Raw genomic sequence first — 72,089 nt, 5'->3', positions numbered from 1 at the left:
CTTTTCTTTCATTTTCTATCTCTTCATTCCTCTTCTCTCTTTCTCCTTTTCAACTTCCTCTATTACTCTCTGTCCGTCTCTTCTCTTTCTCTCTCTGTCCTCTCAATCTCTACAGCTGTCTATCTCCTTCGGACACCTCTCTCTCTTCTCACTCCTTTCTTTCTCTTCCCATCTCCTCTTGTCTCTTCACTCTCTGTCCTCTTCATCTATCTCTATTATTCTCTGTCTATCTCTACTGTCTATCTTTTGCCTCCTTCTCTCTTTTTCTCTCTCTCCCACCTCACTCTCTCTTTCCTTCAGACATCTCTCTATCTCCTCTCTCCTTTTCATCTTTCTCTATTACTCTTTGTCCATCTCTTCTCTTTATATCTCTCTCCTCCCCTCTCCCTCTCTATCTATCTCTCCTTCCGACATCTCTCTCCTCTCACTCCTTTCTTTTTTCTCTTTCCATCTCCTCTTGTCTCTTCACTCTCTCTCCTCTTCATCTATCTCTATTATTCTCTGTCTATCTCTACTGTCTATCTTTCTGCCTTCTTCTCTCTCCTCTCTCTCTATCTCCCTCCCTCCTTCAGACATCTCTCTCTCCTCTCTCCTTTTTTCTTTTTCTATCTCCTCTTTCCTCTTCTCTCTCTCTCCATTTCAACTTTCTCTGTTACTCTCTGTCCATCTCTTCTCTTTATTTATCTCTCTCCCTCTCTCTCTCTCCTCTCAGTCTCTCTAGCTCTCTCTCTCCTTCAGACATCTATCTCCTCTTGTCTTTTCACCCTTTCCTCTTCATCTCTCTCTATTACTCTGTGTCTATCTCTACTCTCTATCTTTCCACCCCTCTCCCTCTCTTCTCTCTCTTTCTCTCTGTCCTCTTCTGTGGCCTTATCTCATCAGGCTGTCTGAACTAAATGATATCAGAGCCCAGACAGAGAGCCCACGGGTGGCGTCCTCTGTGACATACGTGACTTTGGTGCCGATCGTGTTTGTCATCGATGCATCTCATTTCATGCACGTCCATCGGTAAAGTGATTACAGTCAGATGCACACTGCCACCGTCTGATTAATAAAACGCCAACTGGAAATGACTTAAGAAAATCATCAATACAGACACAATCACACTATGGAATGACAATGTTAAGAATAGTGGTGTTTTTAGACCAACATAGGCATATTGATATTGCACATTTTCACTATTTTACCAATGGTAAGTATTGCCATTGTACCCTTGGGCAAGACTTATTTGTACTTATGCATCTGCCATTAATTTCATAACATGTTTACGCAGTGTATTGCTCAAAAATGAAAGTGAGAGATACAGGACTGCATTCATACCATACTCCCTACAACTGTACAACTCACGCTTATCTAACAGATAATACTCCCTACAACTGTACAACTCACGCTTATCTAACAGATAATACTCCCTACAACTGTACAACTCACGCTTATCTAACAGATAATACTCCCTACAACTGTACAACAACCCACCCTTATAATACTCCCTACAAATGTACCACAACTCACCTTTATGTAACAGATAATACTCCCTACAACTGTACAACTCACCCTTATGTAACAGATAATACTCCCTACAACTGTACAACTCACCCTTATGTAACAGATAATACTCCCTACAACTGTACAACTCACTCTTATGTAACAGCTAATACTCTCTACAATTGTATGACAACTTGCCCTTATGTAACAGATAATACTCCCTACAATTGTACAACTCACCCTTATGTAACAGATAATACTCCCTACAACTGTACAACAACTCACCCTTATGTAACAGCTAATACTCCCTACAACTGTACCACAACTCACCCTTATGTAACAGATAATACTCCCTACAACTGTATTACAACTCACCCTTATGTAACAGATAATACTCCCTACAACTGTACAACAACTCACCCTTATGTAACAGATAATACTCCCTACAACTGTACAACAACTCACCCTTATGTAACAGCTAATACTCCCTACAACTGTACCACAACTCACCCTTATGTAACAGATAATACTCCCTACAACTGTACAACAACTCACCCTTATGTAACAGATAATACTCCCTACAACTGTACAACAACTCACCCTTATGTAACAGATAATACTCCCTACAACTGTACACAACTCACCCTTATGTAACAGATAATACTCCTACAACTGTAACAACTCACCCTTATGTAACAGATAATACTCCCTACAACTGTACAACAACTCACCCTTATGTAACAGATAATACTCCCTACAACTGTACACAACTCACCTTATGTAACAGATAATACTCCCTACAACTGTACAACTCACCCTTATGTAACAGATAATACTCCTACAACTGTACAACAACTCACCCTTATGTAACAGATAATACTCCCTACAACTGTACAAACTCACCCTTATGTAACAGATAATACTCTCTAACAACTGTACAACAACTCACCCTTATGTAACAGATAATACTCCCTACAACTGTATTACAACTCACCCTTATGTAACAGATAATACTCCCTACAACTGTATAACAACTCACCCTTATGTAACAGATAATACTCTCTACAACTGTACAACAACTCACCCTTATGTAACAGATAATACTCCTACAACTGTACAACTCACCCTTATGTAACAGATAATACTCCCTACAACTGTACAACAACTCACCCTTATGTAACAGATAATACTCCCTACAACTGTATACAACTCACCCTTATGTAACAGATAATACTCCTACAACTGTACAACAACTCACCCTTATGTAACAGATAATACTCCCTACAACTGTATTAACAACTCACCCTTATGTAACAGATAATACTCCCTACAACTGTATACAACTCACCCTTATGTAACAGATAATACTCCCTACAACTGTACAACAACTCACCCTTATGTAACAGATAATACTCCCTACAACTATATAACAACTCACCCTTATGTAACAGATAATACTCTCTACAACTGTACAACAACTCACCCTTATGTAACAGATAATACTCCCTACAACTATATAACAACTCACACTTATGTAACGGATAATACTCCCTACAACTGTACAACAACTCACCCTTATGTAACAGATAATACTCCCTACAACTATATAACAACTCACCCTTATGTAATGGATAATACTCCATACAAGTGTACAAAAACACACCCTTATGTAACGGATAATCCTATGTCCTGTCTTCCTATGATCTTTTGTATAAAGCTGTGATTTGTATATTTTATGACTAATCTTTATATTTTAATTTTAGATTTTTATATTTTATTACTTATCTTTATATTTTATTTTAATTTTATTTGTACATTTACATTTATATTATTGTGTCTTATTTGACACCTGTCTCTTGCTATTTTTTTTGCTACTTATTTAGAATTTCTTTTACCATTTATAATTTTGCTCTTTGTTATTATATTATTGTGATGTGTGAGCTACTGTGTCCAAATAATTTCTCTTGTGGATCAATAAATTCTAAGTCTAAAAATACCGTCAAAACCATATGGTATTAATGGGCTCACCTCTCCACAGATCTAATTTGTAACTTTGCCTGGTGCAGTCACATGCTTACATCCATGAAGATAGACAGATAAATTTAATGCCATTTTGTGGAATATTCCAGGCAATAATAACATCTCCATGGAGACAAGCATGTGACAGACCCTCCAGAAAGTTAAGCACCATTAAAACATGCTGGATATTATTTCAATGTTACGTCTAACTAATACACCTGGCCACCGAGTTTTTGTTTTTAATCCCATTTTAACACTGCTATTCTTTATGTCCTACTGGATATAGCTGTCAAAAACTCAGCCCTTCATATAAATCATATGAGATGGAACACGAGCTGAAGTTAGTTTGTGTTTCTTGACAGTGTCCCAAAGCTGGAACAGTGGCCTCAGTTACCCCCGTTTCTCCAATGAACATGTCAGCAATAACTGTTCCTGCAAACCTCAAATGCAACCAAAAAAGTGAGCGCCTTCCAGGTCTGTCCACGGGGGGCTAACACTGCTGTGACCCCCTACAGCCGTATCCCTGATAACAAGGCCCCTTCATATTCATGTGACCTTTTCGTTTCGGCTCTTCATTCACTAGTCTTTCTTCAAGCATTAGGCCAGTTTCGCATAAGGTGTGTTTTTATTTTTTTTTATTCTCCATTATAGTTGTTTTCTATATAATGGAGTTTAAAACTGGCAATTTATGTTGAACACAAACACTATATTTATACTTTACTATGGTGGAATGGTCAGGAGTAAGGATGTAACAATAACCAAAATATTGTGATATCGTATCGTTAAAAGTCTCACAATAATATCGTAGGTTGTCACAATATATCGAATCACTAGTTCCTTTGCTTAAATGCATGTTTTTACAGAAGCAACAGCTTATAAACATAGGGAACTACATATCCCATGATTCATTTCAGTGCAGATAACATGAAGAAATATGGTGTTTACTTGAATTCTTGGGATTATGACGGTAATAATTCACACCAAAATCTTGTCATGGTATTTTAAAAGCAAAAAAGTGTCCTATCTACAATTACTGTATCTTTCGGACTATAAGTTGCACTTTTTTCATGGTTTGGGTGATCCTTCGACTTATACTCCAGTGCGACTTATATGACTTGTGAGTCAGGATCTACTACTCCTGTACCACTGTGTTACGGCCCCAGGCTTGTTGTAATATTTCTGCAGAGTTCTCTTGATTCCTGCTGTAGGAGTCCTGGTCTGTGATGTGGGGCAAGTCGACGCCCACCTCACCTGCAGCCTGTTGCCAGCACCTGTTTGGGGCTGCTGGCTGCCAATGCATTTTGGTTTTGTTTGTGTGTTAGTCTAGTTCTGTTTTGTGCCTTTTTGATTTGTCAATCGATGTTTGTGGCATGTGTTTAATTTGGGGAACTTGTGTTTTAGTTTAGTGTGTGTCCCTAAGTTTTACCACTCGTTTTTTGTAAGCCTGCGTGACCCCTTTTCTGCACAAAACTCTGTTTATTCTGTTGTTCTGTTTCTTAGTTTAGGTTGTTTTCTGTATATTTTAGTGTTTTGTTAATTTACACATTCCTGTTAATTAAACATTACTTAATTCATTCCATTTTACATCTTGGTTTTAACTTCCCTCACCCCAAACGAGCTGGGTCGTAACACACTGTCAACTGAGCATGTCTCCTGCATGTGTCCTGCTGCAAATAGTGAAATATGCAGCCAAAAACAGTAATTGAGCAGCAAAAAAGAAAGTTTGGAGTGCGTGAGAAACTTGAGGGTCTGGCTTAAAGCGGGGATGGAGAACACAGCTTCACGGTAACCGGGAGGGTGCGCCATGCATCTTTCCTGGAAGTTACTGGATGAATCAACAAAGCCTGGACTTCAGTGACAAACTAAACCATCCTGTCAGGATTCAGAAAGGCCGGAATAATTATAACTGGAATTGATGCTGAGTCTGATGACAGCTACGTAGAAGAGGAAGCGGTGCTCCATTTACCTCTGGAGGTCACAGAGTTGCTCAGAAGTGACACTGAGGATGAAGAATTCAATGGATTTAGTGATTTGGAGTGAGATTGAGAGTTTGGTAAACTTGTTCTGTTCTGCTGTTTATGCTATAGTCATCTGAAGAACTGTTCATATGTTATGTCAACAGCCACTTAACAGCAATTTATATATATGTTTTTTTTCTTCATTACACATTTTTTGGCAGGTGCGACTTATAGTCCGAAAAATATGGTAAATAAGCCTCTTCAAAATATTGCAATAAAAATCTGTGAGATGCATATCATGATAATATTGTACAGAGAGATTTGGATATTGTTACATCCCTAGTCAGGAGTTAAGATAGTGACTTTTTTCCTGTTATAGTTGCCATTTTGAGGAATTGAAGTGTTAATTTTTATGTAATGTTCCAATTTTTTTCATCTTTCAAAACATAAATGTAACAATAACACCCAAAATGCTCAAATGCAATAGCTAAAATAAAGAGCGAGACCTACATATACAACAATCTTTTGCTTTATGACTGGAATAATAGCACCGAAGGCTTGTCGAGGCACTTTAAAAGGAAAAAGTTGCCATCCACAGTCAAGAATATCACAATATATAACACAGGGTGATATGCGTATTGTGATAATATATGACAATTCAATTCAAAACCCAAGGACATAAAGTGTTCCACAGACTCACACACTCGAATCAGTGTTTTTATACAACAGCTAAATGTTTCTCACTGGGCTCTTCATTGTAAGATTTGTGTTTAGGCCTCGATATAACTTTGGCATCTAGTGAATTGAGTTCTTGCAAACCAATTTATCTGCACCTTGACGTTAGCATTGGTAGCGTCTTGCGGCCTGCATCTGTCAGCGTGAGTGAAGTGAATATAACGTGAGTGTGTGAGCGGCCGGCAGTGTCATCAATCAGAGGTAATCAGACAGGCCATGCATCATTTTGGGGGTCCCAGACAGAGGTGGAGAACTTACTTTGGGGAGTAGATTTTAAGATGCTAGTGTGAGTCAAAGCTGTCGACATCTTTTTCATATCAATAGAAAACTTCTGGCACGTAGCCGTGGGAGGAGGTAAAAAGAAGTAAATTTTGTTTGGGTGTAACTATTCTTCAAGATCTGCGGTTTATACTAAATTTAAAGGTGCACAGGGGCAACAGTAGCTCAGTTGGTAGAATTTTTGTCCACTTATCCAAAGGTTTTTGGTTTGAATCTTATTCTCGACATGAAAAACATCATTGCTTGAGCAGTCGAATCCACTGACCCACAGGTTGGCGGTGTGATTCCAGCTCCCACAGATGAATACTCTTGTTGTGCCATTGGGAAAGACACTTAACCCACTTTGTCCCCAGTGTCTGTGTTCTCTGCTGTGTGAATGGGCAAGTGGTTCCTTGATGTAGAGCTCTTTGAGTGCTTCGAAGCTGGAAAAGCGCAATAAATTGTGACCGTTTACAATTATGGCAAAGGAGAATTTCAATTTGTCCACTGGACAAAAGATTATTTGGTTGAATATGTTTCGCAGCTCATCTTCAGTTCTGGTCAGATGCTGGTGGACATCTGCCTGCAGGGAGGAGCTAACTAACTACTCTGAAACTAACACACCTACTTGTTTACAGTTTCTGTTAGTTAGCTAGGCCTATTCATCTGTATCTGAGTGTGGGGTCTTATTAGCATAACCATTCAGGGCCATAATGGAGCTTTCACATCTCTGGACATGATCTGGCTACAGCTATTGTGCTCTTGTTTGTGTTGATTTAGGTTTGAGGATGGAATGGTAAATAGGAGATAGATGGTGCCTGAGGCCTCCATTTCTCTTCAAGGAAGGATTCTCTTTCTTAACAAATATCACTTCTTTAACTCCCCTCTCAAACCAATTCTTTTTCTGGCTAAGATCTGTCCCTCACTGTCCTCCAAAGAGTGACCCGTGGCTTTTAGGTGGAGATGTACGGCAGACTGAGGTCCACTGTTGCTCTCTAGTCTATGTTGGTGCATCCTCTTGTGAAGTAGCTGTTTTGCACTTAGTGTTTTGTAGCAGTTTTGTTATTTACCATTATTTCATGTTTTTCACCCGTTTTCTCCATGAATATTCCACAATGACTTTAAACTTATTTATCTTACCTTTATTCAATATGTGTGTTTATTTCTTACTGTGTGCACCCCTCCACACATATGACCTCACCTGTAACTTAACCTTGTGAATGTTCCCTGTTTGTTTCCATGGTGTCAGATAAGTTTAATGCCATATTCTGGAACATATAACGATAACATCTCAATGAAGATGGCAAATCCTCCACCAGAAAGGTTGTACAGTGCACCTTCAACGATAAAATGTTTCCTCTGCAGTAATTGCCTAATTTGTCACTATATTGTCCTCTGTGGACTTTCCCTCGACTGGAGATAGCATTTATTGTCTCACTGTATATTTAATTTAAAGCACCATTGTGTAATCTTTAGCCAGAAAACTTACTTTTTAGGATTTATTGCACTGTAAAATGTAAAAAAAGACTTCCATGCAATAATGAAGGTGAGAATTTTCCTCAATAGTAGGGTCTATCATGCTTACAATGTAACAAATACGAAAATGGAAGTAAAATAAATACAATTTGTGTGTTAAGATGGACAAATAATCTTACATTTCGCACATAATGATGAAAATATCCAGTGTGCACATGGTCCCTCTCTTGGCAGTAACCCTACATCTCCTCTTGTGCCCTCTATCTCCTGTCCACTGCCTCGGGCCAATTATTTCTATCTAGAAGCCAGCATGGCCGACTCAATGGGCCACCACCTGCTGTGCTTCCTTTGCCCTACCTCTGAGAACTGGTCCTCTGGTGTAACTAAAATGCCACATAAAACCAACATTACATTAGCTTTTCTTCCTGCCTGCGCTGAAAAGGTGAGACACTAACATTGTGTACATTTTATCCCCCCAGGATTTAAACCATCACAGAATCGGAGCTATATATAAAATCAGGGCTTAAACTTCCAATGCTTACCTGATCCGGGGAGTTTTCTCTGAATGGTTATTTCTCACTGGGTCAGAATAGAAACCAAAGTGATCCTGCTGTCTGTCAAATAGAGCGGTACTCACTCACTTCCGTTGTTCGGCGATAGAAGCTAGTGCGGCTTTCATCTCCTTCCTCTAAGCACAAAGTCTGCGCTGTGCTGCTGCTGCTGCGCCTCGCCAGCTGAGGAAGTGCGCTGACAGTGACTGCAATATACAAAATCACCCCACAGACCCTTTTAATGGTTTCTAAATAGAATGGAGAACGGAGGTGATATAAAAAGCAGTGTACCTTGGGCAAACTGTAAATAATTTTCCATGGAGAAAGAAATAATAGCTGATCAAATACATTAACTTCCAAAGAATAAAGATGGTTTTGGTCACTGTTATCCAACTGTCTCTGACTGTAAATTAAAATGTGGTCAAAGAAGAAAAAAGAGCACATTGTCTGAAATAACATTAAGGCTATGTTTACATGATGATGGTTTGAACAGAAGACTCAATAGTGGCGTCGCGCTCTTCACTTTTTATTCCGCGTTTAGACGAGAGTTTTCGGGATGAAATCTGTGCGCATACGGTGATGCAAAAGTGTGTGGAATTTAGGGTGACCAAACGTCCATTTTTCCCCAGACATGTCCGTTTTTTGCGTCCTGTCCTGGGCGTCAATTTTTTTGTTTTGTTTTAAGTGATGGAAATGTTTGGGTTTTCATTACCTTTCATTGGGCCATTAAACTGAGCAATTCTTGTAGCTCTCCGTTTGTGTCTGCTCGCTCATTCTGAGTGCACAGTCAGTCAGCTTGTAACATGTCGAAGAGCAAATGTGCATTTAACATAACTTGTACAAGAAATTCCCCGTTTTCCATCCCGGTCGGGACAAGTGGGATGCCATGTGCACAGTTCGCGAGGTGAAAGTAGCTCAGTGTCGAGGCCTCACCCCCCACCCCCGGTAAGGTGTCTAGGTTTTCACAAGTGAAAATATGGTCAACCTAGTGGAATTCGATTGGGTATGCATGCTGTCTGGCTCACCTGTGATGAACGGGTGCATCCAGAATTTGATAGAGGTAATTGCAAATCCTTCTCTGTTCACTAATAGTATCTATGTATATTCTGTACATTTGTTGGGATGCGTCCTGCAAGTTTATTAGAGCTGGCAGAGAAGCTTGAAGGTCCACTCTGACCAAAGTTTTGCGTCTTGAGCGGTGTAGACGGAAAAGCTACGGTGGAGCGTATTCAACTTTTTCACTATAGAGAGTGGTTTCAGATTTTGGCATTTTTAAGCCCCAAAACGCCATCACCGTCTAAATGAAAGGCACTTCCGATAAAATATTTTGTCGTTTTTACCTGCAACTGTTCTCATCTAAACAGGCCCTCAAACTCAAAATCAGGAAAAAAAGTCAACAAAATTCACAAACTATAAGCTTTCTCAAAGGTGCAAAAATCTATCTTGAATAGTAGGCTAAAAATCGTGAAATATAAAAGAAGGAATGCAAAAAAGGCATCTAACCACTAAATGCGGCAGCAGTGGCTCAATTGGTAGAGTACTCCCCCACCATCTGAAAGTTAAGAATTCAATCCCAGCTGTCACCAGTGTTTACAGTTGTTGTGTCCTTGGGCAAGACCCTGCACCAGTATTTCTTAAGCTTTGTGTTATGAGTACAAATGCAAGGACAACTGATGACAATGAACTCATAGTGTGTTCACATGCATGACTCACCTAATAAATAACATTCTATTTGTATAACACGTTTTCAGTGCAGGAACTTGTTCAATAATACGCAGTAATCCAACCGAGAAGTGTGTTTTAGTTGCTTTTATGTGCAAAATAATTGAAAACCATTCTTGTCTTAAACTCGTTTACCCACTTTCCCTCTAAATATTGCTTTCGTACAAGTGGTATATAGCCTACTTCCTTGTATTTTCTGAAGTTATGTCTCATACTTGGCTAGGCTTTTTCCAAAAACACATTTCCTATAACTTGCTGCGCTGTGGGTTTTTTAGTCTGAGGGATTACAGGCTATACCCAGTCCCTCAGATTTACACCGGCAGACCAATGTCCCACTGACCCTCCCGAATCTGCAATTTAGTGGGGTTCTTTACTGCCACAGCACACCCAGCGTCTGTCTCTCTGGATGGGGCACTTTCGCTGGGCCCTCCCCTCCTCACCACCATGGTACTTGGCAATCCTATTACCCCTCAACAGCCACATGGAGGGCCGATAAGAGCAGACAGAGGGGCAGAGCTCAGGCTCCTTTAGCTGCGCTGGGTGGCTTAACCATGGGAACAATGGTCCATACGGCAGCATGCTCATCGTTTCAGCAGAAGATGTGTAGGTTTTATTAAAGATAGACTTGCCAGAATTGCAGAAAAATAGCAAAAATGCAAGTGTTAAATATGTAACAAAAGGGAATATGGAGGTAGGGGCTCAAAGAAGGCAAAGAAGCAGCACAGGAATAAAATTATTGCCATAGTGCAAACAAACAAACTGAAAAACATGGCTTACAAGAATATGAACGCACTTAGGGTGAGAAATAGAAAGTAATTTTAGAAGGTGCATTTTGGAAACACTTGGGGAATACTAACGTGCCATTAAACATTATATGAGAATTCATAAAAGCATAAATGAAAAGGAAAATGTGGCGTTCAGAAATCTGCAGTATTTTAGGGCTGAGCTAAAACTTTCTGTCCCTTCTGATTGATAATTAGGTGTATATTTCAATACAATATGATCTCCCTTTGTTCAAATTTTACATTTATTTTTCTTTTTTGTGTTCAGATTTTGACTAAAGGACCATTCTATTTTAGGGATGGGCAATATTTTTTATCTGCAAGGTTTTGTTTTTTTTATTTGTTATTCAGATTTCAATAATAGAAAACAATATAATTATCCAAAGTCTGAACTCTACGCCCAACCACACACTTTTGAATCTCAAAATTGGTCTAAATGAAAATGTCATTAATTACACAGCCCTAATTATCTCTGTCCCTTTTGTTCCTTGTGATATGAACACTGTGGATAGAGATTAAGATAAACTTGAATACACAGCTACATACAGCTTTAGTTAGATGCTTTAAATAGTATTATCCACCACACTGAGCTATTAATAGTCGTATATATCTTATTTGAACAAAGCAGAATTTGATCTCTTGAACGCATTAGAGATTAGAGTGTTCTCCCAATGTGCAGTTCTGTGCGTGAGCTGGCAGGAGTCTACTCTGTTTCCTCACTGTATTAAACTCCATCACCAGCACAAGAAAGTGAATGTGTTTCCATTATTTTCCAATGCATTAAAGTAATTATTTGTTAAATCTCTGCTTGCTATTTTGTTATTCTAAAATTGCTTTGTCACTTTTGATCATTTGTTTAGATTGTGATAAAACAAACACATAATAGACTATATACCGTATTTTTCAGACTATGAGTCGCACTTTTTTCATGATTTGGGTGGTCCTGTGATTTATACTCCAGTGCGATTTATATATTAAAATTGTGTGCTACTAATATTACTCCTGTACCACAGACTTTGCTCTACTGCGCCTGTCTCCTTCAGAAAGAGCCTCTATCCTGTCTGTATCATGTCAGTCAATCGCACCATTACTTCTGTACCACTGAAAATTTAACATCTTTGACAGTCAAAACCATCTTCCTGGGATTCAGAAAGGCCGTAATAATAATAATAAATAACTGGACCCGATGCTGAGTCTGACAACAGCTACGCAGAAGAGGAAGTGGCGGTCCGTTTACTTCCGGAGGTCGCGGAGTTGCACAGAAGTGCCACAGACGATGAAGAATTCAATGGATTTAGTGATTTGGAGTAAGATGGAGAGTTTGGTAAACTTGTTATGTTGTTTATGCTATAGTTACCTGAAGAACTGTTGTTACGTTAACAGCCTGTTGTTGTTGTTGTACTGTAACTTGCCTTTCAAAATGAAATGTCGGTTCCTGATATCTGATTTTATGAAATAAATTTCCCCAAAAAAGTGTGACTTACAGTCCGGTGCGACTTGTATATGTTTTTTTTTCTTCTTTATTACGCATTTTTTGGCTGGTGCGACTTATACTCTGGAGCAACTTATAGCCTGAAAAATACAGTATTTGATTTTGGTGGTGACGGGAAGATGAAATAACGGAAAGGCTGAGGTGGCTCTTATGATTTTGCTGCTGTGGTGAAGACAATCTTGAAAATATATATAGAGAGACTGCATTTGTAGTGGTAGACAGTATAGGAAGTAGGCACCAGGCATGATATTGTTACACTGAGTTAGTTGATTGATTGAGACAGGGACAGTGCACAATATTAACTTTAAAACTCCTGATGTAATGTACCTGGTTTGCACTCGTATCTGTGGTCCCTGGCAGGCTCATGTTTTTGATCATAGATTGATTGAAAAACAGATGTTGTGGAAAATTTACCTGACAAAGGCTATTAGCATTCAGCAATGCACAATATAAAATCATCATTCACCATCGTCTATCCAATTATTTACCCATGTCAAGATCAACCACTGTAGTTTAGACCCTGTCTCCAGAGCACCCTTAACATTTAATACAAAATTTTCTGCCAGATGCCCTTCCTGATACATAGCTCCATGTATTCAGGCCTTCTTGTGACTGAGCTTGTTTACCTGTTTAATCTTGATCCATGGTGAGCTTGGTGCTTGAAAGGTTTCTTTACTGTAACACATATAAGAGTGAGCATGCTGACAGTGCTTTGACCCTCTCATCAAAGCTCCAGCCCTCCTCTTCTCTCTTCTGTATACCTCATTATACAAGCCTATAGCATGAGACAGGATCCCTACAGTACAACTTGAACCCTGTCAGGAGAGAAAAAAGATGGAATAATGGAAGAGGAGAAAGATAATTAGGAATCTGGTCCGGTTTTCCCACTTTTTTTTCTCACTGTGCTACATCTGCATGTTTCTGAACCCATCTCCAATTACCGAGACACTACCCCCAACTGCTAGCCCGTCCGCCACCAGAGGGTTAAACATATGAAGGAGAGAGAAAGAGGCTGCTGTTAACCGCGTGAGTTTAAATTAATGATATTAACAGTTTCCGAGTCAAATTGAGGCATGCTTGTTGTCTACGCTGACGTCTCTGCTGTTTATAGTGAGCCTCTGAGGGTTTCCTATTGTGGATATGCATGTACTAAAGCATCATAAGGACTAGTTTTCCCAAAGGATGGTTCTATACTACGCACAGAGCTTCAAATGGAGGAGTGACGTCAGTAAGAAGGTCTGTGAGTCAGTGTGGCCTTTAGGGAACATGCTGTCTATGCCATAGGATTTATAATTATGAGCCATATGTTATACTGATGTTGAAGACATTGTGTATTTGGTATGGATTCAGTGATTCTGCACTGCACATAAGAACAGATGCATTACTGTATGCAACTTTTCTGATGGAGGGTCTGCCACCTGCTTATTGTTCTGCCTGCAATGTTTCACAATATGGCATCAAACTCATCTATCTCTATGGAGACAACTATGTTCTGCAACCAAGGTCCAATCTCTGGTGAGGCGGCCCCGCTCATAGTAAGAATGCATGTTTTAAGGAAGGGGTGTCAAACAAATTCACAGAGGGACAAAATTAAAAACTGGGACTAAGTTGTGGGTCAAACTAAATATGTACTGAAAAAATTGAACAACACCTTGACATGTCTGTTTTAAGGGATAAACAGGTACAAGACAGATACTTGTAAAGCCAGGAATAGCTGTTTATTATGGCTACCCTCACCAGAAAGGTTGCATAATGCACTTTACCATTCTGGCCTATTTTTCAAAAAATGTCTGACTAAAATGACTCTCATTTCAAACTGAATCTGTTTCTGCAGCACACATAAATGTCTGGACTCTTTGTAAAACTAAGACTCTGTAGTTTTGGCCTCTTCTGTCTGCTCTACTTTAATTTTAAGTGGGAAAGTCAAATTTCACATTCAGCCTGAATTATTTGGGGGTAAAAATAAGAATAGATATAGCTGGTGTCCCTGGGGATGATCTGAGAGACAGCAGATTGAGCATTTGTTGGGTCTTGATATTTCCCATGTAAAAGCTGAAGCATTTCTCTCAAAAAATGTAATTAATTATAAAGGTTATTAATATAAAAGGTCCTATTTAATTTTTGTTCAAACTGGTCCAGATTCTTCTCAGAATGACTGATGTGACTGAAAATAAGTGGGTTACAGATTTCCATGAATGTTTTACATGCCCATGAGATTGAAAGATCTCTTTTATCAAGAGGTGGCCAAACAGGAATTAATTAAGAACCATTACAAAGGCCCACGAATGGTAAGTAGTTTTAACCCTGAACTAATAGATTCAGGCCACTATGTGAATCAATAGCTTTTCATCCCAGCACAAGAAAATCTGTGTGTATTTATTCAGCTTTGGCAATGGTCAGTGAACTCCTCATGCTAAGAAAGATTTGTATTTTGCATCTTCCAAACCAGTGGTGGAATGCAACAAAATACAATTAGTAAAAAGCTGTACTTAAGTATACATTGGAGGTATCTGTACTTTACATAAGTAGATACGCTTTACTTTTACTTCACTACATTTGAGAGCAGGTATATGTACTTTCTACTCCCCTACATTTTTGAACTGGACTGAAAAGTAAAAGCAGTTTTTATTATAGTTTGAGACCTGCAGCAGAGACTCTGAGGTTTATTTTTAACACATTTATAGTATGAACAAAACATACTTCTATTTGTACTTCTGCTTCTAGTAACAAAATCAAGTACTTCTTCCATCATTAATCCAAAAATAGTCACCTAGAAACTTTCAAAATGCCCTTACATCTATTTGCTGTCTGGCCTACAAACTTTATCAACAATGAATCAACGGTATGGAAGTGACTTTACGGCTGTATTCTCCTCTTCTCTGTGCTCTGTGATATAATGTGGCCTTTAAGAAACATATACACTGTCTGTACCATTGGATTTATAGTCATCGACTGGCCTGTGCATTATCAGTCATCAGCGGTGACAGGAGCTTAAAAATGGCTCAGCTACCAGATCCATCTTATTGAAGTATTGACTGATTAGTGTCATATAAGTTTGTCACACTTCCTCTGCGACATAGAGATGTAGTAGATAGATGGACACACACGCAGCACTCTGGAACCACCTTTAGCCTGTCTCATTCCTCTATTTTGCCGCATCAGCTTTCATAGAGGTGAAAATATAATAGAAAGGAGGTGAGGACACGGGGAAGGTGAAAATGAGTGGTGCGGCAGGTGGGAGGCTCATCTGAATTTCAAGTCACCTTTGTACATGGATCTCAGTGGAGGTTAATATAGTTTGGGTGAAAAAAAAAAAACTGTTTAATCAATATTTGACTGTCACCTTTGTGGGAAGCAATTTACAAAAAGGTGACAAGGAAAGTCAACTGTAGTGGATAAGAAGGCGTGTTGTACTTGCAGTGGCATTAGGGCTGTTCAGAAACTCTTATGTACATTTTCTGCTTGTCTGCATGGTTAGCCAAGGTATAGACCTGATCTGTGGAGCGGCGACTCCACTCTCTGAATGCACATTTTTCCAAGGTATCAATACAGCACCTGTAAGTTTAATGCCATACTTTGAAACATTACTGGCATAGCAATAGTATCTCCATGGAGACAGGACCTGAGACTTTTCAAAAACTAGGCAAAGAAGTTATGGTTTGTGATTACTGTAAACTGTAAACTGTACTAGTCTCATATCCATTTGTCTTTATAGCAAGCACAAGAAATATAGACACATTAAATACAAAATATGCACCAAATACCCTTTATCTGAATTTTCTGTGATGTATAAATGAGAAAAAATGTAACCCAGAAATGTGTACTTTTTCTCAATATGATGAACTGTGAAAAACCTATTACTCTGCCCTGCTGAAAATACCAGCCTTGATGGAAATGGTTCTTTGATGAGAAAATTAGCCTTACTCTGCTTAATGGAACATTACATCCATGGAAAAAAATCACAGTTGGGACAATTTGTGGCAGCACCTACAAGCATTATCTTGCATTTTCACATGGAAAGTTAAATAAAGGAGCTTCTTTTCCCAGTTGGCACCAGCTCTCAATCTGCCGCCATTGTTTTTTCACTTCAGTTGCCATCAGTGTCGCAGGAAAAAAGCCAAGCGCAGCAAAAATGGTGTGGTTAATCTTCTACTGCCTCACTGGTCATTGCGAGTCCCCTTCTCCCTCTCTCTGCCACTCACACAGAGTTTAGTCTGATCAAGCAAAACATTATGACCACACAACTATCAAGATGAGCCAGCAATACCATTTGTTGTATTGATGAAGAGTACAGGCCAGCTTTCACTTCCCATGTGGACTCCTTCAGTCAGCTAACCATTGATCTTCTTGGACTGTTTGTGCTTGGTGCTTACTGGAATACAGCACAAGACGGACAGTTGCTTTTGGAGATGATCTGGCATCGTTAAGCCACCACAATTTAGCTGATGTAAAACTGTAAAACCCTTCTCTTACCTAGGGGTGTGCAAAAATGTCAAAAAATCAATATATCGTATCGCTTTATGTGATGATACAGTATCGATATTGTGGGCTGCTATATCGATATATCGCCAAGAGTATTTTATGGTGTATTTTACTATTTTATTTTGTTACAGTGCTACAGTTTTGTTGTTTGTTTAGAGAAAGGAAAGTTGTTTATGCGACATATTTGACCTTTTCACTGTTCTGATGATTAAAATGGGTGTGTTTTACATTAACTTTGCACAAGAAGTGGTTTAACAAAAACTTTTAGTTTGTTATTAGGTTCTTTTTTCAGACCAAGAGTTTGTTTTCATACCTGACAGTTTCGACTGGTCACTAGTGCTCTTCCTCAGAGTGGTTACATGATGTTGCAGTCGAAATTGTCGGGTATGAAAACAAAACTCTTGTGCTAAAAAAAGAACCTAATAACATAAATTACTGGAAGACCAAATGAACCAAAGACTTTTAGTGTCACAGCTTTGATTTACCCATTATTTTTTCTTGAACCGTATCAGATAGATCTGAAATATGTTGTATCAAATCGAAAGTGCACTGTATCAAGATATGTATTGTATCATGGCCTTTGTATTGTGGTATGTATCGTATTGGGAACTTCTTAATGATACCCAGCCCTACTCTTACCTTCTCAACTCATCAAAATGTGAAATATAATCAACAAAAAAGTAAAAGTAATTTCCTTTTAACACCAAAGCGCAAAATAAATAGCCATTTGTGAATAATAATAATAACAACAATGGGGCCAATTCTGTATACTGTTTATTTATATATATATTGTTATATGTAAAAGCAAGCTACCACTATAACTGTGTAACTTTTAGGTCTGCTAATAGCTTATCTTTATATTAAGTATTTCATTCATTTGCCTGAATATTTCACAGCATTCAACTTCTCTTTCTCCGTGGACCACCAGGTCAAGTGGGGCAGATCTCTGAAAAGACAAGCCTGCTCTTTTTCAATGTGTTTTTGAGCAATAAAAACACATGTAATTGAATATATTTGATGGATAAGTTTCATGCCATGACACAGGCACAGTAATAACATGCAGTAGTGTAACCTCAACCAGAAAAGTTGCTCAGTGCATTTTAAATATGGCTGATTGTTGTCAAACTTATCAAAATTCACAAAAAGCTAACACATGTAAGTCTAGTTTCAAATAGCACACCCTGTCCTCCATATTTCCGCCATATATCCATGTATTATAAGTGAAAATTGCTCCAAAATCCCTCCTCCACTCTGTATTCACACACCAAAGCCAATGAGACTCATGTCATATGGCTCCTTATGAATAGAAATGGATAACATTATGGACGGCTGCATTTCAACCATGTAATGTTGCTGTCATTGCGGGCCACTGTAGAGCCCTGCGCGCCGCACCAGAGAAATATCCCAGAATCCCACGAGACAAATTTCATTCTCACACAGCAATAAGTCCGACGGCATCCCCAGAATATCAAATCATGGCGGGGGAATGAATGGAAACAAAATTGCCACAGGGTAAAGTGGAGCGACATATTAAAAACACACAGAGGCTATAGGAGGGGCTAGTATTGTTAGCTGGGCACGGGTCAGAGGAGCATCCAAGCTAATTTAGTGGAGTAGCCCGAGTGGTTGCTCCGAAATAACACTGGACTGTATATCTCCACTGACATATTGTTATTTTAGATGTGCTCCATATGGTGACTATGATATATTATTTATCTGAGAGATCCAATACAATACTTCTTTCTTTTACTCTTCTAAATGAATACATTTTTCACCCCAAAGGTAATATTGCAAAAGGTGACACAATTAGACCACTGTGCGCCATCTTTATCTAATTATGAAGTAATTTATTGATTGCACACCGGCAAGAAAGATCTGTGTGCAATTCTAAAGCTGTGCGTGTGTCAAAAAACTCATGCATGTGAATATTACACTGTAGTTTCGTTCTGGATACACTTCCTGTTTCTGAATAACAATACATCTTAAGTTTGAAGGTCTTATATTACGCAAATTTTACTCTTGTGAACTTTAAAACATGTTAGAATGAGTTTCCTCACCAAAAACATACCTGGAGTTGTGTTTTGTTTCATTCACGTTTGAGTAATTCTTTATTTTCAGTCTGTCTACATCTCTAAAACTCGAAAAGTCACGTCATGTAGTGTAGTTTTCAAGTTAACAGTGACTTTTTAACTTTTAGTTCAGTAGAGATTAGCAATTCCCACGCTGAAATTATACAAATGATTCTAATGAAGGTGTATAGAGTTTAAAAACACAGTGGAGCACTTCCTGTATCACCACATGATGTCACAAGGTGGAACAGTGGAAGAATGTTTTGTGTTTCAGAGAAGAATTCATCCCAAATATTCAAGATTTGCTAGTTAAACATGTGAATGAAGTAGGTATGTTTTTGATGAGAAATACTCCCTACAACTGTACAAGAACTCACGCTTATGTAATCGATAATCTATATGTCCTGTCAATCATCATATCATTGTTACACTGTCTTCCTTTGACCTCTTGTATAAAGCTGTGGTTTTATATTTTATGAAGTTTTCTATTTAATTTTTTACTGTGTTTACATTTATATAATTACGTCTTATTTCACATCTCTCTTGCTGTGTGTTTTTTTTTTTTTGCTACTTATTTAGAATTTATAATCATTTATATTTTTGCTCTTTGTTATCATATTATATTGTGATGTGTGAGCTACTGTCTCCAAGTAATTTCCCTTATAACATAAACCAGCAGGTTGCATATATATATGTGGACTTTAAACATAATGACCTATGTACCGAACGGCTTTATGAGAGATACAGATAGATTTCCTGTTTCCTCCTTTCATGTTTTGAAATTGGGTGCTGCAGCTTTAATTACAAGATTTGAGACTCTTCTATTAATAATTATTCAGAGATAATGACAAATACTAATGACAATGGCATTTAATAAATACTTGTGTTGATTTGCTGGTTGGTTCGTTACTATGTTAGCGAGAGACCTGTCAAAAGGTCAAGCTAATTGGACACTGGGTACTGTAGCTTTAATTATAAGACTTGAGGCTTTTTCAACTCAGGCAATGACAGTTACTAAATACTTTACCAGTAGAGATGTAACAATAACCGAAATATCGTGATATCGTATTGTCAAAATTCTCACAGTAATGTCGTGGACCATCACAATATATGGAATTACAAGTCTCTTTGCTTAAATTAAGAGTTATGGTGCAGCAATAACCAAAAAAAGGCAGAAGGAACTACATAGACCATGATCCTTTGCTCCATTTCAGTGTAGACTACATGAAGAAATAAGCTAAGTTCTAAGCACTTTTAAGTCTTAGGCTGTGTTCAGACTGCAGCCTGAAGTGACCCAAATCCGATTTTTTGGCTTCTATGTGACCTGTATCTGATCTTTTAATGACAGTCTGAATGACACAGATCCGATTTTTTCAAATGCGACCCAGGACACTTGGATATGTGGTCCTGAAACCGATACATATCCGATCTTTTGACATGCAACTTCAGTCTGAACGGCCAAAGCGCATTCATCCAACCTACACGTTATCAACAAGCCACAAACGTCACTATTCTGCGCTGAAGTAGGCAAAAATAGTTTATGAACTCCATGTCACTGAAGCGAAGCACATCACCACTCACCACTCTTGGCTACGTCTCCGCATCCACACGTTCCTTTCAACGGACGTCGCTGCCACTGCCCCACAAAACGCCACGGCCAAAAACCCCGTTCTTCTCCTTCTCAATCTTCTCCTTAAAACAAGTAAGTTGTTCATGTTCTGGCTCCGGTACGAGAGGAACTTTAAAATCGCCAGGTGCTCAATGCTCGCGTCCATGTTTGGCCAACTTCCGTAAACACAGAGCACGCTCGCTGCGGTTGACGTCATCGTGTCCTCCATTGCGCATGCGGGACACTTTCGGGTCATTTACTGTTCACACTGGAGTTCACATACAAGTTGCATTTAATTGGAAATGTGAACGACCTCACAAAAACATCGGATTTCACAAAAAAATCTGAATTGAGCATTAAGCCCTGCAGTCTGAACGTAACCTTGGTTCTTTGGATTAAGTCTTGTCAAGGCATTTTAAGAGGAAAAACAATTAACAGTTTTGTTTTCCTCCACAAAATATCGCAATAAATATCGTACCATGAGATGTATATCGGGAAAATGCTGTACAGAGATTTGGATATTGTTACATCCCTAATCATGAGCCTCCCCACTATATCGTGAGCTTTCCCATGATATCGCAATAAATCTTGTACCGTAACGATATCGTATCATGAGACTTGGACATAGTTAAACCCCTATTTATTAGTAAGAACTTGTTGATCAGCTTGTTACTCTTTTAGCAAAATACTTACAGTAAATAATAATCAAACTGACATTTTGAGCAGATTAAAATAAAAACACTGAAGTACAGAATGATTGTTAGTTAGTTGTCTTGCAATTAGATCAGTCATTGGATAGGATAGGACTGTATGTGTTTAGCTCCATACTGCGTGGAGAAATAAGTGCAAGAGTCTTGGTGAGAATGCCACAGTAAACAGCAGATTAGCGTGGCACCACATTAACCTGCAGCTGTCTTTAATTGTTGGGAAATTGAAGGCAGCGCTCAGTGAGAAAGATCAATACACTGAGCCAGCCGGGCTTATAGTGTCTAATCCTGCAGATCTGGTGGAGGTCTCAAAATGCCGTGCTGAATATGTGAATGAGAGGGAGCGCCGCACTGTTTAAGGATCATTAATGCAATACATCTCCTTAGCTGTGTCCACTTTTACTGCTGCCTCGGCTGCTCCTGCCAAGAGAGTTTTACCTCAGCAGACCCATATTGTGCTATGATATATTTATGATCTAAACTTTGAGAGGTTGGCACATGTATTTTATAGACTATATTTATGCACCAACTCAATCGGTTTGTATTATTTATAACTTCTTATATTGTTTCTTACATAATTAAAAACAAGATATACACACACCTACAGTATGGAAGATAAATTATGAAAAATTAAATAATGAAGTAATGAAAATGAAAGTCCAGAAACACTAAACCAATGGTGGACACTTGTTCTAATTTGATCCTGGATTGATCCCTATTAGGTCCTGATATAGGCCTGATTTGGTCCAGGTCTAGTTCCAGGTTTTGTCTCAGTTTTGATGTGGTGTGTGTGTGTGCGTGTGTGTGTGTGTGCAAGGTTGAATGCACCCAAGACTAAATTAATTCTGAGAGAGCTTGGGATCAGATGTCTAAAAATGAACGTTCCTGTCAAAATCCACCATGTAGTTTCAAAACATGCAAAATGTCAAATGGATCTATTTATTTGAATCAGAACAGTGCATATTAATCAATGCATCAGCAAGGAGCTTCACTATAAATATACCAGAGTTAGCACAATAGCTTTCATCCGTTGCCCTAAGGCACGTAAAACCATTAAACATTTAACAGAGTAACTTCAAGAGGAGGAACTTCCTGATAATGTGCTGCGTCAGTCCTGGTAAATACATGCTAAGATAAATTTTAAGCATTTTTAAGTCTCCATAGATTTAATTATGGGCTAACTGAAAATTCTATAAGGTCTTCATTTCTAAAGCCTTAAAGGGCCCATATTACTCTAATTTATGATTGATTTTCTGTTATAATGTTCATCACTTACATACCTGGAGTTGTGGTTTGTTTCATTCACACATGTTTAACATAAACCCTGCACATTTAGGCTCGGGGCGAGACGCTTGTGGATAAAAAAGACAAAATATTTTATCCGAAGTGCCTTTCGTTTAGACGGTGGCGGCATTTTTGGGGCATAAAATCGCAAATATCTGAAATCACCCTCCAGAGTGGAAAAGTTGAATATGCTCCTCTGTAGAGTTTCCGTCTACACTGCCCAAGACGTAAAACTCTGATCAGATCTGCTCATGTCACGTACACGTTTACGCCACATACATCACCACCTAGCGTCACTATCTAGCCCCCTGGCATGCATGCCCAGTCGAATTCCACACACTTTTGCATCACCGTATGCAAGCAGAATAAAAAGTGAAGACGCGACGCCACTTTTGCCTCTTCTGTTCAGACCGCCTTCATATAAATATAGCCTTAGTTCTTCTCTCAAATGAAACACTCTGTTCCATCTTGTGATGCCAAGTGGTAATACAGGAAATGCTCCACTGCGTTTTTAAACTTCATACACCTTCATTAAAAGATTGATGATTGATGACCCACTTTTGATTGACGATTTCAGCCCAGGAATTTCCCGTCTCTACTGAACAAAAGGTCAAATGGAGCTGTTAACCTGAAATCTACCGCTTCATGACATCATAAGGTGGAACAGATCATTTTGAGCTGTGGAGATGTAGACTAGTAATGCAGGATTGCTCAAACGTGTGGAATGAAACAAAAGAAAACTCCAGGTATGTTTTTGATGAGGTAATAGAATTTTTTAACATAGTTTAAAGCTCACAAGAGTCAGTTTTGTGGAATATAAGAGCTTTAAGTTGTTACATTCCTTCTTGTGAGCACCCGCTTCTTCCTGTAACTCCAGATGGTATTTCTGAACAATGCACATATTCAGCTCTAGACCCTGAAGATTGTTAATACAGTATTGAGTAATTACACAATGCTCTTCATATGTATTGAGACCCTATTATCAGCTTGGAGCTTGATCTAAAAAGTAATTGTACACTACAGATAGAGGAACATGAGCTATTGATCGGAGCAGGAGTCCTTTAGCCTTGAACATTTACACTCAGGAATGTGTTAACCTCATACAACTCCATTGTTTACCAGAAAAACAAACAATTAGAAAGCGTGATTATGCGCATATATATTTTCCTAACAGCTTCATGCATGTATATTTACAGTTTTTTATGGAAGGTGAACTTACAGCTATTTAACACACATTAACACATGTCACATACCCATAGTTTGTTTTTAATGGAGAGAATAAGTGAGAAGATGTAAATGGCTACTTGCTCATTTGGAGAAAAAAAAAAAAAAAGATGTATAGCATGTTGACAACAATAATAATAAGTTTGAATTTTCAAGTGTTAATTTTTTCATATAGAAATGGAAAAAAATACTGTAATAAACCAAAGAGTAAATTGCTACATTTTCTGAACTTTCTACAAGAATGTTACTTATGAAAAACATGCCTAAAGGGGTTTTAAATGTCATTGATGAATCTTTAAGTAACCTCGTGATCTTTTAGCCAGGCTACCGCCACCTAGTGCCTCTGCTCAATTTCTTTTCTCTCCAGTGACTAGGTCAAGGATCAGAATACACTTTGCAAAAACCCCAGAAGTTGTAGACCGTGCACTAGACAATCAGCTAAGAACTGTGAAGCCGTGCCTGGGTCCCTTTTTGTGGTACAGCATAACAGTAAACAAGGTACCCACCTACAGTCGAGTGAACGAATCCTAATGCTGTGAGATCAGATGGTTTTCATGAAGTGAAACCCGCCAATGAATCAAGCTAGTGATCTCACCTGATACTTAAAGAAAATCCTACACCTCAAACCTGATGTGATGAGTAGTTTCATTAGATGAGCTCTGAACTGAAACTAATTATATGTTAATATGTTGTTTTTGGTAAATATGTAGTATTTTCTAAATATAAAAGGTCACATGGTGATCTAAATATGCGTACAATTAATTACAATTAATATCCCCTCTTTAAGATATAGTTAATCAAAATTCTCTGCATGCTCAAGCCTCAAATGCCAAACAATGCAGTACTCAAACATGGCTGAATCAATCAAATAGCCTACATATTTGAGAAGTTATGAATCATTACAGCAGTTAAAAAGTGGATTTTTAACTAACAATACATCATAACCAACAAATGCACTTTCTCCACATGACCTCACAGTGACTCTTTCTATCTGATCCTATTCTGGATAATATGAATCATAACTGGGATTACAACAATGAACTCTGGGCAAAACTTTTTCGAAGAGAATTTTAAAACACAAGTCTTTGGTGGCCTAATTTAAGAAGCGGAACTCTTCTTACTTCATTGTTGTGTACCACTTACCACAGGGCTAGTGAGCTACTGTACTGTGTGTTAACGTCATTGCAATTAGCGCCATTCAAAGGGGCTATTGCGGGGAATATTTCAGCATCATGCCAAGATGTGATGTGAAAGATTCATTTTAACTTTGAAGCCGAGTCTCTCTGTTCAATCAAAAGGGGATTGGGACTAATACAGGCAGCTCTATACAAACATGCTCAGAGCTGTATGGTTCTGGCCTAATTGTGCAGCTCTGATGATGAATTCAGTGTTGGCAAAGCGCACGATCTTTTCTCATCTTACCAATAACTCACATAATTATCCACAGCTGCCTCCTCTGTCAGCGCGAACGTTTGCTATCAAATGTCAGCCCCGCGCTCTTTATGTTGAGGCAGATTAGGGAAAATATTGAGTTTGAAAACACAGGCATCAAACACGTAATGAAAGAATTGAAAAAGTAGTAGCCTAAGCAGAACTAGCAAGATTTTTTGAGGAGCTTGTGATTACATTTAAATTGTATCAGTTCTCGTTATGGAAAATTATAGATGCACTGGCACCTGCGGTTCTGGTATACTTCGATGAGCTGTTTGTACTAAACCAAGTTAGTTTTTTCTTCTCAAATACTTGGGTGTTGAATGCTGAATGAGTACATGCAAAACAGATGTGCTAAATGCCATATTGGTGAAAGTTACAGGTAAAACAAGGTAGTCATATGGTAGCATAGTTTCCCTTTAAGTGTTTTATTTAAGTTCACTTTTAGGCAGTGTCGTAGTACTCGAGACCGGTCTTGGTCGAGACAGTTTTTTTTTTTTTTTTTTGCAGTCTTGGTCTTGTCACAGACTCAATTGCGTTTTGTCTTAAAGGTGCTCGGTCTCGATCTTGGTGCTTGGACTCGGTCTTGAAGGTGCTTGGACTCAGTCTAGTCTCAGTCTCAAGGTCTGACGCTCAACAAATGACAAAATGGAGACAGATTTATAAAAACACTGATATATATACAGTATTTGCCAAAAATGACAAAGATGGTCTGAATTTGTTAAGTTCACTTTTAGTTCACTTGGCCCGTTTTTTTTTTTTTTTTTTTCAGTCTTGGTCTTGTCTCAGATTTGACTGCGTCTGGACTCAGTCTTGTCTTGGTCTGGAAGGTGCTTGGACTTGGTCTTGTCTCAGTCTCGAGGTCTGACTCTTGACGAGTGATAAAATAGAGATAAATTTATAAAAACATTGACATATATGCCAGAATACCTGTAAAATACAAATAAATGGTAAAAAGGACTAAGCTGGTCTCAATTTGGTCTTGAAAGGCCATGGTCTCTGTCTTGTCTCGGTCTCGACCTTTAAAAGTCTTGGTCTTGTTTCAGTCTCGGCCCTGAGAGGTCTTGGTGTTGTTCTGGTCTGAGGACCCTGTGGTCTCGGACTGGTATTATGCCATGTTAAAATGTTGTTACCTCCTAAAAAACATACCAGCCGTTGCGTTTTGTTTCATTCACACACGTTTGAGTAACTCTTTATTATTAGTGTGTTTACATTTCCAAAACGTTGAAGTCAAACACATGATTAAAGATGATTATTGAAGTGAAAATGTATGGAGTTTAAAAACACATGACCACATGACATCACAAGGTGGAACAGAGTGTTTTCTGTTTGAGAGAACTCTGCAGGGTTGGTGTGTTAAAATATGTGAATGAAACAAAACACAACTCCAGGTACAGTATGTTTTTGATGAGAAAACAGCATTATAACATACAGTACATCAGTAAACAGAGTGATATAGGCCCTTTGAACATGGCGTCGGTGTGGGTATTTGTGGTCATAATGTCTTTGGTACAGATTTCCATCAGTCAGACTGGGCAGTTAAGATAAACAGCACAAACTATTGGGTCTGAAATTTACAATGCATTGTAAAGGGCTTTTGAGTAGCTTGGGAAGTGCTGTATAAATCAATAGCATTATTACTATGACAGTCAAGTTAAAGTCCTTTTAATTCTATACTTCCTGTACCCGGATTGACAAGCAAGGCGCGTCTTTCCTTGCGCAGTACCTTTTATTCTCTTTGAAATATTTATGAGCTCCATTGGCTGACCTAACTAAAACTGGTTTGCCTATGCTTTTTACTGACAGGCCTGAAACTATTCCCTCACTGCCCTCGATAATGGCCTCAATTTAAGCTGCCTTACCTTCCCTCCTATTTTTACTCCCTTTGAGGACGCCTCTCCTGCTCTGAGCTACGCTAAGCAATCAGCATGTAAGACGAATCAAAGTATTTTAACAAGTTTACTTATATATTCTCTTGTAGCTAGTCTGTAACGCTATAAAATCACTTAAATAAAATGAAATTACAAATAAATACTATAGCAAGTCCTTATTTGAAGTCAGCTCTGTGGTTGTGGCTTAGTTTGACTGTGAGTAATGCGTGTTTATATGGGAGTAATGGCATGTGCACACGCGTGGGATGAACATTATGTATTCATTCATGGAGGTGGAATATATGCTCCATGTGCTCTCACGGTTGTAAAGAATTACGATGGCATTGTCAATGTGTGGGTAGACGCCATTTCCACCATGTTACGCTCAACTTAGCATGTTTACACTGTCTGGATTAGAGCAGTGTGTCTGTATTTAAAAATCTGTATATAATCTTAATATCATTATATTTGAACTGAAAATAAAAAAAAATGTACTGATGTAATATTACTTCATTAGAATAAGACATACCATAAATTCCGGACTATAAGCCGCTACTTTTTTCTCACACTTTGAACCCTGCGGCTAATAAAACGATGCGGCTAATATATGGATGGATTCTTTGTTTGGCACATTGTCCATTCATATATACGGTCTGTGGTTTGGTAACACAGCGGAGAAAGCGTGCAGCGCAGCACAGAAAGCGCCGCTGTGTGGTTCACACATGGATCTAGGGTTAACATGAAGTTGCTACACTAGCTAGAGATATTGTCAGCCACTCAAATAGTTTATCTCTGTGTGATAAAATAAGTTATGACGGTCATCCACTCATACCTGATTGATAAAACTAGCCCCGCTCCTGAGAGAGCCTGAAATCTGCTGAAGTCCTCCAAGACAGTGACATGATACAGACAGGACAGGACTCTTTCTGCAGGCTACATGCGCCATATAGCGCAAGGAGAGATGGGGTGATGCACCAAGGAAGATGCTCATTTGATTGTGTTTTTAACAGTTATTTTGTGCTTGATACACACACCCTCCTCCATGCAGATGATGCAGCTTTTAAGTTAACAGCAATTAATGTGGCTGTGGAAGAAGAAAACAGAGCTGCTGCACGTGAGCTCGGGATCCATGAGTCGCTGGTGAGATTTTGGCGATGGCAGCGTGACGAACTGACTCAATGCAAAAAGACAACAAAAGCTTTCAGAGCTGATAAAAGCAGACGGCTCGAACTTGAAACGTTCTTGTACAATTTTAAAATGTTTTTAAAATATAGTTGATGTGGCTTATATTCAGGTGCGCTCAGTAGTCTGGATTTACGGTAATAAAACTACTTATGTAAGCACAATGATATACTACTCTACAATACCACTATGCCACTACTACTACTACTTTTACTACTTCTACTATTATTACAATTACTACTAGAACTACTCTTACTACTATTACTACTACTATCATTGCTATTACCAGTATCATCACAATCATAATCTGATAATAAACTAATAAATCTGCTTGCTACTTTTTCATCTCAACATACCCTTTAAAATACCCTCAAATGAAATACGAAGGGAGCATCCATCGCTCCTTGTCTCCATGGAGATGCCATTGCACTGTTTGAATGTTCCACAATATGGCATTAAAATTTTCTGTAACCAAAGCCTTAAGAGCAAAAACAGTGCATCCACCAGCACCCACTACACAAGCACATGCATTTGCAAATTTAGCCGAATCTGCATTTTCTGAAAAACAAAGAAACAATAGGAATATATTTATAATTCTCCATTCCCCACACAAGCCTAGTGAGGCAGCGCGCTTTGTTACTGTAAGCAAAGACCCTGAGTGAATAATGAATATGCATTATCAAAGTTGCAACAGTAGGTTCACTAAGCAATAACTGGTACAAGTGTATTCTCTGTTACTATAGATCTACAAGATAGTGTGTTTATGAGGACACTAAACACTGCTCTAATCTGCTCCCTTCATTGCGCTGCCCACTCTATATCATACTGAAGAGCCATATGAAATACCAAAAGGGCAAGAGCGTCAGAGCTGGAGTCGATTGGAGAGGAGAGGATTTTCCAGGAGTACTTTAGTGGTAGTAGTGGTGGTACTACAGTGCATCCTCAGCAGCTCTCGTGACCAGAGGCAGTGAGGATGAGGAGGAGGAGGAGCTGATCCATTCGCTGTGATGGAATTCTTTTCATCATGCCTCGTTTGCATAACAAAGGTGTACAAAATGCATTATATATGGCAAAGTTAACTATAGAGCAATGCAAGGAGCTAGGACTGAATTTGCCTGGTGCTTATATTAGAACATGGCAGTTTCTAAGATAAAAATATTACTGTACTGTGTTTTGTGGTATTGAAAAGAAAAAGAAAATATTAGCTGTCAGGATCAGCTAAACAAGAAATATTTCTGGATTTCGGATGACATAACATTCTATACCAATAATACTGGGAATAGTTCCAACATAAATATTATTTCACGTACCCCATACACCTTCATTAGAATCATCTGGACCTTAAATTTGCTAATCTCTACTGAGCTAAAGAGCAGAGCATTTTGAACTTTAGAGTATGCAGGCAGACTAATAATGCAGGGTTACTTAAACATGTTTTTGAGGGGGTGAGAGCATTTTCACAAGCTTACGAGAATCCATTTAGTTTAATACAGGACCTTTAAATATAAATTATCAGGGTCAACAATTGCAAATTCATCTTTTAGACATTTCTTACTATATGAAAAACTTGATTAATGTCTCAAAATCTATCTCTTGCCCCTGATCTAGGAGTATGCCACCATCACATACTAGAGTCTGAAAACACCAGAATGTTATGTTAATACATCATTAAGTTAAGTTATTAGTTACCAGATTATTTGTGTTTTTGCATGCTGTTCTCTGCTGTGCTAGACCTGAACTACACCAGGTCTAAACTAGGGCAAACCAACTACATAAGGACTTAACTGGCCTCAAACTATGACAAAACCAGGACAGCTATTTTTTTCTCAAGATTTTTTTCTCACAGCAAGAAAAAAACAAGAACAACAATTGGCAAATCCTTCAAGTATTCCTGATCATGGACCTATAAGTCCCCATTCCCCAGGCACTGCACTGTACACTACTACTGTGTTGGAAAGTAAGGATTTATCAAAGAAATACATATCTGATCATGTAATTTAGACTTCCAACTGCACATAATCAGTGAGAAAAATAAACAACTCTGCTCTTGTGGTGAGTGCATGTGGGATTTTTAAATTTCCAAATAGTGATTCTTTATTAGTGCATCAAAACAAATATCAATTTATTGTTAATACTATGTTGCAATATATTTTAAATGCAACTTGATGTATTAAAAATATATTATCTATGTATTCAGGATACAGTACTCTGATTGGACTAACTGTGTATCATACAAAATACAAAATACAGTCATTCATATTCTGCGACTAAAAGCATTTTCAAAGTGTTCTTCCCATCACTGCGAAGTCTACTGCTTCACAGCTGTAGTGGATTAAATGAAAAGGGCAAATTTCCCTTCAAGCATAACAGAAGTGCAAAATATTTACAAAACTCACACAATGCAGATATTGTTACAGAAAAACCCAATAAAGTGAAATCTTTGTTTTAGACTCCACCAACTATCACCTTCACCAGCCTGGAGCCACGACTCAGTAACTGTGCATTAATGTGATTGGAGCACTCAAGTCCTGTTAACAGCTACAGTATGTGCTCCATTCATGGCAACTTGAATATGTCCATTTAATTAGTGAAGTCATTAAAGTCTCATGGCCCGATGATTAGTTTCTTTTGACGCAATGAGGCACAAAGGAGCTCGTGGTGGGATGGGAATATGTCATGGTTGTATTATGCTGATAGAAAAGGATGAGATGAGAGACAGACTATTACAGCAGAGGAAGTGTGCCAGGTGTCTGTCTAATGTAATGGAGTCACTATAGACAAAGAGAGACAGACCCACGGAGGGAGGAGGGACAATATGGGGACAGACCGGACATTTTGGGATAAATTTGATTTGAAATGAAGTTGCTGCTCAGGGGACTGTGAGGTGAGAACGAGTAAATACGGTACAGAGAGGACCAACATTGCAGCAATTCAGAAAATTTACAATAATGGAAGATTCAACCTTGGTTTGCTGACTTTTAAAAATGTGTTATTGTTGATGTAAAAATTAATTATGTATGTAGGTGGTTCTGCAGGTAATAAGCAATTTTATGCACCACTCGGGATTGTGGTGAAAATATTGTAAAAATAATGCTTTGCTAAGAATATTATTTTCCAGATGCACGGTATGAAAAACTGAGAGCTAAACATTTGGTTCCCTTTTTATTAATATTGCAACTCTCTAAATTCTCTAAATATCACATGGCGTTTTGTTGTGTGGTGACGATGTACACTGATTTGCATATTAAGGTCTATGCCAGATGCTCTTCCTCACAACAGCTTAACTAACTGGATAAACAACCTTTATATGGCTATAGTCTTAATATAAATATATATTCCTCCATTCTATCTTTACGTATGCATTTTGCGGTTGCCACATTGCTGCATTTCAGTTGAAAATTTATTTGGCAAAAACATGTAACATCTGTCAATATTTTTCAAACAATAGCCGTGCTGACTGCAGATATGTCAGATTAGCTTTACAAAACCTTATTCTATTATCCTCGTGGTGGGCTGTGCTGAGATCCAAAAGTAGATAATGGATGAGATGACTAAATGGCACAGCACCCACCAAATAATTATTATTTTCTACCAAGACACACAGTTTTATAGCAGCAAGAACAGTGAATGCAATCATCAAAATCTGCAGTTTGTCCATTTCATTGTGCTCACGTGATGTAAGATCCCATTGTGTGTTGTCAGACACAAAACCAGAGTTAAACTGGTTTAATCTGTTAGCACGAAGACATAAAGGAACACGATGTCAGGACAATTCTCCCTGCCTATAAAGTTTATTACATATGTTGGAGCATTTATTTTGATGTCAGCATTAAAGGCCCATGTTATAATGTTGTTACCTCATCAAAAACATTCGTGGAGTAGTGTTTTGTTTCATTCACATGTTTGAGTAATCCTTTAAATGCTGTGTTCAATTTTGTGATGTCAGATTATGGTTAACAGCTACCATTTACCTTTAGTTCAGCAGAGATGGGCAATTCCAGGGTTGAAAAGATCCAACTGATTCCAGTGAAGGTGCATGGAGTTTCTTGTGCTTCCTGTTGTGACATCACAAGGTGGAGTGTTTTCAGTTTGAGAGAAGAACTCAATCTAAATATGCTATGTTATATGTTTGTGAATTAAACATGTGCTCCAGATGTGTTTGAGATGAGGAAACAACACTGTAACACAGATCAGAAAATAGTGTAATATTGGCCCTTTAATCATTTAGTGATCAGTCAGGTAATAATACAACTACAACTAAAAATAAATAAATAAATAAATAAATTTGAATGTAATAGGCCAAAATAATTTCAATTATGTATGGTCTATACTTTTTTCCCATCTGAATGTTTATATTACTTTATCATTCAGACTGGGGGAGAGCTTGAGGGGCTTTTGCATCCCCTAAAATGGCCAATGCACCCATAAAGTTCCCCCAAAGATTTTCCCCCCACTTTTATAACACTTCTAATTTCAGCAAAAAATGTTCAACCACTACAGGGAGCTAGCTACATTTAAACTCAAAAATGGTAGTGGGTGAGGGGTACACTAGTTAAAAGGCTCTATATTAAAATGGTAGCACCTCCCTTAGTAGCCAGGCTGGCGCCATCTAGTGAATCTGCTCAATTACATTTCTCTCCAGCGACTAGGTCAGGAATCGGAATACACTAGACGGTCTGCAAGAATGCCGGAAGTACGATTCCGGGCACCAGCCAATCAGCGAAGAGCCATATATTCTGTGTTGATAACAGTTACTGAGATCGAGGATTTAAAGCAAAAACAATGTTTGGTGAATTTTATCAAGGGGAAAGACGTTATTGCCCTTCTTCCTACGGGATTTGGGAAAAGCTTAACTATACCAGGTAGCTCCATTAGCACCGCATTACATATGCCACTACCAAATAGCAGCGACTGGTTAAATAAAAAAAGTGTCCACCTACCGTCGAGTGAACGAATCCTAATGCTGCAAGGTCAGACGGTTTCTACGAAGATAAACCGTCTGATTACTCAGGCTACCCCCTTAGCTCCTCCAAACAAAAATGTCTGGTGCTGCCCCTGATGTAAACAATATGAATGAAAGTGAATCCCTATAAAGATAACCCTTGGCATGGTCTCAATAACCATGAAAAATGTAATATCGTGAAATCCCTAGTCATATGAAAATGGAAAAGAAGAACACCCAGTACCAGATCCATAATCAAATCACTACTTGGTCTATGGCCTATGACTATTTCTAGGCAATATTCTAGTATTTTGTCTAAGTAGTGACATGTTTTAGATGCAGAGTTCCTGATAATACAAAATGATAAAACCCTATTGGACTCCTTTGCCATGGTAAGGCTTTCAAAATAAACCAGCCTATTTGCTTGCATCAGTATCTTCATATCCCACATTACCCGGCACATGGATTGAGCATATGTAGTGATGAATCAGAGCAGTTTGCTGTAGTCAGTGTTCCAAGCCCGGGCCTTTTTCGAGACGCTTATGGGAGAGCTGCTGCGTATCATGTTTAGTAAGCTCTCTCATTATATTAGACCCTGGGGAGAGGGAGAGAAGGGCCCTTTTCGCTCCATACTATCAAAGCCACCACAGCACTGCATTTAGAGGACAGAGAGGAGCGCACCCAAGGTAGCACGCGCAGCCCTCATCACCTTGTCTCTACGGGAGCCTGCCAACACTAGCCGTTTTGATCAGACTTCGTTGCTACGCCAGTACTTGACAGGTATACGAGGCTATAGTTGGGGAAATAAATAGCTTGATTTACATAATGCATTCCCAACAAATTCCAATACCTCTTGCCTGAGCCCATATCATTCTGCATAGGCCAAACAGACAATTACCTAAACACGGTATTTACCTCTATGCCGCTGGGAACCACTGCTGTTTGTATGAGGAGACTTCTTGTATTTTTAAAAGTACTGAATAGCCGGTATTGTCCACCCAAAGTGTATTTTCACTCTTTTCAGCGATCATAATTCAGCAGTGACAAACCGTGCTTACCTCCGCGAGTCAGAGGAGCCATATTGATTCATTTGGAGGCAGGCGATGTCGCTGTAAACAGGCTAGTCTTACATAAAAGCTGGCTCTTCAATGCCCCATTCGAACGATTTAGCTTTCTGCCTGGTGGCGATGAATAAGTAAATAGATAAATGGGACACAATGGCAAGAGCTGATCCACTGGAGCAAACAAATACAGTGTAGAGAAGAGAGAGAGGGAGGATCCTGGATTGGAGTCTTTGGACTGAATATTGAGACACATAATTTAAGATGAGACAACAGTGAACAGTTAATCATGGTCACATATGGATAGCCTGATTCATCAGACAGTTTCACTTTGTGGAAACCGCCTGACCTCACAATACTAGGATTCGTTTGCTCAACAATAGGTGAGTACTTTTTTATTTAACCAATTGCTACATATGTAATGTGCCGCAACACTCAGTGGTGTCCAAATAATTGCCGGCACAACAGCAAAAAAAGCAGCGATTCAACATGTCTGTCAACAATTATTGTTGTTTCCGCGAGTTGAACTTGCGAATTAAAAGTGCAATAAAAATGCAAAGTTTGTATTTGACAAAGGAAGTCCAAAGGAGGATACTGTATGCAGTCTGCTATCGCAACTTGAGTTGGTTCAGCTCTTCGCTGATTGGCCAGTGTGCAGTCTTCAACTTCCAGGGTTCTTGCAAACCGTCTAGTGTATTTGATTCCTAATTGCTGGAGAGACATTAAATTGAGTGGAGACACTAGGTGGCGCCAGCCTGACTAACGTATGGACTCATTTCAGACTCAATAAACATGTTTTAATCTACTGTTGTGAAATACTTGGAAAACTGACCAAAATGCCAGTGTTCTGCTACCAATGCCGAGTTGTGAAATCATTTGTTTTATGGTGTGACAATCTTGGATTTGATTCCCTGACCAGACACTCAAGTTGCAATAGCTTTCTAAAATTGAGTTCAAATTGATTTTTGTGATATAAAAAACCTTCATAGGCTACTCAAAGTAATTTCAATACAACATTTCAAAAAATAAAATAAAATAGAAACCACACTTTTTCATACAATAGAATGTAATCTTTACTTCAACCACGTGGTCTTTCATAGTTATGCTACAGACCCAAACTGTTGTAGAATAAAGTGAAGAAGTCCGAGAGATGAAGAGAAGTTTATTTCCCAGCACCTGGAGATATGAACTCTCAGGACACTGATAGTGTTGTCCATTCAGTCTAGTGCAGTCCAGTCTGGCTATGCTTCCGTTGTAGGGAGTATTGTACCTCTGATGACATAAACCAAGATAACAAGGCCTGAGCTGGCAGTGTGCCATTAGCACAGCACAGAAACTGAATGTCTCTAACACAAACCATTTTAAAAATTATAGTTTCTCTGTGTCTTTATAGATCTGGATGCATTAGTTTCCCTACAACATGTTGGTCCAGGCAATTGTGATCTATGCAGTTTATTGTTTGTTGTATTTATAATTAATACTCCAACCAAATGCAAGACCAATTTGGAGTAATTATGACTTATATTCAAACTATATACTGTGCCTTCCCTGTCTTTAGCATGGTGGTAGCGTGCTGACACATGAGGCTAACCTGGCCATCATCAGTCTTATCCCTGCCTTCACCTGCTCCTTCTCTCCGACCTCTGTGACCTTTTGTCATCCTTCTGGTGATTAATTGCTACTTTGACTTCCCACTTATAACCTTTGGGACAATTATCACGGGAACGACCACTTTTCCTGAATACTAGTCAGTCCCAGTTACCTCTTACCTGGTCCTTACCATCTCCTGCTCCACCCCCTGCTCGCCTCAGCCCCCCGACCAGCTCCAGTAAATGCAATAAGACCATGGGAGGGCTTGGATACCCCTACATGTGTCTGGATTACTGCAATTCACTGCAACCTTGAGCAGACCTTGCAGAATGTTTTCCCATTGCGCTGTACGGCTTATGGGGTAGTATCAATACTGCTTAGGAGCAAGATGTATGGTTCTAGGGTGGATAAGGTAAAAAACAAAATCCGCTGAGAGTTGTGGAATTAAAAAACATATTTTTAAATTATTTTCTTTGATGAATTCTTGAAAACCACAGCTGTGTTTCCGTCCCCTTGTAGGACATTATTAATTCATTGACATTTTGCAAAGATGGAAATTATCAGGATGGTGAAGAGAGGATTACTGATTGCCTGCAGTGTTCAGACTAATGGGCAACATAGTGAAATACAGTTTTTCTTGGTTATTTCAGCTTTTTCATGGTGGATTTTTGTGGGATTTTTTATCTCTCTATCTGTTTAACACCAGACCCCATAAAGTAAGCGGTCATCCCATGTGAACCATTCATAGCAAGCTGGATTTTGTCCCTTCACGACAGAAAATCTGTCCTTAAAGCTGGGGTATCTAACTTTTTTTTTTGGTAAATGGATATTTCCTTTCCTCCTGAGAGTATACTGTGAAAGACACACTTTTGACTAAATGAGTCTGCTGTGCCCTATCTGCATCTCGCCTAATAATAAACATTGTATCTATCGTAAACCCGGAAGTGAGCCATAAGCAGCGTTAGGATTTTGAGCTTTGGCAGTCTTCCCAGTTTCACTTCGCATATAATAAAAGCCGTTTTAAAGCTGTGCATGCGCCTGAAAATTAATCCAAGTGAATATTAACCATATGCCTAAGGGTTTGTGAGATCTAAAAAACCTATACTGAAGCAGGACTAAGAGATACAATTCAAGGGGGAACCCAGGTTAAGTCAGGTCTTGTTTTGAGGTCCTATTATACAAAATGGATTCTTGTGAGCTTTGAGTCATGTTAGAATGTTGTTACCTCATAAAAAAAAAAAAAAAACATTCAGGGATTTGTGTTTTGTTTAATTCATACATGTTTGAGTATTGAGTAATCCTTTTTTGTCTGTCTACATGTCAAATGCTCAAAGGTCGTAGTGGTAGTTTTAGTTAGCAGTTACCTTTTGCCTTTAGTTCAGTAGATATTGACAGCAGATTCTAGCAGAGGTGGGGACTTGCGAGTCGTGATTTGGACTCAAGTCAGGACTCGAGTCACTAATTTTAGGACTTGAGACTTGACTTGATAAAACTGACTAAGACTTGGGACTTGACTTGGACATGAAGGTCAGTGATTTGGGATTTGACTTGGACTTGTGACTTGAGAAGACTTTCGAAGCACTTTTAAATCTGAATTCTTTCTATTCTGACCATAATGATTCACTCTAAGATCTTGTCAAGACATAAAAATGACAAAATTAATTTCTACAACTCTTACAAACTCATATAAATACTCATCTATAAATACATCATGACTTTTAAGTTTGTTTAATTAAAAATCTTAGGTGCTTTGAATTGAATGAACTGAAGCTCAAAGCAGATGACTTGGACTTGACTTGGACTTCTGGGCCAGTGACTGGAGACCCGACTTGGATTTGAGGTCAAAGACTTGAGACTTACTTTAGACTTGCAAACCAATGATTTGGTCCCACCTCTGGATTCTAGTGAAGGTGTATGGAGTTTTAAAAAACACAGTGAAGCTCTCCCTGTATTACCACATCACAAGTTACGTTTTCTGTTTAAGAAAAGAACTCAGCCTAAATATGAAAGATGTGAGTGTTAAACACGTGTGAATGTTTGTGAATGAAACAAAACACTGGGAACATCAGGAAACAACATTATAACAGATCAGAAACTAGCGTAATATTGGTCCTTTCAGAAATGATGTGGCAGTTGCTCCAGAAAAGTAAAAGTGGCTTACTGATGTTGTTCCCCTGAGCAAGACACTTCATATTTGTATGTGAGTGCGTGAAAGGGAGCGGTTTGAATGGCTATAAGCACAAATTGGCACCCCAGCTTCAAGTATCCTCGGGCAGTTGTGGCAATGGTTTTAGAAATATTCACTCCACTGTGCTTAGAGAACTATAGGTCTATAGAAAGGAGTCCAACCCCCCACTGCTCCACTCACTGACAGCTCCTGGCACTATCCGAGACAGCAGTAAGAATGTTGATCAGTGTAATCCACAGTCCCCCTCCAGCCAGCCCCATCTATTCATTCTTAATTTGTATTGAAGAGTAATTAAACTCTCAATAAAGCTTTCCTCAACATTACACACCCAGGCTGCGTCACCGACCGGCTCTGCTCCTTCCTTCTGCCAAGCATTCAGTAGATTTTACAAGTTCATTTAGTTGATAAATATTGCATGCACTCCTCATCTATAGTCTGATGAGATGTGCAATTATAAACATTGTCAATTATTAATAAGTGTATGTGAATAAGTTTGTCATAAATTTTTACCATCGTCAGTGTAGAAGTCCAATACTGTTTCCCCAATGTAGAGCACACAGATTTTCTCTCTGTGTTTATTTTTGATTATAATTAGCTGCCTAACCATGCGTTTTTATTAAAGCACTGTGGAATTGCCGGGCATTGCATTCATACAGTTAAAAGCCTTTCATCAATTGTCAGGGCTTACATAATGTGAATGGATGTTTATGCCAATTATCAGCATGCCTTGAGCCTATAGTTTCTTTATTACACAGTGGCCTATATGCTTGATTGAGTCTTTTATTTTTATTTTAAATAGTGTTTGCTCAGTATCCATGGTGACAGTGGATCATGTAGCGGAGTGGTCCAGTGATAGCAAAAAGACTATAGGTTAGGTTCAATGGTAGTTACAGAAAGTGCTTCTGTGTGTCCAAATAGTGCTATATAAATAAAATACATTATGATTATGATTATTATTATTGTCATTAATAAACAAACAAGTCACTCATACATAAAATTATTGTCATAAACTAGTATTACAATAGTTTTTCAGCTAAGGCCGCCACACACTACAGGATTTTTCAGTTTTAAATGATTTTTAAACAAAAGCACACACCACAGACATGAGGAGAATCTTATGAGACTTTAAATCTCTGATCGCAAAGACTACAGCGGGATATGTCTGCAGACCACTGACTAGAAAGTTGTGAGTACACTCGCATCTGCTGTATCCTGTCTACAGTAATAACCACTCGCTTTGGAACTCTTAGATGTTCAAAAGATCAGAGCTCTGCACTTCTAGTTTAGATACAAGTCAAAACTGTTATTATTATTTGTGAAATGTGGTGCAAAACTTCAGATACATCATTTTTAATGCATAAAAGATTGGCAATAAAGTCCACAGGGAGTAGAGTCAATATCGCTAATCTGCAACTTAACCTCAATCCGTGCTCAGTGTAGATGTAAACAGACACACGTGAGGAACTACTCTCGCCTTTTTACTTTTAAAGAAGTCTTCAAACTGGATTAATAGTGTGGTTTTGTGGACTGGATGTCATTATTTGCGGAGGACAATTTCTATGGATAATGTGGATGAGATGCTGCAGTTTAAATTTACCACTTTACGAGAGGTGAGTAACAAAGTCTTCTCATTATTTTTTGTAGTTTTGTATCTTGTGCCTCTGTTTCAGTCACTCTGTCTGCCCCTGACGCTCTGTTTTATTGGCTGTTGCTGTAGCGTTCTTCATGTTTGGTGGTTCTGATCTGACAGAGCAACTCAGAGTCACACTGACACCACACACACGAGTTGCACAGCGGTTTCAAAATAGCACAAGAAGACAAAAGTCGGGTCACACCTCCCCAAACCTAGGGAGAAGAAATCGCAGCCAAAATTGGGCAAATTCTCCTGTAGTGTGTGACGGCTTTTAGTCACTCTCAACTTTTTTGTTGAAAATCAAACACTTTAACAGGACCACAAATTGTTTTGTATTGATCACAGGCTCCTGAAAATGTTATTTGAATCAATGTGAATCAATGTTTTTTTTTTTTTTTAGTTTACAGACTATTTTAAAACATTTTTGCCAGTTATTGCAAATGTGTGTGTTGTGTCACCATATTAACTGTTGAGCATTTCACCCATAGAGATACATGTAGAACACCAAACCCTCCAATGTGATGTCACTACGAAATGTCAGTACCTTGAAAAATGTGCAGAAGGCTCGCCTCTACAAAGAACTTGCAATACCACCTCCATGGTAACAAGTAAGTGGCAGACGCTGCACTAGAAAAGTTAGAAAGTGCACCTTTTTAAACTACAGGCATTTTTCACATTTTGGATTCATTAATATCCTTTTATAACCTCATCTGTGACATCTTTAATACTTCTGCACTGTATAAATTGTAGATTTCCAGCACCAGAGCAATCTCCAAATATCTGTCTGCAGAAACAGTCCTACCTCCTGGTGCATCCTGCGCTCCTGCTGCCTCGGCACAATTAATGATCTTGCTTACAACATTAGCGCCACACAATCATGAAAAATCACTGAGAAACAAGCAGTCCCCAGACATATCCAGCTCTATTCATCTTGGGCTTTTTGCTCATTGCTTGTGTCAAACTCAGTCTCTGCTTGCTCCCAAACCCGCTCTCTTTTGGGGGCCATGCAAATCGAATACCTGCGTCTGTGGAGCAGGAGCAGTCTGTTTGAAGATAAATATGTCTAAGTCTGAGGATACGGTGCATCCTGGGCTCTGTCATGCATAAACCAGGTCTAATGCCCTTAAATGTGGGTCAAGTGGAGTGTTTGTATGTTACTTCAAGATAGAGAGAATTCAAATGCACTTTTTCACATTTGCAGATGCACCAGTAGTGAGGGACTTTTTGAAAGCATTTTCTTCTTCTTATCTGATTTTACTTCCTGAGGTCATGACATTTATTGGAGGAGTACCCATTATGCTTTTGTGTTTCAATAGCTTTTCTGAACTTTTGGAAATACAGTCTCTTAAAATATGAAATAGTTTTGTTATATGTAAAACAGTTTTGAGAAACCTTGAGGCCTATTTGTTTATCATTTATGCTGAGAGAAAATAGCTGTTCCAAGTAGTTTTGTATTATTTTGTTGTTCAATAAAAATGTTTTATACATTTGTCAGATTTTAACAATTTAACAGCAGCAATTTTGTTATTTCCCCAAAAATAACAGTGTAATGTTTTATTTCTTTGAACTCACTACTATTTAATTGTTTGTCTCATACACTTTCCCGGGAGCTCAAATTCACTTTGTCAAATTTGAGGTTCATTCATTTTAGCCACAGCTGCCCAGAGATAGACCAGCAGGAGCATACATAAGCAAGGTGGATGAAGTATCTTGCCACAGAACACACTGAAAGTATATTCAGAATTTAGCAATTCTTTTTGTCAGACACAATAGTTTATTTACCTGATTTACATACCTGATTACATTGACTACTTCCTGTAGCCTTCATCAGAAGTGTCACGTGATGGTGTAGAGCAGGGGTCATCAAACTAATCCGGCTCTCCATGCCCCTTTAACAAGCCCCCGGCCCCTCTGCCCCCACCACTTGAACTGGCCCTATAATGCAATCCTCAAAAGTTGTCATGGCCTATTTAAAAAATTATTTTTTTTTTTAGCAAATAACACATCTGCATTTTGTATTTTGTTGATTTTTTATTTATATGAAGTATTCATATTTATACTCATATTTGTGATCATCAACACAACTGCAGATTACTGTAGTGCAGTTAAGGACAGCAAAATGGCAAGTGTTAAAGTACAAAAAGTTGACAGACAGTGCCGAGTTTTCAAAGAACAGTGGACGACCAATTATTTTGTTGTTCAGTGTAAGGACTGTGCAGTTTGTCTGATATGCAAAGAAAGTGTGGCGGTTTTCAAAGAATATAATCTGCGTCATCAGGGTCAAACAATTCTGTTATATGGCCGACCAGACCCCGGCCCCCATCACAGTCAGGAGTGATAAAGTGACCCCCAGAGAAAGAAAAGTTTGGTAACCCTTGGTGTAGAGACTTGTCTTGTGGCTACTTTACTGGGTTTTGACATAAGCTTACGCCCCCCAACTGTCTGACGCGTTTTCCAGGACTGCATCTCATGTGTGTGATAAGGTGTATGTTCCCTTGGCACGGTTTATGCTCAGTCCAGAGGACCATCACTACACCATCACGTGACACTACAGGAAGTAGCTCAAACATGTAAAGCAGATAAACAAACTCCTGTCTGACAAAAAGAACTGCCAAATTCTAAGTTTGTAACTGAAGACAGAATCAAGCTTTACCAAACACTGAAAGTATGTACTGGTCGGCCCTGGGATCTACGGTAACTGCCAACCTCTTTCAATCCCAACTTTTACTCTTTTGTTAAAATTTTGTCTTCCTGAGTCATGAACTAAGACTTGTGTCAAAGATGGTTCAAGTGAGAGCACTAGACTAGAGAACAGAGGAAATATAAACTCAGATACTTTGGTCAACAGTCAGAGCGATATGTTTTATGCTCACCAACTGTTAAAACCACTGCTGTTTACCATTCGGCCTGTCTTTGCCTCACCACTCGGCAGGAAAGATTGCACATCAGAAAACCATTCTTCAAAGTTGTAGCGCATAAAAATTCAAATTTCAAAATGTGAGGTATAATATTGCTGCATAGCTCAATGTGATGGGGAACTCAGTCAGAGATTATCAGCCACAAAAAGAGGGTTTTAAGTGGCATAAAAGCAAAAATCATCAATCAACAGGCTGCTCTCCTTGGCAACGTGAATTACTACATCGCTGAGGGCCATCATCTGTTCCCATCTAGAGCTTTGAGACATTTTAAAAGTGTAGTTCGAAAGAGTTGAGTTTGCAGATGGAATATAAAGGAAAAAGCATTTACAACTTGTTTTTTTATTTGCATCATTGACAATCATACACATTCGTTGGTCTCTCAGAAAATTATTAAGTAAACACAAGACTTTAATACCAGTTGTCCATCCACCATTTGCTGTGGATCAGATAAAAGACAGTGTTCATTGCAAAAACAGATAACTGCCATTTTAAAAGGTGAGAGGCTTACAATTTACTCATTTTATAGACATGTTTTCAAAATGTATGTAATCTAAATATCATCCCATCCCCCCTTGAAAAAATCCACAATACAAAACATACTTATTGCCAATCTTTCAAAATGGAGATATCCGTTTTTGCAATTGAATTCGCAAGTATGATAGTAGAAATTAAAAGATTGTTCTTAAAAAAAAGAGAAAAGAAAAGTTGTCTAAAACCCTAAATCAGTGCAATTCCCAAAGATAATTAATTAATAATTCCGATGACATTAATGCTAGTGCTCAGTGGGTAAGAGTCCCAATGTCTTATAAACAGGACACACGACCTTCAGTGTAAACAAAACCAGTGCCTGAAAAATCAATGATGCACATGAATGATGACATTGGGCAGCTCATGCTCTGAGTACAAAGCAAACTTTAAACAGACTGTACACATGGTCACTTGGAACCTTTGTAAACAATAAATGTAAGTAAGTATCTAAGGACTGGTGCAGTTCTAGCAGAGTACAGGGGGATGTGCCTCAGTATATGCAGTGCTCTTATCTAAAACCCCACTCTGTCTAAGTGCATTATCACTATTCAAGTCTAAAACAAGCTGCTGGTTTGACTTTATCTGTAACCCCTTATGTAGTGTACAGTAAATAAACCATGTGATGCTTCATGAGTTCAGTGTAAGCTGGCCTTCCTGATAATCCAAACCAAATCTAAACAAAATACCTAATAGAAGTATTGCTGCTATATGTGCATTCTATGCGAGCATAGAAATCATAAACATACTGAAGCATATTCATTATATAGAGTAGATATCTGAGTGGTCTGCTCTGACCACAACATTAGTTCATATACTGTACATTTTATATTTACACATCTATGTACATGCACATTTTGTACAATTCTTTAAGTTTTCTTTTGTCATTTGATATGTTTCAATAAAATATTCTGTTGTCCTTCAAATGGACAATTTACAAAAAGCACATCTATGAATCCCCTCTTGGGGCAGTTTTGAACTTCACTTCACAGCGGTGATACAAATCAAAGAACAAAGTGACAATATGCAGTATATCCAGTAAATCTTTTCAGAAAGCATTAACATCTGTACACTTTACAGTAGTTGTCAGGCGTAAAATATGAGTTCTGGGATCTGTCCTCCCTGCACCCCTGTCCCATTAGTGCTGTCCGAGGAGCACTGAAACTGGAACGTGACCTTCCCACACTGCACCTCTGTCATGCCCTCCTGCCCAAAGTAACTCAGCTCGTTCCCGTCCAGCACCACACTGGCTGTGTAGAAGGTGTCCGGCTCTATCTGAACAGGGTACTCAAACCAGACAGGGAATGTGTTACTGGAGCCATCCGAGAAGTATTTACTGAGGTTTTGTCCCAAAAGAACTCCCTGTCTCTTCAATTCGATCTTTGCACTGTACTCGGCTGATCCACAGCTCGAGCCGTACAGGCCAAAGCCTGCAATGAACACTCTCTTGTCCACAGCAAATTGTATACTGTCACAGCGGCCTCTGTACCTCCACTGGTTGCTCCTGTAGGCACACGACTGAAACCTGTGGCAGCGCTGAGGCGCCAGGCCTTTTCTCGGCTGACTCACAAACTGCAGCTCCGGCTTCTTGGCGGCGGTGTACCAGAGGAAGATGTCATTGGTCTCATTAAGAGTCAACACGCCTGACTGCGCTGCGCTATTGGCAAAGTCGTCCAGCGCCATGGCAGGCACTCGGATAAGGTACATGGCCTTGCCCAGTACCTTGCGCTTGTTGTCTGTAGAGGAGGTGATCTCCTGTCTCTGGCACTCGGCCTCTGCCCAGCTGAGTGCCGCTTCAAACACCACAATTTCTTTGGCGTTGAGCGTCTCTCGCTGCAGGATGCTCTCCAGAGTCTGGGAGTCTATGTCACAGAAGCCCTCTGAGCGCAGAGCCAGCTCAGCCTGAGCATCGATCACCTCCCAGCACCTCTGTGTCAGCTCAGGCTCCTCAAACAGACAGCTCTGGGACAACAGCACACATGCGTTCTTTGCACTCAGGCTGGTCTCCAGGAAGTTGACACAGGAGCGCGCCAGATGAGGCACGATGTACTTCTTAGCAGCGTACAGCGTGGCCAGCACTGTGTCTGCGCTCAGGTCGATCTCGTCACAGTAAATGTACCTGTGGAACAGGGACACTAATATGAGCACATGAACAATGAAGGAACTAAAAGAGTTTGAACAAAGGGTTCTTACTTTAGCATGGCCAGAAAAGCGGCTGGTTCCACATCTGGAATACGGATTTCATCCTCATTTTCAGCCAGCTCTCCATAAAACATGGCATGAAACACTGAGCTGCCCACAGCCAAAACATACTGTTGGGAGACAGACAAAGAGCCTGAGAAAATCCATGCTTTAAATAGGAACTGTAAAAATCACATTACTTAGTGCACATGTTCGGCTTTGTGTCTCCAACAAAAGATTAACCTTTTTTGTTTCTCTGTTCTAATCATAGAGTCAGACCTGTTGAGTTTGTTGCACAATTGGAGTCAACCCATTTTCAAAATAATTCAGCGCTGCCAGCAGAAGAAAAAGATAGCAATCACATTAATTAAAAGAGGAACTTCTAATAACAGAACAAAATAGATTACTGCACAAGTTCAATTTGCTCAAATAATGACTTATCAGATATGATGAAACCAAGTGCAAAACTGGGACTATCAGGAAGTAATACATGTATGAATAGCCACTCGAAGGCTATTCCTGTTGTAGTCTTTTCTTGAGCAGGTTGGTCTGAGCACAATGGTGTGTAGGTGGGTCTGTGGGCGGTATATATTTTCTCATGGAGATTCTGCAGATAATGAATCCTGCTGAAATGTAAAACAAATCTAAAATGCAAATCATACTTGTGATTTCCCAGTTCTATTAATCCTTTATTATTCTTCATAAAGTCTTCATCTCAGTCACAGTTGCTTATTTAAGTGTGTAGAGCGCCATATATTTACGTGTATTAGAATATGATCATTTCCACCTTCTGACCTAATCCATTTTACAGATGTCCACATAAATTACTACTATTATCCAGAGGCTGCATCCGCCATATTGAATAGGTATAACTTGGTGAATTAAATCTTAATGCAGGTCTGAACCCCAGCCAAATGGCCATAATAAAGGCGACTGCACTAAATACCATTATATGTCTAAGGAGAGATTGAAGTTTAGTGTTCTCCTTAGTGCATTCACTACAGCAATTTCAAAATTACAACCTTGAAATGACAATGAATGTGAGTGCAGTTTTTAGGGTATTTCTAGGCAACAGAACAAAAGACTCATTTGTATATGCTGAAAAAAGTGCACAACTGTAACATATTGCTGACTTTTGTAATTGGTTTACACATGTTAGCTCAGTTTGCTTATATCAGACATTTTTTCACTTTTCATTGGCCAATTGTGATAGATTTGTTCCTATTGTGTTGAAGAAAATACACGAGATAAATACCTTCCTTCTCTTTTGCAAGGAAAGTGGATGGCACTAGCTGTCCAGGTTATCTTCAAATTGCACTAAAGCCATCAATTACACACAGTACATTTGGGCTCTCATAAATAGAGATAGGAGATGACATTGGCAGGACCTCTGATAGTGGAGACCTGACAGACAAATCTATTTCCATTGCAGCTTAATGACTAAAATGTAATGTGAATGATAAAATCCCATTCAAATGCATGACAGATGATTAATGCTTTCTATAATGAACCTATTATAATGTGTATGGGGGAAATCAGCCAGGCCACATACAGGAAAGCAGTTAACCTTTAGGGCCATAAGCATATTCCTGCAATTATAATAATAACAGCAGCCATTTACACAATCCAGGCAATGTGTCATTTCCTTTCAAAAGCTAAGTATACTGCGATGTATGGCTTTTCGAGGAGGGCTGCTGGTGGTGATTTGGATTAAAAAGTTGAGTAATTGCAGAGCAGTTTTTGAAAGGCGAAAGAGACAAAAGCGGTCCATTCTGAGTGAGATATGACTGCAGAGAGGAGGATATCCCTTCCTCTGTCTCTCCTTCAGCCTCATTTACATAAATAATTGAAGACTGTCTCAAACAGAAAGACAGACACATGGTGCGGAAGTGAGTGCACAAAGCGGTCGACTCCCAATATGGCTGGCAATGGCGAGGTTTATTCTTCTGCTGATATGAGACAAACTATACAATAATTGCACTTGTGTGTTCATTTCCTCCCTGTTGTTGAAGTGTTTTTTTGGTATTGTTGGAGAGATACTTACTCTGTGCCCGGGAAGTCGCTGCGTTCTTCCAGGTTGACCCACCACAAAGTGAACATCTGCCATCAGCTCATTGTTAAACATCACCGAGTTTCTATATAAAGAGGGAGATAAGAAGGGACGTATTCAGTTATTCTAATACACCAGTAGTAGTGCAGTTAAAGAATGTAACAATGACAAAAAGTTAATTTGCGACAGTTTCATTCCTTTTCAAGTCTACACAATGAGCCTGGTATTTCAGAGATCGAAAGTGTGATGCTTTTTTACTATACTCAGTCTGATGATATAGAGAATTATTATTAACATCTACTACTGAAATATATTTGTTTCCATTATTTTATGTTTTGACAAATATGACTTCAGTAATTGATGAGTAAAGTCTGCCAATGAGCCAGCTACACACATATTATTGATTCAAACTTCAGATTATTTAAACTCGTAAATCTATATAAATACCGGCACCAGAGACAATGAACAGGATGGAAAATTCCCACTGTGAAAGACTGTGGCCAACAATAAAGCGTTGTTCATATATTATTGAGTGGTGGAACATGTCACCGCGCTGGGTAAACAGCCCATGATGTTCTGGAGGGACTACAAAGCTGCTCAGACGCACACGTTTAGCTGGACAGCTGGCCTCTTTTATTGATAAGCCAAAGTAAATATTGAGCTTTTCCACAGCGCTTTTACAGCGCGTCAGCCTGTTGTGCAGAGGAGAGGAGCCGGTGCCTGTCCTCTCTGTGCTGTCACAGTCTGCAGGAGAGAGGCTGTAAACACATAATCCTGGAGCAGAGGGAACACCCACTACACTCACAATGTACAGCATCTATACATCCCTGCACTGTAGTACACGTCACATGTATCCTTGGGTTACTTTCACTTTTAAAACAGTCTTACTAAACGGAGGGTCTGATATACTTTTATGCATGCAGACGTACCTCTCTCGTATTGTAGAGTACAGTCCCTGCCAGTTGCAGTTGTGTATGGTGTTGTTGTTGTTGAGATTCTGCTGCTGGTACTGCTGCACAGTGGTGGTGGAGGAGGACTTTTTGGTTGGAAAGATATCGGCTGCCATCTTCTTCTTCTTCTTGCTCCTCAGAGTGATGATCTCATAACAAACAGGGGGCAGCTTGGAGCTGCCACTGGAGTTCCCTTTTTTCGAGCTTTTACTGGACTTGCTCTTGACAGACTCTGGTAGCATTAAAAAGAAAGTCAGACATTTCATGTTCCTCGCCTTGGCATCCACCATGAGTGTGTTGAACTGCCGAGCAGTGGGGCATACAGAGATGGGCCGGTGAAGACAGCTCTACAAGACTTCAGCTGCACCAAAGCCTGCTCCTGTTAGAGGTGACACATTTCTGGAGTGTATCCTGTTTTCACTCCTCCTGCTCCAAAAGCACTTTTCCTCGGTCTAAACTTTGACATGTGGTCGGAGGTGCTGCTGGGGCTCCCATCTTGCTGTCCATGAGAGCTCTTCACATCACTTTACCTCCCTGCGCTCCTCTCTTCCTCTCTTTTTCTTCTCTCTCTCTCCTTCTCCCTGCGCGGAGCTCAGTGTGACAGCTGCAGATTTAGAGGCGCTGCAGTGGTCCTGAGGCAGCCTGCCCCCTCTCTCATCCCCCTCACCGTGTCAGATCTGCGCCTGTCCTCTGTCCGTGTGTCTCTGCAGCGTCTGTCCTGTCCGCTCTGGTCCATGGAGGTCCGCACAGGCTGCGCTGATGCTGCCTGTTCTGCTGACTCCAGCGGCTGAATGAGAGCGCGCAGAGAGATAGACAGACCCCCACCCTCTCACTCAGCTCAGCTCTCTCTGCTCTGGCCAATCCAAGCCTCGCGCTGCTCTGATTGGTCCAGTCCACCGGTGCAGCGCATACTTAAATATGTAATGGACAACGGCTCAATTAAAGTGACAGTCCTGCCCCATAAGGCTGATAAATCCATCATCACTCACAGTGTGCTACACCTGCAGCCACGGCAGGCAGTTTGCTCAACATTAAATCTTCATGTTATGATTCAAAAGGCCAATGCAAATGCACACAGCATGTAAGGATACGATAAGCTTAATTCTTACATTGTTTGAAAAGCTTACATTTTTCTTAATATAATTCCTTTTCTCTTTTTCACGGATTTACAGAAACACTTGAATTAGCTTGTCATTGTTCCCTTGGCTGCTCTGATTGGTCCTATTATCTTTAAGCGGAGCAAAACTGTTTCATGGCAATTTATCATCAATGCCATTCTTTAATCAACAAAATAAATAAAAAAGTTAGTTTGTGACAACATCTGCTTCTCTCTCCTCATTTCTCACCTGTGTGTCCCCAGAGTTGGCACACTGTGTACATTTGACTCACTCCGCAGAAAACATTTGGCACCCCATCATGCATAAGACATTTTAATTTCAACCAAGTCAGACAGTGCCAGTGACCCAAAAACCCACAACACAGCGCTACTTGGATCCTAAATTAACCTTAACATTTCATAATAACAGGTCCAAAATAAAGAGTCAGGACTCTAAAAGGAACTGAACCAAGATGACCCACTAGTTCATTTCAGGTTGGTTACAATGGTCCAAAATTATTCCTCACTTTCCCAACACAATCTCCCATAATTCATGTGTCACAACTTTCATAAGACATGATGGTAAAGCTAAAAACAACTATCATGCTGACAGCACACCAGCAATACTTCCTGCTTCAAGGACAATAAAAAAGAAACACTTTATAATTAGACGCAGACATCGCACAGACCCTGCCTTTACAATTTGTACTAAAATAAATATGAATTTATGGGTTACATGAAAAAATGGATACAGCCTCTTTAAGCAAAGGCCCAATCAAAAGTAACACAGGTTCACTCCAGGACAAAAACCTTTCTTTTGACAAACTAATTCATGGACTAAACTAAAACATATGCTTATCCAAACCAAGACTATTCCATGATCACAGTGGACTCCTCATACCACATGAAGAAAGGTCCTCAATCTGAGAACCACTGTCCAAACCTATTTGCCTCTTGTATGTATTTTTCCATTGCTTTTCTTGTTAAGTCATCTCTTCAGGAGCTTACACAGTGCTTTGAATGTATTACAGCCTTTGCACTATGTATAATGCATGGGCTTCTTATGCTCCTCAGCTTTGGCACTACGCTATTTTAAGTGCTGACACGATTTAGCTCTTTGCTTGAGGAAGAAATATTATGAAATGGTTCCCTTCTTAGTTATAATCTGTTTGTTCATTTTCCACTGACTGTTAATGTGTTGTTTTTTGGAATTAGACCAGTTTTATATTGCTTTGAAAAGTACTCTAATGCAGGAGACGATGGTGTGGCATTGAAAAGGCCTTGCTTGAACTGTTGTCACTCTATTGATTTGGGCATAAAGCCTAATTAACTGTCTTGGGCTGAGAAGCATTTGGCCACAAAGCCCCTTGATACAGTGCACTGTCGAACGGGGGGGATTTGCTATGGTAACATTACCACCGGGCACCATACTCTCAAATTGCAGGCCACTAGAGATGTTTCCAAGGTAACCACATCCACAAGGAGCAGGAGCATCAGAAATGGAGAACAAAAAAAAAACCAAAAAAAACAACAACAATCAGGTCTAAATCGGGTCATACGGACAATGCATTATCTAAGAAGGGAATTCAAAAATGTTGGGGCATTAATACTGAACAAATTGCAATGTTTTTTAATCACTATAAAACCTATTACATAAAACAATATTCAGTGTTACACCTGACATGTTTGATACGATTTAGTAACACATGTCTGAAAAAACTGGGACATGGATGACAAAAAAAGAAAAGCAAATGCTAAAAGGTCATGGGGTCATATGCTTGGATCAAAAAAATACTAAATACATCATTATTTAAAGAAACATAATTACTACCATCATCATCAACAACTATGTCTTCTTATTTTTTACAAACCCAGATGTTGTTTGATTCTTACATTTTGATGTTCAAGGTGGATTATGTAACTTTACTAAAGGAGAGTGGTCACCTTCAGTGCTACATGGAGGTGCTATTGCGTTGACCGGAATGTTCCACAGTATGTTATTAAACTGTCTTAAATTTATTCGATCACGTGTCATGCTCATAAATTCCTTTAAAAACATGCATTCTTACTCTGAGCATGGACACCTCTCCTCAGACCTCACCTGTAACACTGTCAAAACAATCAAAGCATGTCCATGGAAACAAACAGGTGGACCCATCACCAGAAATGTTACATAGTGCACCATTAAACAAAGAATGCGAATAATTTTTGCAGCATCATGTGCTGCACTGTGCCAAGTATACCATCGTTTATTTTTGTTTATGTACAAAAACAGTCTATAGTTTGTGTTCTTTTTAATCTGGTCCTTTGAGCTCTTGGACTCGGTTCAGACCCACAAACCCTGCATCTATTGATCTTGTGTTTTCTCTACTGTCCTTAAGCATTTTCTGTGCTAAAATTACTCTGTGAATCACTATGTTTCCAGGAGCTAGTTTTATTTACTGGGATAATGTCAAATTATTTATAACACTGTAAAAAAGACAAACAAATGCCTATAGTTTTTTTATTATTATTATTTTTTTTTATAAAGATATAGATTACTACTGTATGGTCACAGATTGTTGGAGACTCAAGCTCTTTAGAGGTCTCGGATGGACTGAGCCACTCTGTCCCCATTAATAGCTTTAACTTATCTTTTTTCTTCCAGTTTCATTCCCTAAAGTATTTTTTATTGTTTGTTTGTATTGCTTTTACTTTGAGTGCATCCTTGAGTACATCCCCATTGCATTGTGAATGAATTCGGGCTACATGGCGGCATTGTATATGGGCCAAATCCTCCATGTAATTTCTTCTTCTTTTTCCTTTGCGTAAAATGATTAACCCATTATCCAAACAATCCGATATATTGTAAAAAAAAAAAAAAAAAAAAAAGAGAGTCTTTGTTGAATAGTATTTTGCACTATGTACATATATATCTTCTTTTTACTTTAAATTCTATTATTTAAATGTTTGTATATTTGTAAACATTGTCTTGACTTTGTGAGATGTAGATATAATCCAAACCAATTTCCTATCACATCACCTAATTGACTTTTGTTTTCAGAAATCAAGAACTATTGAACCTTCTCCCAGCTCCTTGATTACCTTTAGTACTATTATCAAAGCGCACATATAAAGTCAATGGATGGTGGAGCATCAAATCATACGGCTGTGTCAAACCAGTGTCTGACCCCACAGCCGGGGCGGGACACAAGATAAATATGGTGTCTTTCCATATTAACCTGGATGTAGCTCTGCTCTGTGTAATTGCATTTCTCTCCATTCATCAGCACAAAACGTAATCTTGTTTTTCACACATCCACCGAGTGAGAGAAGGAGTACTGATGTTGTTGTCACGGCGTCATTGCACCTTTGTCTCACACTTCACCTCAGACAGGGCCCGGATTCTTATAAACAAGTTAAATTACCTCAACAGCAATTTTGCCCAATTTGCTGACGATTCAAGATTATAACGTATCCGAAATCTTGCAAAATTCTGAAAATGAACTGTGTTAAATATGTACAATTTAACTTTTATGGTCGCGGCATCTGCTTGTCTCCATGGAGATATTATTGCTTTGCCTGAAGTATGCACGGTATGACTTTAGATATATATAGCATTTATTCATCACAGGTGTTTTTAGTGCTCAAAAATAGAAAAATTCCTTCGGTGAATAGAGGCAGCTCTCCACAGATCTGAACTGTGATGATAGATTACAGATTATATAACTGATAGATGATAGATGATAGATAGGTTTAATCACCATCAATTGTAGACAAAGCAATAATATTTCAGTGGAGGCAAACAGGTGGCAAATATTACTCAGTGAGAATCCAGTTTTATTATTATTATTATTATTATTATTATTATTATTATTATTATTATTATTATTATTATTATTATTTATGCAACAAAAACATCTGTAACTGAATAAATGCAAGACAGAAATTTAACACCGCTTTTGGGGCATTCAAGGCAAAGCAATAACATCTTCCATGGTGACAAGCAGGTAGCGTACACCCCGCCAGAAAAGTTACACAGTGCACCTTTAAAGGCCCATGCAAACTGTTGTGTGTGTGTTGTGACTCAGATGACTAAACTGAGCGCTCATATTTGGTTTCAGTCCTTGGACAGACTTCAAAGCCGGCCGTAAGAGACAGAAGTCCAGCTGTGCTTTTGTGAGGGCTCCTGATGACAGCAGCACAAACACCTTTATCTTCAAAAGAGTTTTACTTCGACACACGTCCGTCCTTCTCAGAGCAAACTGCAACCGCGGAGACAGGCCAGGAAATACTCCACAAAGGACCTGCTTCTGACAACAAGATACACCTATACTGTGGTAAAGGGCACGTCTAGTAGTGGCACATACATGTCTGATACTGGCTCATGTAGTAGTACTAGTAGTATTATATACATTTCTGATACTGGTTGATGCAGTAGTAGTAGTAGTGGTAATAGTAGTAGTAGTAGTATATACATGTCTGATACTGGCTGATGCAGAAGTAGTAGTAGTAGTAGTACTATATACATTTCTGATACTGGTTGATGCAGTAGTAGTAGTAGTAATAGTAGTAGTACTATATACATTTCTGATACTGGCTGATGCAGTAGTAGTAGTAGTAGTAGTAATAGTAGTAGTAGTAAATACATATCTGATACTGGCTAATGCAATAGTAGTAGTAGTGGTAGTAGTAGTATATACATGTCTAATACTGGCTGATGCAGTAGTAGTAGTAGTATTATATACATTTCTGATACTGGTTGATGCAGTAGTAGTATATACATGCCTGATACTGGCTGATGCAGTAGTAGTAGTAGTAGTAGTAGTAGTAATAGTAGTAGTAGTAAATACATATCTGATACTGGCTAATGCAGTAGTAGTAGTAGTGGTAGTAGTAGTATATACATGTCTGATACTGGCTCATGCAGTAGCTGTAGTAATAGTAGTAGTAGTAGTAGTAGTAGTAGTAGTAGTGGTAAATACATATCTGATACTGCCTAATGCAGTAGTAGTAGTGGTAGTAGTAGTAAATACATATCTGATACTGGTTCATGCAGTAGCAGTAGTAGTAGTAGTAGTAGTAGTAGTAGTAGTAGTAGTAGTAGTAGTAGTAGTAGTAGTAGTAGTAGTAGTAGTAGTAGTAGTAGTAGTAGTAGTAGTAGTAGTAGTAGTAGTAGTAGTAGTAGTAGTAGTAGTAGTAGTAGTAGTAGTAGTAGTAGTAGTAGTAGTAGTAGTAGTAGTAGTAGTAGTAGCAGTAGTAGTAGTAGTAGTAGTAGTAGTAGTAGTAGTAGTAGTAGTAGTAGTAGCAGATACATGTCTGATATGTGTTCTTGTATTTTCTGTATTCCAGTTGAGGAAAACAACAAGTGTAAATTGTAAAACAGCTATTTGGTAAAAACAGGAGTAAATGATCGACGCTGCCGGACACATTTTAAAAGACATTTTGTTGGATGAGAACTATACGGAAACAATGGCCAGGGACAGACAATTGTTGTTGGATAAAAACCTGTAGAAATAACTGCCTGAGATAAGGGACAAGTGGGTGTTTTTGTTTGAGTCTATGAGCCCACCCAAACTTCCAATTTTATCAACCTCAGCTAACCTCCATGATGACTAATCCTCAACAACTAAGCAGCGAGCCCTCTGCATTTTCTCTCTGTTTCTCATTAAAATAAGATAAAATGTTTTCTCATTGCATCTATATTGAGGAAATATCTTCTTTCAAAAATGTACTCATGAATCACTGCATTTCTAGCGTTCTGAATACAATTATGAATAAAAGGCCCTGAACCTAATTTTCCCCATTGTATATGAGCAAAATGTGTGCTGCTGTAGTACAGTTATAGTTTAGAAGCAGCTCTTGAGGTCATAATATGTCTGCTGTGTGCTGTCTCCATCTAATTAGAAAGCATTTTGTTGTCCATTAATCATGAAGTGCACGCTAACATGCTATTTGTTGGTAGCATTAAAGTCAGTGGAAAACTCTGCTCCGGTCTCTGAGAGTCATGAAAAATGCTTATAAACTCATCGTAGTGAATAATTTTAGAATGCTCAGAATGCATAAGGTGAGGAAAGTGAGGAATAACTTTGCACCTTTTAAAATAAACTTGAGTTTTCACATTTTTTAAGGCTGTAAAAAACAAGTATAGCACCTTTAAATTATTATATTTATTGTGTGGCTGTAATGCAAAATCTATATCTGAATGTATCTGTCATACGTTGGCCTGTTTAGTTCTGCCATCACTGTGGAAACGGCCACTGCTATCCGTGGATTTCATCTTTGTGTTAGGCAACATGTTAAGGACTTGTCGCCATTGAAAAGATATGATATTTTATTTTAGATTAGTAATTTCTATAGAAAATGTTTTAAATGTCATCATTCTGAACCCCATGGAGGTCTCTGTAGCGTTTTATCAGGTGTGCCATATGGACAACATGGAAAGATATTTTATTAATGAATTGGATTGTTAGTGAAATCAGAAAAGTTTTTGGGCACCATGCACCGTAACAAAAATATCACTGTAATTAAAAGTGGAATATGCAAATTCTGGATTGTTTAACTAGAGTTTGAAAAGTGTGAGAGTTGGCAAAAGCTGCGCGTGATTAGACTAACAGAAGAACAGTTTGGAAAGATGTCAAATTTGATACTTTCTCCACACAGACACAAAATGCCCATGTTTATAACTCAAAGCTGTGTGTCTGGGAACGTGCCACCTCCTCCCTTCCTGTCAGATGCCCTCCCTCCACCTGTCAGGTGCCCCCCTGCTTTGGCAGCAGGGACACAGAGGACACAGAGAGAGCGAGCCAAGAGCCCGACCATGTGAAGATCCTGTCTATGCTTCCGTGTGCCTGGCAGAAGCATAGTGCACTGTAGTCTCTCTCCCACATCCCCTCTCTCGCTACCTCCTTACCTCTCTATCCATGACTCTTTCTCTCTCTACCTTGCCCTCTCTCTTGCTCTCCTTCTCTCTTCTTCTCCTCTCTCTTCAAATCTCTTTCTCTCTTTCTCAGCCCCCCCCTCATCTTTAATCTCTCTCTCTCTTTTTTTCTCCCCACCCCATCTGCTTCGTCCCTTATATATATATTTTTTTCTTCATATGTCTCTAATTCCCTCTCTTTCTTTCTTGTACTCTCTCTCTGTTTTTCTGTCTCTCTCCCTCTTTCTCTCTCCCCTCCCCCCATCCCTTTCTCTCCTCGTGCTGCCCAGCCAAGCCGCTCAAAAGGTGCCTCTTTGCAGAAGGAGCTGAGCCATCGCGCCTGGACACAATTCTCTGCTTCAGTGCAGAATGGAAAAGCATTTGCCTCCAAACGTCACATCTGACCTCCACGCCGACTTTGGGCTTGGAATGCAGAAATTTGTCAAATCTATAGACCTAAATATGAAGACCTTGACAGCATTTTAAATATATGGTTGCTCAAGGCATATAAATAAATTAAAACGGATGAAAAATGGACTGGAAGATGAATGGTGGAGAATTCAGCTTAAAAGTGCAAAAGAAAGTGTGGTTATTGTTTATTGCTTTAACCTTTATTGTACCTGGAAATCCCTTGAGACAGGCAGAATCACAGTTCACTTCCCACTCTCTCTCTGGCCAAGAGGCATCTTGGCAGACAGTTAATAACAGCAGTTAAACAATTATAGGGAGGGTATGTAACTCTGGTTTTAGTCTCAGAATCTGGCAACCCAAATGAGAGACTCTTGTGAGGCTCATTCTGCTTTCTACTTGGATAATCACCTTGAGCATCAAAACACTCTGACAACATGAACAACTTGACCATCATGTTCAGTGTTTTTGTAATTAAGAATACATCCTAATCAAATGTCAGTTGTTATCGCTCTCAACATCTAAAATAACACAAATCTCTAAAACACATTTCAATGAAACTCTTCCTAAATAGAGATTTAGATGAAGTCAGGGGAAGAGAGTTTTGAATATTGTGCATTCTGTCAAATAAATACAGCTATTGTATGCTTCGGTGTTACTCTAGTGTAGGGAAATTTTCTTCATTTGACCCATCTTTCAGTGCTGCTGAGGCCTGGGGCAGCCTGTCTGGAGAGGTGGGACTGGGTGACCGCAGTGCAGCACACAGGGGCACTTCTCCAAATCCTGAGTGAGGAGCTGCCAAAGAGTATGTGGAGGATTAAGCCTAGCTCAGACTGCACCCGGTCCAGCTGCGACTCCCATGTCAGAGTGGTTTAGTTGTGGTGTGACACTCACACGAGCACTGGAGCTGTGCTGTTGCAGTCACTGCCTCTGAAGACAGCACACGTGAGACCACGTGTTCACACAATAACTATCAATTTATGAAGAGAAAAGACTGTGGTGGGCTCCTGCAAAAATAGACTCCCAAAGGAATTCATCCAGGCACCTCCGCTGGTAACACCCGACTGCGCATTGAGCGGTCTGAGCGCTTCTCTTTAGTTCTAATTATACGGAAAACTCAGAGCCACCGGACCCGATCTGCACCACGTGTGGTTGCTTCAGTAATGTTGTAATTACGTGTAGCCTACTGAATAAGAGGTATGACTTACAATGATTCAGTAATCGTTAAGATATATAAAAATGATAATAATGGCCTACTTAACCTTTTTACATAATTGACAAACATAACTCTCCACCTCCACCATTTTGAGCTCCTTCCCAAACCATCCCTCTCTCTCATCTCTCCATCTCTCTATCTTTCCATGTTTGCAGCTCTAATGACAGTGCAGCTATGACCTTTGACCTCAGCCCACCGCTCTGCTCCGTGACACCCACACACTTTGTGCCAGGACTCACTTGTCTCCACCTCCACAGCAGTGCACTGCACAGAACAGTCATCATTCAACATGTGATTAAATGCTTTGTTTGTGCTATGGCCTGGCCTCTACCCTGACATTGTATACACTGAGCCTCATTGTTGATTTAATTTGGCCAAATGGTGCTTCCTCTTCTGGTTAGGTTGTGCTTCATGACTTACTGTGAATTGTTTCCTGGTCTGGTCAATTCATGTGTATCCATACATCCATTACACACATTAAACCAGCAAATAATTGAATACACAGAGCTAATTATAGTCAAAGCACATGTACATTAGGCGAGCATTATAAATAATGTATAAACTCAAGTAGGAGGAGTGTTTTGCAAGGGAGGATTTTGATCTATTCCCGGTAGAGTGATTTCAGTGAAGTTGCTTCCAGTTCCAGGAGGAGGTTAAATGTTCAAATGAAATAGCGTCTAATATATCCGACTCAATGGTTGTCAGCTCTGTATGATTGACTGGAAATTGTCCAGGAAGTCCCCCACTAAGCCCAATACCAAATGAAAAAGTGAATGAAAAGAAAATCTAAATTATTTCTATTTTTATTTATTTTTGTGCAGCCCAAAATTATAAGTGAAGTTGCCTCACAGAGTTTCACAAAAATGGTTGATTTGACCACCAGGAACAATTCCTTGAAACTAACAATGAAACAGTCAGGGGTATATAAAAGACAAGCAGATTGAGCAACTTTTATGAGACACAAGCAAGTGGATAACTGCAAAGAGAAAAAAAAATTGGATGAAGGAACAGCCTGTAGATGTGTGGTTGTTCCTTTTAGAACAACCACACATCTACAGGCTTTTCCTTCCTTCCTTCCTTTTTAGATTTTTGTTTACTTTAATACTGCACTATGTAACTTTTCTGGTGCAAGGCCTTCCATCTGCTTGCCTCCATGGAGATTGTATTGCTTTGTTTGAAAGGTTACACAGAATGGCTTTAAATTTATTTATCTCCATGGTGACCACCAGGGCATGTTTCAGATCTGAGAGGTGACCTTGCTTAGCCAGGCTGGCACCACCTAGTGCCTCTGCTCAATTTCATTTCTCTCCAGTGACTAGGTCAGGAATCAGAATACACTGGACGGTTTGCAAGAACCCCAGAAGTGTGAGTCAGCGAAGAGCCATACATTCTGTGTTGGCAACAATTCCCAAGATCGTGTATTAAAAGAATGTTTGGTGAATTTTATCATTGGAAAAGACGTTATTGCTCTTCTTCCTACGGGATTTGGGAAAAGCTTAATATACCAGTTAGCCCCATAAGCGACGCATTACATACGTCACGATCAAATAGCAATGACTGGTTAAATTTTAAAAAAAGTACTCGTCTACCGTTGAGTGAACACCTCCTAATGCTGTAAGGTCAGATGGTTTCCATGAAATGAAACAGGCTGATGAATGAGGCTAGACTCTGCTCACAGTGAGCATCTTTTCCAAGGTATCTGAGCAATACAATCATCTGTAACAGAATAAATGCATATTAAATTAATATTGTGGAACATTACAGGAAAAGCAATAACATCTACTAGTAAATGGTGGCAGTTACATAGTGTACATTTAACAGCCCAAATTTTCCAATCTCTATAATTCCATCTTTTCTTTCCCTTCTTCATTTGTAGTCATTATGTAGTCCATTTTGAGGCATCCATACTTATCTATTTAATTCAACACAAAATTACACAGCAGTCAGTGTAAAGTTATCTGTTATTGTTTATTTTAGTTGCTTGAAGTTTTCAGACTCACAGTCTTTAAAATGTGTTACTGGGAACAACTACTGTGCTCTGATGTTTTTGTAAATTATTGTTGTCGTATTGTGAGCTAATGCATTCTGAGAGAAAGAACATTTTATTTCCTCCAACAAGAGCAAATTGCCATGTTGTTTTGTATATATCATTGTTTACGGTCTAGATGGGGGTATAAGCTTTTGAAATGATTTTGTAATGGCAAAAGCAGCGGAACAATCAAAGGCGAAAATCAAAAGTGGAGCCGGAGATGGAGGTTTGAGTGGAGCACAGGTCCAGACTCAAAGCAGCCAAAAATACTGAAGCACCTGCTGCTCCTGAAGTGACAGCGCAACAGCGCAGAGGTGACAGGAGGTATGACTTTGTCCTTAAGTATAGCCTATAGAATGTATTTTGGTGAATAAGCAAATGAATGTGAAATGTGCAAAAACGTTGTCAAAGAAAATTAACTTTTTAAAGGTCTTATATTCAAAACAGACCTGGAGTTGTGTTTTGTTTCCTTCACACGTTTGAGTAATTGTTTATTATTAGTCTGTCTTTATCTCAAAAGCTCAAAATGCTCTGTTCCACCTTGTGATGTCAAGAAGGGGCAGTTTTCCAGTTAACAACTCCTTTTACATTTTGTTTATTAGAGACTGACAATTTTAGATCTGAAATCATCCAAATGATTGTTGTAAAATTGCATGGATGTGCAAGATGGCATTGATGATCAACTATCAAACATCTATGTAATGTGAAGGGAGGTATAGTGGTTAGCACTCTGACCCACACTTCAGGAGAAGGTCCCGGGTTCAATTTCCGGGTTCAGTTTTCTGTGTGGAGTTAGCATGTTCATTCATGATTCCTCAGGGTCATCTGGTTGACCACTAAAACCATGTGGTTGAGGCTGATCAATGTGTTCAGTGGCACTGGATTTTACACATTGTGGAACAAAAATGGACAGTCATGGTTTATGGTTTACATTGTTTGTATACGGTTCTTCTACTACTACGTGTAAATCTAATTAAACGTTGAGATTGCACTTGACTATAGTAAATGTATTGATCCTTTTATACATCACACACCAGGAGCTGTCCTAGAAATCCACAGTCTTGGTCCAATTATCTGTTAATTGTAGTGACACCTTGCTTTCTCGCCTTTCAGATCCGTAATGCAGTCGGTGTGATTTCCTTTGTGTGTGGGTAGCCTTGCATAATTTACCAATTAGCAGCGTGTTTCACAGGCGTCTGGCACGTACATCCAGGACAAGCCACTGACAGGCAAGAAATGAGTTTGTAAAGTTTTCATTCACACCACATCAGTGCTCGCACTGATAGTGTCACTCACACGGGACATCCCAGACACGCGCACAATTTGCTGAAATGGAGAAAACTACTGAGGGTTCACTCAAGGTCAGCTACCTAGTGTTCAAAGACATGGGCCCAAGGCGATGACTGCCATATGAAGGTTTATGGTGATCTCTGGTGCACTGTGTAACCTAGTGCAGGGCCTGCTACTTGCTTGCTTTCATCAAGATGTTGCTTTGTCAAGAATGTTCCATAGTACGGCATTAAAACAGTCATGGATATGTCACCAGGTGGTACTGCCAGTTCCACCTGACTGTAGTACTAGTCAGAATGGTGAGGAGGTGACCCTGCTCAAGAATGCATAATGTTTAAGGTGTTTCGTAGGAATTAAAATATTTGTTATTGATAAGATTAATGCCATACTGTGGAACATTCAAGGCAGAGCATTAACATCTCAAAATTCAAACGAGCAGGTGGTGAACTAATCTGGAGTTGCACAGTGCAGTGGACACAAACCATCCACAACATAATGACCATGTAGAGACCACATTAATGTGAAGAATTCAAATACCTATGCATAGCATGTCAGTTGTTGATGCATAAAATAAGGCTTCAAATTGTCATTGCACTTTCAATGTAGCTCTTGTGTTCCAGGTCAGTAGGGGTCTAATAAAAACACACACACACACCAGGTGATGTGGAGAATGAAGGATGGCCCTTGAAATCAGGACAGACAAGTTAATGCAGCTAAAATCACATTATTGTTGGTTCACTAGATAGGAACACAAATTCAGATAATAGAGAAATGTTTATGTATTTATTGTATGAAGTAACAAAGGACTCGATGGTGGAAGGCCATTTTGGGGTTTCTGAGGATGAGACTGGTGAGGTATGGTCATGCTCCTCATGTTAGGGACACTAATGTATCTTCAGTTTTGAGATCTAGTCATAGAGAGTCCATGTTATAATGGTAATGGTATTTAATGAACCCTAACCCTTAAGCAGTTATACGCCAGAATCATTCTTAATAAACTATGAATTTAGTTTTATTCACGTTTTTCTGTTGGTAAACTGTAGTTATTATAAAGTTGTGCCGTTAAATGGTTCAGTCTCCAGGCACTCTCATATCCAAGTGACCACAAATGACCACAAAAACATAAGCAGAGAGTATGGAGAAATGCCTGAATTTTGAGCACACAAACTGCTTGCTTGCTCTGTCCCGTGGCCTGTCTCTCGCTGTGGCCACTCTAAAATATGGAAAGCGAGTTGTTGATGCAGCTCTTTTGGTGTTGGCTGGGCTCCCGGTGGGGCTGGGCAGGCTGACCATATGTCCGCTGGTGTGATGTGATTTAACATGTCTGTATCCTGCGCAGATGCTATTGCTGCTGTGTTCATCGGAGGAGCCAAGACAAAATGCCTGACATATCCTTGTGGTTTAAAGACTTTTAACTCCATTTCAGACTTTTAGATTGCGATAAATATGTATATGAGCATTTAGAGGCTGCTTATGTGTCCAAGCTGTGCCAGAGAGGTCCCAGAAGACATAATGCTGACCATGCGCATATGTGCAACAAAACAAAGAGGAAAAAAGAAGTGAGGGCGGACAGAGTGGGCAGATGGAGAGGAGATATACAAAATGCTCTTAATAGAGGTCCTATAGCCATGAGACACAGAGACGTCTCCTTACTGTATAATAAATGTTATAGCAATAACACCGGGTAATTATAATGATGGCACAGCTGTTGGGATTGTACTCTAGACAATGTGTAAATTGTGCTTTAGTGAATAATAAACATTCAATAAAAGTATGATTCACTTTTAATTGTTCCGTTGGGTTATGTCACTTAATGTTCCTTTAATCTCTGCACAAACTTGTCTTCTTTCATATCTTATATTTTGTAGGTCTCCTGTCTGGCAGCCCTAACCTCATCCTTCTTTCTATTTGTCCAGACTTGGAGACATGCTGTTCTTGAAACGTATGTGTAAAGGTGTAATATCCATTCTTGTCACTTGGAAAAAGAATCTGAACATTTTTAGCTTTGCTTTCTCTAACTCTGCTCATGTCTCTCTCCCAGCATTACTGTCCCCAAAATCAATATAGTTTCCTACTTAAAGGTCGTGGATTGTGCAAAATTGATTCTCACAATGTTACCTCATCAAGAACATACCTGGAGTTGTGTTTTGTTTCATTCACAAATGTTTGATTAATCCTGCGTTATTAGTCTGTCTACATCTCCAGTGCACAAAATGCTCTGTTTCACCTTGTGATGTCATGAAGCGGTATTTTGCATGTTAACAGCTAACTTTGATCTTTTCTTTAGTAGAGCTGGGCAATTCCAGAGCTGAAATTATCCAAGTGATTCTAGTGCAGAGGTTGGACCAAGTTGTTGTTTTGCAAATCACGTAGGCCCACCACCCACGGGAGGAGCCATATGGGGCCGGTGCAAAGAGATCTGGGCGGCAGTCGAAGGCGGGGGCCTCGACGACCGGATCTCCGGACATGGAGACTAGCTCTGGGGACATGGAATGTCACCTCACTGGGGAGGAAGGAGCCTGAGCTTGTGCGGGAGGTTGAGCGTTACCGACTAGATATAGTCAGCCTCACCGCCATGCACAGTTTGGGCTCTGGAACCCAACTCCTTGAAAGGGGCTGGACTCTCCATTTCTCTGGCGTTGGCCGCGGGGAGCGGCGGCGGGCTGGTGTGGGCCTGCTCATTGCCCCACAGCTCAGCTGCTGTGTGTTGGAGTTCACCCTGGTGAACGAGAGGGTTGCGTCCCTGCGCCTTCGGGTCGGTGACAGGTCTCTCACTGTGGTGTCGGCCTACGGGCTGAACAGCAGTGCTGAGTACCCGGCCTTCTTGGAGTCCTTGGAGGGGTACTAGACAGTGCACCGACCTGGGACTCCGTTGTTCTCCTGGGGGACTTCAACGCCCACGTGGGCAACGACTGTGACACTTGGAGAGGGGTGATTGGGAGGAACGGCCTCCCTGATCTGAACCCAAGCAGTGTTTTGTTATTGGACTTCTATGCTAGTCACGGTTTGTCCATAACGAACACCATGTTTGAGCACAAGGGTGTCCATAAGTGCACGTGGCACCAGGACACCCTAGGTCAGAGGTCGATGATCGACTTTGTAGTCATGTCATCTGACCTCCGGCCGCGTGTCTTGGACACTTGGGTGAAGAGAGGGGCTGAGCTGTCAACTGATCACCACCTGGTTGTGAGTTGGGTTGTGAGTTAGGAGGAAGCCAGAAAGACCTGGCAGGCCCAAGCGTGTAGTGAGGGTCTGTTGGGAACGTCTGGCGGAGCCCTCTGTCAGAGGGACCTTCAACTCGCACCTCCGGGAGGACTTCTCCCGGATTCCGGGGAAGGCTGGAGATATGGAGTCCGAGTGGGCTTCATTCTCGGCCTCTATTGTCAATGCGGCTGCTCGGAGCTGTGGGCGTAAGGTCTGTGGTGCCTGTCGCGGCGGCAATCCCCAAACCCGGTGGTGGACACCGGAAGTAAGGGATGCTGTCAAGCTGAAGAAGGAGTCCTATTGGGCCTTGCTGGCTCGGGGGACTCCTGAAGCAGCTGACTGGTACCGGCGGGCCAAGTGTGCTGCAGCCCGTGTGGTTGCGGAGGCAAAAACTCTGAGCTGGGAGGAGTTCGGGGAGGCCATGGAGAAGGACTATCGGACGGCCTCAAAGAGATTCTGGGAAACCGTCCGGAGCCTCAGGAGGGGGAAGCAGTTCTTTGCCAACAGTGTTTACAGTGCGGGGGGAGAGCTGCTGACCTCGACTGGGGACGTTGTCCGGCAGTGGAAGGAATACTTTGAGGATCTCCTCAATCCCACCGTCACGTCCAGGCCGAGGCTGGGGACTCGGAGGCGGACTCATCCATCACCCTGGCTGAAGTCACTGAGATGGTTGGAAAGCTCCTTGGTGGCAAGGCTCCGGGGTTGGATGAGATCCGTCCTGAGTACCGTAAGTCTCTGGATGTTGCAGGGCTGTCTTGGCTGACACGCCTCTTCAACATCGCGTGGCGGTCGGGGACAGTACCCTTGGACTGGCAAACCGGGGTGGTGGTCCCTCTGTATAAGAAGGGGGACCAGACGGTGTATTCCAACTATAGGGGGATCACACTCCTCAGCCTTCCCGGTAAGGTCTATGCCAGGGTACTGGAGAGGAGAATCCGGCCGATAGTCGAACCTTGGATCCAGGAAGAGCAGTGTGGTTTTCATCCTGGCCGTGGAACACTGGACCAGCTCTACACTCTCCATAGGGTGCTCGAGGGTTCATGGAAGTTTGCCCAACCAGTCCACATGTGCTTTGTGGACTTGGAGAAGGCATTCGACCCTGTCCCTCGTGGTGTCCTGTGGGGGGGTGCTCTGGGAGTATGGGGTCTGGGGCCCTTTGCTAAGGGCTGTCCGGTCCCTGTATGACCGGAGAAGGAGCTATGTTCGCATTGCCGGCAGTAAGTCACACCTGTTCCGGGTGCATGTTGGACTCCGCCAGGGCTGCCCTTTGTTACCGGTTCTGTTCATTGTATTTATGGACAGAATTTCTAGGTGCATTCAGGGGCCGGAGGGGGTCCGGTTTGGGGACCACAGGATCGCATCTCTGCTGTTTGCGGATGATGTTGTCCTGTTTGCTTCATCAAACCAGGACCTGCAATGTGCACTGGGGCGGTTTGCAGCCAAGTGTGAAGCGACTGGGATGAAGATCAGCTCTTCTAAGTCTGAGTCTAAGTCTGGTTCTCGGAAAAAAGTGGCTTGCCCTCTCCGGGTGGGTGGGGAGTCTTTGCCTCAAGTGGAGGAGTTCAAGTATCTCGGGGTCTTGTTCACGAGTGAGGGAAGGACGGAACGTGAGATTGACAGGTGGGTCGGTGCAGCTTTGGCAGTGATGTGGTCGCTGTATCGGACCGTTGTGGTTCGAGTTACCGGTCAGTCTTCGTTCCTACTCTCACCTATGGTCATGAGCTCTGGGTAGTGACCGAAAGGACGAGATCGCGGATACAAGCGCTCGAAATGAGTTTCCTCCGCAGGGTGGCTGGGCGCTCCCTTAGAGATAGGGTGAGGAGCTCAGTCACACGGGAGGAGCTCGGAGTAGAGCCGCTGCTCCTCCACGTCGAGAGGAGCCAGTTGAGGTGGCTCGGGCATCTGTTCCAGATGCCTCCTGGGCGCCTCCCTCGGGAGGTGTTCCGGGCATGTCCCGCCGGGAGGAGGCCCCGGGGAAGACCGAGGACACGCTGGAGGGTCTATGTCTCTCGGCTGGCCTGGGAACGCCTCGGGGTTCCCCCGGAGGAGCTGGAGGACGTGTCTGGGGTGAAGGAAGTCTGGGAGTCCCTGCTTAGGCTGCTGCCCCCGCGACCCTGTCCCGGATAAGCGGCCGAAAATGGATGGATGGATATTTATATAAGAGTTGTAGAAATGTCTTGACAAGATCTTAGTGGGAATCGTTATGGTCAGAAAAGAAAGAAATAAGGTGCTTAATATCAGTTATTTTGTCTGCACTGAAATGGAAGGATCATGTTTTATGTAGTTCCCTCTGTTTTACTGTATTGTACTTTATATTTCTGTATTGTCTTGTATATTACTGTAGTACATTTGATGATACCACATCACAGTACTTCAGTTACATCTGAAGTACCAAACAGAAGTGGAAGGGACATGTTCCAGTTTGTTTCTGTAAAATTAAGCACCACATTTATTAACTGTAAAGAGAAAACTATTTTCTAAAAACATTTTTTAAGAGAAGTTTTCTCAAGTCACAGGGCTCAAGTCCAAGTCAAGTCCCAAGTGACTGACCTTCACATTCAAGTTAAGTCCCAAGTAAATACCCTTCAAGTCCAAGTCGAGTCCCAAGTCTTAGTGAATTTTATCAAGTCAAGTCTCAAGTCCTAAAAATAGTGACTCAAGTCTGACTCAAGTCCAAATCATGACTTGAAAGTCCCCACCACTGTTCTAGTGAAGGTGTATGGAATTTAAAAACACATGGAAGTGTAAATATTCGGTCTGAATATTGAGTGAATGCTTGTCTTCAGTGTATGTCTCTATTTTGCAGCTTTTCTTGTGTACCCCATCTAAAACCATACATGAACATAGCTTCAAAATAAAGTAAAGTATAATTCTCATTCTATAAACAATATAACTGCAAAATCCATGCATAGTCAGTGAGAGACTGCAAATGAGTTCCTCCAGTATACCACGTTACCTAAGACATTTCTCTGTTGGAATAGGCTCCAGTCACCCACGACCAATGAATATGCACTACTTAACTTTTCTGGAGGGCGTTCTGCTACCTGCTTTTCTCCATGGTGATGCTGCCTTTGTCTCGAATGCTCCTGTAAATGGTATCAAAATGATCTGTCTTGCATGTATTCATTTCCAGGTGATCTAAATCAGTGTTTCCCAAGCTTTTTTTTTTGGGGGGGGGACCCATAATTTAAAAGTCACAAACTGCGACCCAAGTCAATAGACATTATTTGTAAATCACAAAATAAAGGTGGATTTGACCATTATTGAATATTAATGAGGATATTTTATTGCTGACTGAGTGATTGTGTCTCTGAACAATTAGAATTACTCAAGTTTTAAAGACTGATAAACAGCAATTGAACCAGCAATAAAAGGGATCCATAAGTCGCCTATTTGGACATTAAATTTAGCCCATTTCTTTTTCTTTTCATTCAACTGAACCAGCAATACTGGAACAAAACAGTCAATAAAATAATTACTTTACAAAAAGATTCGAAATTATACAAAACGTGACATAACATTTCAACATTTCTGATGAGAAAGGTGGGCCTGTCTGCGTTTTTGTAGCGCGTTCCAGTCCGGGGTGCAGGAGGAGAGTGCAACACGTATATCAGGCAGAACTGAATATTGCAGACCTACATGCAGATCGTGACAAGTCGACCCCCCCAAAAAAATCTCTTGCGACCCAGTCTTTGGGAAACAATGATCTAAAGGACTAAAAAACAGCTTAAAAACACTTACTGTGCGTGGGCCTGTGACTTTGTATGGTGGAGTTATTTGCTTGAAATGGATGCTTAATGCAATACTATGGGCCATTCCAGGCAAAACAGTAACATCACCATGGAGACAAGCAGGTGGCAGACCCTCCATCACTGTACTCTTTCACTGCTACAATTTCCATTTTCCCACTACGGCCATTTCATACTTTCCAAAGCTGTAGATTGCATTAGGTGGCTGGTTGGGGTGGCCGCATTGTTCTATTCGAAACATAAAATTGTACATGTGGGTGTGTGCGTGTGTGTAAATAGAAAACACTGGGCAGCAGAAGGTCGCAGAGGAGATTGGCTTTTTTGAACTGAGTGAAAAACAGTCCCAACAGAGAGGCTTGGAACAGGGAAACGGCGATATGGTTGTGATGCATGGGAAAAGCCCTTCAAAGCTGACTGTTAATCCCTCCCAGGCCCTGACCTCCCCCTACCCGCAACGCAATTTAATCTCTGACACTACATTAACATTTATACATTTTTTTCACACCAATTTGAATCTATGTATGCCACGACCGCCTAGATGTATGCATTTAGGCTGTAATTACCTACTGCTGGGAATGGGCTGGCCGGGTTAACCTTCTCATGACTAATTTTACATGATTTGTCTGACGCTGCTGCTCCACCCCACAGGGACAAAACAAGACCTTTTCCACTTTTATTATCAGTAATGTACACAGAGTGACAGTAATCTGGATAATCTGGATAATGTGGCTATTGTGGTATTCATTGTGTTTTCAACAGCAGACAATTATACGAATTAAAATCTTAATTACAATGCAATGTATTTTAGCTAAATCATTGGGTATTGTTTGAACTGAAAAACAAACACTTAGGTGTATTTGAAAGCAGCTCAACTATACTGTCACTATTACAACTGCTACTTACATTTTCAACAACTACTAGTACTACTTATACCAGTATAATCTGTGTTTTTTTCATTAGTTTTTCCAATATAAAACCAAAAATAAGAAACGAAAAAATAACTATTTTCTTCATTATTTGTCTCCAAATCCAAAATGAAAAAATGGACAATGATTAGTTTTTTCAGTTTTTGATTTTGTGTTTAAATGAATGATGGAAAAAACGGATAACGACCGTTTCCCGTTTCCTTGACTTGAACTGTGATGCCAGACTAAACCGGGACTGAACCAGGACTGAACTAAGACTAAACCAGGACTAAACTGGTCTCAGTGCCGGTTTCAGTTCTGATGTTGTTCCCGGTGGGAAACGACAGTTATGTTTTTTTTCCATTTTTCATTTAAAAACTGAAAAAAACAAACTGTTATCTGTTTTTTTCATTTTGGTTTTGGAGACAAATAAAGAAGAAAATAGTTGTTTGTGATGCAGACTCTTTGTTCCGGCTTTAAATTCTCGATCTCGGGAATTGTTTCCCACACAGAATGTATGGGTCTTCGTTGATTGGCTGGTGTCTGAACTCGCACTTCCAGGGTTTTTGTGTGAACCGTCTAGTGTTTTCCAGTTTCTGACCTAGTCGTTGGAGAGAAATTAAATTGAGAAACTAAACTGAGCTACCTCTCTACATCCGCTCTACATACATTTCCGGTACTCCACTTTCCCGCTTCATTTTGTAAACACAAATACCAGTTTTAAATCCTAGCCTTCTAGTGTTGTGGAGGTGAATCACTTCGTGTTGCATAGATCCATAAATCAAAAACAATGGTGACAAGGTGACGGCGACAGTGTGCGTTGAGTCGACACAAAACTATAATCCGGCCTTTACTATTACTCTAATATTCTTACTAGTACCACTACTTCCTACTTAGACTACAACTACCCTCCAATTTTTACAGTTAGTCATACTAGAACTGTCTCTACTACTATAACTGCTAACTACTTTATTCAAATTGCATGAACATCTCAATTACCACAACAATGGAGCATTTCTCATCTATTTTTAACCCATCCATCAGAACACACCCCAGGGAGCCTGCAGACAACAGTGTATATTTGTAGGGGAGTTTTCGCTTTGGCATGTGTCCAGCGTGTACCCAATTTAGTGTGTTTGAACAGCTATGGCTAAACCTGTAGCAGAGATTACTGTGACAGAACTGCTGATGTCTGTCCCACCACACACAGTGTTATCTTAAAGACGCCGTATGACTTGTCGCTGCCAACAAAGATGAAATAAATAGCCTTTTTCTGACTACCTTTTAGGTCCAACCTGCCTACGTGACTTCACAACTTTACACGTTGGCTCACGGCTCTGCAATTAATTGTGCTTTTTAAACGAAAAAGCAGCAGGAATGAGTGCTCTGGGCCAAATATCCAGATGGAGACTCTTAATGTTTTAAAAATGGTCACTTGTAATTTGCCTTGATAATGGTCCATAAGTGTCTTTTTATCTGGTGCTGTTTATTGTTACATCCAGTATTTTATCACTTTTGTCTATTTAGCACACTGGCCCTGTCTCGAAATCATAAAAATGGCCTCCTAGCGAAATTATTTGCATATAATAACAATGGCAAGGATTTAAAGGGGAAAATACTCTTATGTGCTTCTAACCATGTTATAATGGTGCTCACTCATCCTTAGCGTACTCGTAGTTGTATCGTGATTGATGCATGTTTGAGTAATCCTGTATTGTCCTGCATTTGAGGGTTGAGTGATCAGTGAATAACTGTTTTTAACCTTACATGTATGAGTTCAAGTCATACATGTAAGGTTAAAAATATCACACAGTAATTTTTCAACAACATAAACAAGTGCATGGAAATGTGTTATTTGCTAGAGGCAGGAAAAACAGGAAGTCCATTGTTATTGTTATTTTTAAGCTTTTGTACATCAGTACTGCTGCTTACAATGAACAAAATGTAAAATAATGATCTATTTTCAAGATACTCAAACATAGCCAGGCTGGCACCACCTAGTGCCTCCACTCAATTTCATTTCTCTCCAGCGACTAGGTCAGAAATCGAAATACACTAGACGGTTTGCAAGAACCCCGGAAGCTGTAGAACGTGCATTGGCCAATCAGCAAAGAGCTGTGAAGAAATGACTTTTTGTGGTACAGCACAACAGTAAACAAAACGGTCAAGATGGCTGTAGATGAAGCCATACATTCTGCATTGGCTCGATTCCCGAGATCAAGGATTTAAAGCTGGAACAAAGAGAATGTTTGGTGAATTTTATCAAGGGGAAAGATGTTATTGCTCTTCTTCCTACGGGATTACGGGAAAAACTTAAAATACCAGTTTACCCTGTTAGTGGCGCATTACATACGTCACGGAAAAATAGCAGTGATTGGTTCAATAAAAAAAGTACCCGCCTACCGTTGAGCGAATGAATCCTAATGTCAGACGGTTAATACAAAGTGAAACCGGCTGATGAATCAGGCTAAGTCAGTCCTACATTGCATTATTTTCTCTCTACACCAGCAGTCCTGAACCCCCAGAACCCGTTTGGTACCAGGCCGCACTCAGTATGAGTAAAAAAGTTTATTATTATATTTACAAAATACCACAGTCTTTGTGTTGGTCGTATCATTTTATTTTGTCGTATTTATCCCCCACACCTTAAAGGCCTTAAAAGACATTAAACCAGTCTGTGGCATAAAAAAAGGTTGGGGACTGCTGCTCTACACAGACTCATTCATATACACAAGGTGAGAGAAGTCAGTGTATTGCCTAATGACACAATGTCAGCATGCACTGGTTAGAGCTGGAATCTAATCGAAAACGTTGAGATATAGGTTCTATACCAGATGCCCTTCCTAACACCCCCACTACAAATAGTACCCAAGCTTTTAACCCCTTGTCCATGGATTAAACTAACAACTAACCAATAAT

General features: G+C 39.9%; 1 protein-coding gene across 3 annotated transcripts; it reads right to left on the bottom strand.

Moving 5' to 3' along the window:
• Positions 1-44,280: 44,280 nt before the first annotated feature.
• btbd3b (BTB (POZ) domain containing 3b) lies at positions 44,281-54,525 on the bottom strand. 3 transcript variants are annotated; one of them, XM_055162719.1, is made up of 5 exons: positions 54,508-54,525; positions 48,355-48,428; positions 47,420-47,510; positions 45,388-45,506; positions 44,281-45,313 (listed from the first exon to the last, which is right to left on the bottom strand). In XM_055162719.1, the coding sequence occupies exons 3-5, from the start codon at positions 47,498-47,500 to the stop codon at positions 44,281-44,283; spliced, it is 1,233 nt and encodes a 410-aa protein (XP_055018694.1). In that variant the 5' UTR covers positions 47,501-47,510; positions 48,355-48,428; positions 54,508-54,525. The 3 variants fall into 3 exon arrangements, with proteins under 3 accessions (XP_055018694.1, XP_020777158.1, XP_020777159.1); XM_020921499.1 differs by lacking the exon at positions 54,508-54,525 and adding an exon at positions 48,592-48,641 and having other exon boundaries at positions 48,355-48,552; XM_020921500.1 differs by lacking the exon at positions 54,508-54,525 and having other exon boundaries at positions 48,355-48,686.
• Between the last annotated feature and the right edge of the window lie 17,564 nt (positions 54,526-72,089).

This window comes from Boleophthalmus pectinirostris, unplaced genomic scaffold (assembly GCF_026225935.1).
Source record: "Boleophthalmus pectinirostris isolate CB_2022bp ecotype Guang Dong unplaced genomic scaffold, ASM2622593v1 HiC_scaffold_5, whole genome shotgun sequence".
Lineage (NCBI taxonomy): Eukaryota > Metazoa > Chordata > Actinopteri > Gobiiformes > Gobiidae > Boleophthalmus > Boleophthalmus pectinirostris.
The sequence above is the reverse complement of the archived record's forward strand: the minus strand, read 5'-3'. Positions and strand labels throughout refer to the sequence as shown.

Excerpts from the sequence above, each read along its gene's own strand:
- btbd3b (XM_020921500.1), bottom strand. The coding sequence starts at position 48,665 with ATGGTGGATGCCAAGGCGAGGAACATGAAATGTCTGACTTTCTTTTTA. Across the intron at positions 45,507-47,419 it reads AGCGACTTCCCGGGCACAGA|TATGTTTTGGCTGTGGGCAG; the intron begins GTAAGTATCTCT and ends GTCTCCCAACAG. Across the intron at positions 45,314-45,387 it reads GCTTTTCTGGCCATGCTAAA|GTACATTTACTGTGACGAGA; the intron begins GTAAGAACCCTT and ends CCTGTTCCACAG.